Below are 72,089 nucleotides of genomic sequence, written 5' to 3'. Positions count from 1 at the left end.
GGGGCTTAGCTGCGACCCCGTACTCGCCTAAGTTAAAAAACATTCCGAGTGGAGAGCAATCCTCCCACTTAGGGAGCTTAGTTGCGACCCCGTACTCGCCTAAGTTAAAAAACACTCCGAGTGGAGAGCAATCCTCCCACTTGGGGGCTTAGCCGCGACCCCGTACTCGCCTAAGTTAAAATAACATTCCGAGTGGAGAGCAATCATCCCACTCGGGGGCTTAGCCGCGGCCCCCAACTCGCCTAAGTCACAAAGATCTTCTAAGCTGCATCACAAGTACCACGTACGCTCCATCCCGATCCGCAAGGACGACGAGGTATCGACTGAACACATCATCAAAGATGCGTCACAAGTACAACGACGCTCCATCCCGAGCCGCAAGGACGACGAGGTGTCAACTAAACACATCGTCAGAGATGCGGCACATGTACAATGTACGCTCCATCCTGATCCGCAAGGACGACGAGGTGTCGATCGATCACGATGTCTGAACCACTCGACGAAGAGTAGAAGGGTCAAATAGCACTCGGAATCGAAAGGCATCCAAAAGCGATAAAGACAAAGACATCATATTCAAACAAAAATCAAGTTCAGATAAATCCCGCAAAAGTCCAGAACCACAGCGGGCAGAAGTACTCAGGCATCAGGCCTGAAAGAGTTTAACGGTTACAATATCACTCGGCATTCCGAGGCAAATAAAGGTGGTGCGTAATGTTTGTTCACTCAGCGGGAGGAGGACTTTCTGGCTTGACAAAGCTGTCAAGATCAATGTTGTCTGCGATACGAGTGGCGGCGTCGATGAAGGTGTCCATGAAGGAGTGGAAGCTGGGCTTGTTAGTGTTGGCAACCTTGAGAGCCGCCAGCTTGTCTTCTCTGACATCCTAGCAGTGGACTCGGACCAACGACAGAGTAACATCAGCACCGCAACGAGCAGACGACTTCTTCCATTCTTGCACTCGGCCAGGGATTTCGTTCAGTCGAGTCATGAGAGACTCAAGATCGTTCTGGAGTTCCGCTTGACGCCAGAGTTCAGTGCCAATCCACGACATCTCCACCTTTAGACGAGCAAGATAATCCATAGCACTGTCCAGGTGAGACTCCAACTGCAGCACATTCATCGCGACATCATCTTTGATAGGGGAGTTTGTGGGGTCGAGACCTGTCTCGATCCGCCCAGTCTCTACTTCAAAGTCCTGACAAAGTTCTGCACAGTCAGAAAAGGGGTGAATCAACAGTTAAATAAGATGTGTCAGTCGACATCGGCAAATCAGTTGGATAAGAGGAAATACCTTCAAGCTTCAAGACCAATTTCTCGGCAAGCCGTCCCAGATAAGCCTCCAGTTCGCCCTTCTTTGTCGTGAGATTTCCAACCTTGTTAGTCAAGGTATCCTTGTACTTCTTCAGTCTCGCAACCTCTTGGTTGACTTCAGCAACGGCAGTCTTCAGCTTGGAGTTCTCCTCTTCCAAATTTTTGATTGAGGCCAGCTTCTTATCGGCAAGTGTCGTTTTCTCTCGCGCCTCCCTTTTTGCTGCAGCAAGGTCTTGATCCTTCTTCTCCAGAGCCTGCTTCATTTTCTTTAAAGAAATAACATTCTTCAGATGAACTTGGAGTTGACGGTTTTCACTATGCACATCTCTTCGAGTGGAGTCACTCGGTTCAAGAGACTAAAAGAAAAAAGTCATAAGGTGGACAGTCGACGAATTATTACCTCCCATGGTAGCTGCTTCTTCCTGGGCCTTTTGGAGATTTTTCTTGGCCAGCTCCAGGTCAAAGTTGAGGCTGATCTGCTTCTTCTCCAGTTCAGCAAATTGGGCCCCAAGATCACAAGATTTCTGCGGTCAACAAATAAGATATGTCAGTCGATAGAAACAAAGGTCAATCACGGCGAAAATTTCTCTAAGACTATTGCCGAATCAAACATTCAATAGTAGTCTCGGGGACTACACCCAGTGGGTGCACTTGGCATGCCCCCACTGGTCCGGTTTTTCACTCTGCATAGTCTGCCCAGCATGAATATGCAAAAAAAAGAGTGAAAGATTCTCAGACCCCAGCCGACTACCAGAAGTCGACCGCGGTCTTGGGGACTACACCTAGTGAGTGCACTCAGCGTGCCCCCACTGGTCTGGATTCCACTCGGATTGAGCTATTCGACCAAGTGAAAGACCAATGAAGTAACATTCAACAAAGACCCCCGCTGCATCAAACACCCAACGGCGGTCTCGGGGACTACACCCAGTGGGCGCACTCTGCGTGGCCCCACTGGTTCAGAAAACCACTCGACTCAACCTGGTCGACTCAAGTAGAAGAACTAATCAACGCTAAGTGAAAACACCTAGTGGGTGATTGGATGCGAAATGCAGACCCATGATAGATACACATAAAGGTTCCAAAACGCTCATCCAGGGTCACCTTACAAACAATGAAGCAGAAGTTGCAACTACCACTAATCGAGAGACCAGTCGGAAACCAACTGACCTTGACATTGACATGCAGAGCAGAGCTAGCATTGTAGGCAACCTGACTGGCCTCATACACCACCTTCATCTGCTCCATCATAAGGTTTTCTTGGAGAAGGACTTCCCTGGCGGCACTCGACGGGTCATCTGTAGTGTGATACACAGCAAAGAGCGATGATGGCAATACAGTCGAGCGACCACAGGATCTGAAGCATGGAGCTGTAGAGGTGAAGCGGAGACTTGAGCAGTCGACACCGAGGGACGTTCAGTCGACAATGGATTGGCAAAAGAAACATTGGCCCAGGCGGAATCTCTGGATCACGAGACCACTGCCTCCGGCACTGATGTCGAGTGAAGCTCCTGACTTACGGTCGTCCTCCTGCTCGAAGCCTTGTCCCTCCTTCCCCGTAGTCTTCAGAGGCACTTATTCCTCGTCGTCTGGAAGCTCAATGACGTCCCGCGAAGATGCAACAAAATGCAACCATAGGAGTTCAATTGACCGACAACCCAGTCGACAGAACAAGTTCAGGATTGCAAAGTCGTACCAGCTTTGGAAGTTGTCGCATCCTCAGTCTCTTCCTCACCTTGGGCCCTGTCAATATCCATGGAGGTCCCAGAAGTTGTGGCAATGAAAATTTTATAATCTATTCGGTCAGAGCAGAAGTATGAGTCGGTAGGGAAGCACAGAAAGATAGAACACTCACGCAGAAGCAACAGGAACATCCATCTTGATCTTGGGCAAGGTCTTCCGAGGCTTTGAAGGGGCAACATTGGGCTACTTGGCGACCTTCTCTGACGGCTCCGGAATCGAAGTCCGAGTGCGCTTATGCGGTGTTACTCGGAGCCACAGCCTTGCCACACTCGCCCGCTGGATCATGGAACTGCTTGGATTGACGCTCTATGCGAGGTGGTGAGTCGACCTCCTCTTCTTTGTCATCCGACTCATCATCCTCTTCATCGTCAGGATATTACCAGTCAGCGCTCTCTTATGCGATGTCCGCTCCCTCCTGGGATTGTTCCTCGTTCGGCATCGAATACTTCTGAGTGTAAACCTGCAAGGCAAGAAGTTAATCAAACATCAGTCGGGTTCAGAAACAGTTGCAAGAAAGATTGAAGTACACTCAGTAGCAAGGATCAGACCTTATCCGGCTGGTTATCAGCGTCGAATGGATCGACTCTCCTGGCCCCCTGGGTTATCTTTGTTCCCGATAATGCTCTTCAGCCACAGGGCCACCATCTCATCCGAAACCTCCTCTGGGTGGACCCGAGCGGTATCATTGGACCCCGAGTACATCCAGGCAGGAGTTGGTCTACTTGTCATGGACGTGATGCCTATATACATGATCATGCCTAGATAATCTCATAATTATTCGCTTTTCTATCAATTGCTCGACAGTAATTTGTTCACCCACCGTAATAATTATGCTATCTTGAGAGAAGCCACTAGTGAAACCTATGGCCCCCGGGTCTATCTCTTAGCATATAAGCTTTCAATCTACTTTTATTTGCATCTTTAATTTTCCAATCTATATTATAAAATACCAAAAATATATTTATCTTATCATATTATCTCTATCAGATCTCACTTTCGCAAGTGGCCGTGAAGGGATTGACAACCCCTTTATTCCGTTGGTTGCGAGTTCTTGTTTGTTTGTGTAGGTGCGTGGGACTTTTGAGGAGCCTCCTACTGGATTGATACCTTGGTTCTCAAAAACTGTGGGAAATACTTACGCTACTTTGCTGCATCACCCTTTCCTCTTCAAGGAAAACCAACACAAGCTCAAGATGTAGAAAGAAGGATTTCTGGCGCCGTTGCCGGGGAGGTCTTCGCTGAAGTCAAGACATACCAAGTACCCATCACAAACTCATCTCCCTCGCACTTACATTATTTTCCATTTGCCTCTCGTTTTCCTCTCCCCCACCACACCTTTGTCGTTTTATTCGCCCTCTCTTTCCCAATCTCCTCTCTCTTTCACTTGCCTTTTGTGTGCTCATGTGTTAGATCGTTTATCTTGCCGTTATGGCTAGTCCCCCTATTATCGTTAATACTCCCAATCATGAAGTTCTCACTTTTAAACAAAGGGAGGGAGAAAATTTAAAAGATGATTGGCATAGAATTTGAAGTGCTCAAAACAAATCTACTAGGAAGCAATCTACTCACGTTCTTCTTTGCAATTTTTATGTAGGCATTACTCCCTGGAATAGATATATTATTGATACCATTACCGGAGGGAATTTCTTGGGTAGCCATACTTTTGATGCTTATAATGCTATGATAGATTTGTTTGGTCCACCACCTCTCTTGGTTAATGGAACTATCTTAACTTTAGAACATGAGATGCAAAGGCTTGAAATTATTGAAAATAAAGTTGCTATTGTTGAGCTAATTGAAAATTTGGATAAAAAGATCCACAATCAAATCACCCAATTTGGATCTAAGGTTGGAGCTACTCTGAAATTTTTTAAGGATAAAGAACATATAGTTAACGAAAGAATAGAGCAAAATTCTTCAAGAATCGGTAAACTTGAGGATATCATTACCAACTTAGGGGCTGCATTTTCATCCATGAAAAATACTTCCACTCCCCCTACTAAAATTGCCAAATTAATGTATATTCCTAAAATAAGGGTGAATCTTCTAGTAAGGAAAATGCAGATCTCAAATCAATAAGTGTTCACCCCAATTGTCTCTCTATCATAAAGGAACCTTTTGCTTCAAATGAATTTCTTGATTTCTTGCGTAGGATCTTAATCATTGCTAAAAAGAAAGAAACTCCTGAAAATTATAAGTGCTTTATTGAAGAATTGAGTGCCAAAGATGGCACTACTTAGATCTATCCTCGCTTTTATGCCTAGCTAGGGGCGTTAAACGATAGTGCTAGTTGGGAGGCAACCCAATTTAACTTTTGCTTTTTTTTGTTTTTGCTTCTCTTTAGTAATAAATTTTGCATCTACCTTCTGTTTAGATGTGTTTTCATGTTTCAGTTAGTGTTTGTGCCAAGTAGAACCTATAGGATAACCTATGGTAATAGTTAATTTGATTCTGCTGAAAAACAGAAACTTTGTGCTCACGAGAAAAAAATTCAATAAATCAAAGAAATGTGCTTTTGCGTTGATTCCTTTTGCTGTAGATCAATAAACAAATTGCCTAGGTCGTCCTATTTTTGTAGGAATTTTAGAGTTCTATAAGTATTCGAAAGTTACAGATTGCTACAGACTGTTCTGTTTTTGACAGATTCTGTATTTCGTGTGTTGTTTGCTTATTTTGATGCATCTATGGCTAGAATGTAAGGGTATGAACCATAGAGAAGTTGGAATACAGTAGGTTTAACACCAATATAAATAAAGAATGAGTTCATTACAGTACCTTATGTGGTGGTTTTTCTTTCTTGCACTAACGGAGCTTATGAGATTTCCTCTTGAGTTTTGTGTTGTGAAGTTTTCAAGTTTTGGGTAAAGATTTGATGGACTATGGAATAAGGAGTGGCAAGAGCCTAAGCTTGGGGATTCCCATGGCACCCCAAGATATTCAATGATAACCAAAAGCCTAATCTTGGGGATGCCCCGGAAGGCATCCCCTTTTTCATCTTCGTCTATCGGTAACTTTACTTGGAGCTATATTTTTATTCGCCACATGATATGTGTTTTGATTGGAGCGTCTTGTATGATATTAGTCTTTGTTTTTTAGTTTACCACAGCCATCCTTTCTGTACACACCTTTTGGGAGAAACCCACTTGGTTGGAATTTATTAGAATACTCTATGTGCTTCACTTATATCTTTTGAGCTAGATAGTTTTTGCTCTATGTGCTTCACTTATATCTTTCAGAGCACGGCGGTGGCTTAATTTTGTAGAAATTGTTAATATCTCATGCTTCACTTACATTATTTTGAGAGTCTCTTAGAACAGCATGGTATTTGCTATGGTTATAAAATTGGTCCTAGAATGATGGGCATCCAAGTTGGGTCTAATAAAAACTATCATAGGAAGTGAATTGGATGCTATGATCAATTTGATATTTGATAATTGTTTTGAGATATGGAGGTAGTGATATTAGACTCATGCTAGTTGGGTGATTATGAATTTAAAGAATTCTTGTGTTGAAGTTGGCAAGTCCGTAGCATGCACGTATGGTAAAAGTTGTGTAACAAATTTGAAACATGAGGTGTTCTTAGATTGTACATCCTTATGAGTGGCGGTCGGGGACGAGCGATTGTCTTTTCCTAACAATCTATCCCCCTAGGAGCATGCGTGTAGTGCTTGGTTTTTGATGACTTGTAAATTTTTGCAATAAGTATATGAGTTCTTTTTTACTAATCTTGAGTCCATGGGTTATACGCACTCTCACCCTTCCATCATAGCTATCCTCTTCGGTGCCGTGCATTGCCCTTTCTCACCTTGAGAGTTGGTGCAAACTTCGCCGGTGCATCCAAACCCCGTGATACGATACGCTCTATCACACATAAACCTCCTTATATCTTCCTCAAAACGGCCACCATACCTACCTATTATGGCATTTCCCTAGCCATTCCGAGATATATTGCCATCCAACTTTCCACCGTTCCGTTCATCATCATGACACGCATCATTATTGTCATATTACCTTGCATGATCATGTAGTTGACATCGTATTTGTGGCAAAGCCACCATGCATAAGTTTTCATACATGTCACTCTTGATTCATTGCCCATCCTGGTACACCACCAGAGGCATTCATATAGAGTCATATCTTGTTCTAGTATTGAGTTGTAATTCATGAGTTGTAAATAAATAGAAGTGTGATGATCATCATTATTGGAGCATTGTCCCCAAATAAAAAAAGAAAGGCCAAATAAAAAAAGACCAATTTAAAAAAAGGCCAAATAAAAAAAGAAAGGCCCAAAAAAAGAAAATAAAAAAGGGGCAATGTTACTATCCTTTTCCACACTTGTGCTCCAAAGTACCACCATGTTCCGCATATAGAGAGTCTCATATGTTGTCACTTTTATATACTAGTGGGAATTTTTCATTACATAACTTGGCTTGTATATTACTACGATGGGCTTCCTCAAAATGCCCTAGGTCTTCGTGAGCAACCAAGTTGGATGCACACCCACTAGTTTCTTTTGTTGAGCTTTCATACATTTATAGCTCTAGTGCATCCGTTGCATGGCAATCCCTACTCCTCATGTTGACATCAATTGATGGGCATCTCCAGAGCCCGTAGATTATCCTCGTCAATGTGAGACTTTCTCCTTTTTTGTCTTCTCCACACAATCTCCATCATCATATTTCTATTCCACCCATAGTGCTATATCCATGGCTCACACTGATGCATTGCGTGAAAGTTGAAAAGGTTTGAGATAATTTAAGTACGAAACAATTGCTTGGCTTGTCATCGGGGATTTGCAAGATGGGAGCATTTTTGTGTGATGAAAATGAAGCATGACCTAACTATATGATTTTGTAGGGATGAACTTTCTTTAGCCATGTTATTTTGAGAAGACATTATTTCTTTGATTAGTATGCTTGAAGTATTAGTATTTCTTATGTCAATATGAACTCTTATTTTGAATCATTAGGATCTGAACATTCATGCCACAATAAAGAAAGTTACATTGAGAATTATGCTAGGTAGCACTCCACATCAGAAATTCTGTTTTCATCATTTACCTACTCGAGGACGAGTAGGAATTAAGCTTCGGATGCTTGATACGTCTCCCACGTATCTATAATTTTTGATTGTTCCATGCTATTATATTATCCGTTTTGGATTTTTATGGGCTTTACTTTACACTTTTATATCATTTTTGGGACTAACCTACTAACCGGAGGCCCGGCCCAAATTGCTGTTTTTTGCCTATTTCAGTGTTTCGAAGAAAAGGAATATCAAACAGAGTCCAAACGGAATAAAACCTTCGGGAGCGATCTTTTTGGAACAAACGTGATCCAGAAGAGTTGGAGTGGAAGTCAAGAAACAAGCGAGGCGGCCACGAGAGTGCCCGGCGCACCCCCTACAATTGGGCGCCCCCCCCACCCTCGTGGGCCCCTCGAGCATCCACCGACCTACTTCTTCCTCCTACATATACACATGTACCCCGAAAACATCAGAAGCGACCACGAAAAACTATTTCCACCACCATAACCTTCTATATCCGCAAGATCCCATCTTGGAGCCTTCGTCGGTGCTCCGCCGGAGGGGGAATCGACCATCGAGGGCCTCTACATCATCTCCAAGGCCTCTCCGATGAGTTGTGAGTAGTTTACCATAGAACTTCGGTCCATTGTTATTAGCTAGATGGCTTCTTCTCTATCTTTGAATCTCAATACAAAGTTCTCCTTGATCTTCTTGGATATCTATTCTATGTAACTCTTTTTGCGATGTGTTTGTCGAGATCCGATGAATTGTGGGTTTATGATCAAGTTTATCTATGAGAAATATTTGAATCTCCTCTGAATTTTTTTATGTGTGATTAAGTTATCTTTGCAAGTCTCTTCGAATTATAAGTTTGGTTTGGCCTACTAGATTGATCTTTCTTGCAATGGGAGAAGTGCTTAGCTTTGGGTTCAATCTTGCGATGTCCGTTCCCAGTGACAGCAGGGGCAGCAAGGCACGTATTGTATTGTTGCCATCGAGGATAAAAAGATGGGGCTTATATCATATTGCATGATTTAATCCCTCTACATCATGTCATCTTTCTTAATGCATTACTTTGTTCTTCATGAACTTAATACTCTAGATGCATGCTGGATAGCGGTCGATGTGTGGATTAATAGTGGTAGATGCAGGCAGGAGTCGGTCTACTTATCACAGACGTGATGCCTATAGACAGGATCATGCCTAGATAATCTCATAATTATTCGCTTTTCTATCAATTGCTCGACAGTAATTTGTTCACCCACCGTAATAATTATGCTATCTTGAGAGAAGCCACTAGTGAAACCTATGGTCGTCGGGTCTATCTCTTATCATATAAGCTTTCAATCTACTTGTATTTGCATCTTGACTTTTCCTATATATATTACAAAATACCAAAAATATATTTATCTTACCATATTATCTCTATCAGATCTCACTTTCGCAAGTGGCCGTGAAGGAATTGATAACCCCTTTATTGTGTTGGTTGCGAGTTCTTGTTTGTTTTGTGTAGGTGTGTGGGACTTTTGAGGAGCCTCCTACTGGATTGATACCTTGGTTCTCAAAATCTGAGGGAAATACTTACGCTATTTTGCTGCATCACCCTTTCCTCTTCAAGGAAAACCAATGCAAGCTCAAGACGTAGCACGGTCCGCCGCGGAGAAGAGAAAGGCAATTGGCGAGGAGGTGGCTCGGCTCCTGGCTGCCGAGTTCATCTGTGAGATATACCACTCCGAGTGGCTCGCCAATGTCGTTATGGTCACCAAGAAAGACAAATCACTTCGAATGTGTATTGATTTCAAGCACATCAATCGGTCCAGCCCAAAGGATCATTTTCCTCTGCCCTGCATCGACCAGATAGTCGACTCAATTGTGGGATGTGAGCGATTGTACTTTTTGGACGCTTATTCCGGGTACCAACAGACCCGACTGTATGGACCCGACGAGATAAAGACAACTTTCATCACCCCGTTCGGGTGTTTTTGCTATGTTACTATGCCATTTGTCCTCAAGAATGCTGGTGCCACATTCATGCACATGATTCAGAAGTGCTTTCTCACACAAATTAGTTGGAATGTGGAAGCATACATGGATGACATAGTGGTTAAGTCACGCAAAGGTTCTGACATGTTGACTAACCTTGCTGAAACCTTTGCCAGCTTAAAAAGATATGATATCAAGCTCAATCCATCAAAGTGCACTTTTAGAGTCCCAGGCCGAAAGCTACTGGGTTTTCTCGTTTCAGAACGGGGAATCGACGCAAATCCAGAGAAGATTGGCACAATCCTACAAATGAAGTGTCATGTGTGTGTGCACGATGTTCAGAAGCTTACTGGTTGTTTGGCTGCATTGGGTCAATTCATCTCACGCCTCGGTGAAAAGACACTGCCTCTTTACCGACTGATGAAGAAGTCTGACAAGTTCGAGTGGAATGACAAAGATGAAGCCGCATTTGAAGAGCTCAAAGCCCTGCTTTCCACCCAGCCAGTTCTTGCTGCTCCAGTCAGCAAGGAGCCTTTACTGCTTTACATCGCAGCCACTAGACAAGTTGTCAACACAGTGCTCCTGGTCGAGCAGGAAGAAGAAGGCAAGGCCTTCAAACTTCAGTGCCCTGTGTATTACATTTCGGAGGTCTTGACCCCGTCCAAGCAGAGATATCCTCATTATCACAAGCTTGTTTATGGGATTTACCTGACCATGAAGAAAGTTGCACACTACTTTTCAGACCACTCAGTTTCAGTCGTCAGCGATGCCTCGTTGTCAGAAATTCTGAATAACAGAGATACAACTGGTCGAGTGGAAAAAATGGGCGATTGAACTCCTTCCTTTAGATATCAAGTTTGAGACAAAGAAAGCCATCAAGTCCCAAGTTATAGCAGACTTCCTCGTAGAAGGATTGAACAACAGCAACCGACTCAGATTCAGTCGAAGCATTCTACTATGTTCTTCGATGGGTCCAAGATGTTGAAAGGCTCTGGCGCAGGGGTGGTTTTGGTGTCCCCAAGACGAGACAAGCTCATTTATGTCCTCCAGATCCACTTTGATTCTTCAAATAATGAAGCTGAGTATGAGGCACTATTTTATGGGTTGCGTATGGCCATTTCACTCGGCGTCCGATGCTTGATGGTCTATGGCGACTCAGACTTAGTGGTTAATCAAGTAATGAAGGAATGGGACGTCAGGAGTCTAGCAATGACCGGCTATTGCAATGTAGTGAGAAAGCTAGAGAAGAAGTTTGAGGGGTTAGAGCTCCACCACATTCCCAGAATCAAGAATCAAGTTGCTGACGACCGGGCGAAGATAGGTTCCACTCGGAAGCCTATTCCCGGCAACATGTTCTTGGAGCATCTCAACACCCCGTCAGTACAAGAAGACCCCTTCAAGGAAGAGCCCCCGCAACCGATAAGTTCAACCAATCCGACTGAGATCGAAGTCCCAGCTGTGGTCGACCTAATCATGGAAGTTCTAGTGATCATGCCTGATTGAACGGTGTCGTACATCGCGTACCTGCTCAGGCCCAGAGGATGAGGATGAGGCTCGCCAGATAGTCCATCGATCGAAAGCTTTTACCATGATAAAAGGACAGCTTTACAGAGAAAGTGTCACAGGAGTGGCTCAATGCTGCATCACCCCAGAAGAACGTCGAATGATCCTAAATGATATCCACTCGGGGACCTGTGGTCACCATGCGTCCTCTCGAACCATCGTGTCCAAAGCATACCGAGCGGGATTTTATTGGCCTCGTGCGAATGAGATGGCAAAGGATATAGTCGACAATGCGCAGGTTGCCAGTTCTACTCCAACATGTCTCACAAGCCTGCGTGTGCCTTGAAGACTATTCCACTCGTGTGGCTGTTTGTAGTCTGGGGATTGGATATGGTTGGACCCTTGAAGACCGGCAGAAGTGGTTTCACTCATTTGCTCGTAGCAGTCGACAAGTTCACTAAGTGGATCGAAGCCAAGCCCATCAAAAACCTTGACTCAAGCACTGCAGTCAGTTTCATCAAGGAGTTGATATTCAGATATGGAGTTCCTCACGGCATTATCACAGATAACAGATCCAATTTTGATTTTGATGAGTTTAAAGCGTTATGTGCTTCCCAAGGCACTCGGGTCGACTACGCGTCTGTTGCACACTCGCAGTCGAATGGGCAAGCAGAAAGGGAGAATGGTTTTATCCTTCAAGGGTTAAAACCCCGACTGATGCGCGACCTCAAGCGCGTTGCCGGGGCTTGGGTGACTGAGTTACCATCCGTCCTATGGGGGCTAAGAACGATGCCCAACCGGTCTACTGACCGAACCCCTTTCTTCTTGGTGTACGGCACCGAGGCTATGCTTCTGAGTGACTTCCTGCACAATGCTCCCCGGGTGGAACTCTTCTCAGAAGCTGAAGCAGAACAGGCACGCCAAGATGTAGTTGATCTCCTGGAAGAGGAACGTGAGATGGCTCTGATCCGTTCGACCATCTATCAGCAAGATCTGCGTCGACTCCATGCCTATAATGTCAGGGGTCGAACCTTCCAGGAAGGAGACCTTGTACTCCGAGTGGATCAGAAACGACCTCACAAGCTTGCTCCGGCTTGGGACGTCCCTTCATCATCACCAAGGTGCTTCACAATGGAGCATACCACGTCTACAACATAGCCAGGAATATGGATGAGCCACACGCGTGGAACGCAGAGCTGCTTCGCCCTTTCTATACCTAAAATCACTCGGATCGACGAGTTGTAATAAGAGTCCTTCAGTTTGCTTACCAAAGACAAGATTTTGCAGTATCTTAATGATTGATTTCCCGTAATCATTTGTGTCCGAATCCCCCAGTGGTTGGCTTAGCCACGAACCTGATTCGCCTAAGTTAAAAACATTTCGAGAGGAGAGCAATCCTCCCACTCGGGGGCTTAGCTGTGACCGAGTACTCGCCTAAGTTAAAAAACACTCCGAGCGGAGAGCAATCCTCCAACTCAGGGGCTTAGCCGTGACCCCGTACTCGCCTAAGTTAAAAAACACTTCGAGTGGAGAGCAATCATCCTACTCAGGGGCTTAGCTATGACACCATACTCGCCTAAGTTAAAAAACACTCTGAGGGGAGAGCAATCCTCCCACTCGGGGGCTTAGCCGCGACCCCGTACTCGCCTAAGTTAAGAAACACTCCGAGTGGAGAGCAATCCTCCCACTCGGGGGCTTAGCTGCGACCCCGTACTCGCCAAAGTTAAAAAACATTCCAAGTGGAGAGCAATCCTCCCACTCGGGGGCTTAGCTGCGACCCTGTACTCGCCTAAGTTAAAAAACATTCTGAGTGGAGAGTAATCCTCCCACTCGGGGGCTTAGCTGCGACCCCGTACTCGCCTAAGTTAAAAAACATTCCGAGTGGAGAGCAATCCTCCCACTCAGGGGGCTTAGTTGCGACCCCGTACTCGCCCAAGTTAAAAAACACTCCGAGTGGAGAGCAATCCTCCCACTCGGGGGCTTAGCCGCGACCCCGTACTGGCCTAAGTTAAAATAACATTCCGAGTGGAGAGCAATCATCCCACTCGGGGGCTTAGCCGCGACCCCCAACTCGCCTAAGTCACAAAGATCTTCTGAGCTGCATCACAAGTAAAACGTACGCTCCATCCCGATCCGCAAGGATGACGAGGTGTCGACTGAACACATCATCAGAGATGCGTCACAAGTACAACGACGCTCCATCCCGAGCCGCAAGGACGACGAGGTGTCAACTAAACACATCATCAGAGATGCGGCACATGTACAATGTACGCTCCATCCTGATCCGCAAGGACGACGAGGTGTCGATCGATCACGACGTCCGAGCCACTCGACGAAGAGTAGAAGGGTCAAATAGCACTCGGAATCGAAAGGCATCCAAAAGCGATAAAGACAAAGCCATCATATTCAAACAAAAACCAAGTTCAGATAAATCCCGCAAAAGTCCAGAACCACAGCGGGCAGAAGTACTCAGGCATCAGGCCTGAAAGAGTTTAACGGTTACAATATCACTCGGCATTCCGAGGCAAATAAAGGTGGTGCGTAATGTTTGTTCACTCAGCGGGAGGAGGACTTGCTGGCTCGACAAAGCTGTCAAGATCAATATTGTCTGCGATACGAGTGGCGGCGTCGATGAAGGTGTCCATGAAGGAGTGGAAGCTGCGCTTCTTAGTGTTGGCAACCTTGAGAGCCGCCAGCTTGTCTTCTCTGACATCCTTGAAGTGGACTCGGACCAACGACAGAGTAACATCACCGCTGCAACGAGCAGACGACTTCTTCCATTCTTGCACTCGGCCAGGGATTTCGTTCAGTCGAGTCATGAGAGACTCGAGATCGTTCTGGAGTTCCGCTTGACGCCAGAGTTCAGTGTCAATCCACGACATCGCCACCTTTAGACGAGCAAGATAATCCATAGCACTGTCCAGGTGAGACTCCAACTGCAGCACATTCATCGCGACGTCATCTTTGATAGGGGAGTTTGTGGGGTCGAGACCTGTCTCGATCCGCCCAGTCTCTACTTCAAAGTCCTGACAAAGTTCTGCACAGTCAGAAAAGGGGTGAATCAACAGTTAAATAAGATGTGTCAGTCGACATCGTCAAATCAGTTGGATAAGAGGAAATACCTTCAAGCTTCAAGACCAATTTCTCGGAAAGCCGTCCCAGATAAGCCTCCAGTTCGCCCTTCTTTGTCGTGAGATTTCCAACCTTGTTAGTCAAGGTATCCTTGTCCTTCTTCAGTCTCGCAACCTCTTGGTTGACTTCAGCAATGGCAGTCTTCAGCTTGGAGTTCTCCTCTTCCAACTTGTTGATTGCGGCCAGCTTCTTATCGACAAGTGTCGTTTTCTCTCGCGCCTCCTTTTTTGCTGCAGCAAGGTCTTGATCCTTCTTCTCCAGAGCCTGCTTCATTTTCTTTAAAGAAATAACATTCTTCAGATGAACTTGGAGTTGACGGTTTTCACTATGCACATCTGTTCGAGTGGAGTCACTCGATTCAAGAGACTAAAAGAAAAAAGTCATAAGGTGGACAGTCGACGAATTATTACCTCCCATGGTAGTTGCTTCTTCCTGGGCCTTTTGGAGATTTTTCTTGGCCAGCACCAGGTCAAAGTTGAGGTTGATCTGCTTCTTCTCCAGTTCAGCAAATTGGGCCCCAAGATCACAAGATTTCTGCGGTCAGCAAATAAGATATGTTAGTCGATAGAAACAAAGGTCAATCACAGCGAAAATTGCTCTAAGACTACCGCCGAATCATACATTCAATAGTAGTCTCAGGGACTACACCCAGTGGGTGCAATTGGCATGCCCCCACTGGTCCGGTTTTTCACTCTGCATAGTCTGCCCAGCATGAATATGCAAAAAAAAGAGTGAAAGATTCTCAGACCCCAGCCGACTACCAGAAGTCGACCGCGGTCTCGGGGACTGCACCTAGTGAGTGCACTCAGCGTGCCCCCACTAGTCTGGATTCCACTCGGATTGAGCTATTCGACCAAGTGAAAGACCAATGAAGTAACATTCGACAAAGACCCCCGCTGCATCAAACACCCAACGGCGGTCTCGGGGACTACACCCAGTGGGTGCACTCTGCGTGTCCCCACTGGTTCAGAAAACCACTCGACTCAAGTAGAAGAACTAATCAACGCTAAGTGAAAACACCCAGTGGGTGATTGGATGCGAAATGCAGACCCATGATAGATACACATAAAGGTTCCAAAACGCTCATCCAGGGTCACCTTACAAACAATGAAGCAGCAGTTGCAACTACCACTAATTGAGAGACCAGTCGGAAACCAACTGACCTTGACATTGACATGCAGAGCAGAGCTAGCATTGTAGGCAACCTGATTGGCCTCGTGCACCACCTTCATCTGCTCCATCATAAGGTTTTCTTGGAGAAGGACTTCCCTGGCGGCACTCGACGGGTCATCTGTAGTGTGATACACAGCAAAGAGCGATGATGCCAATACAGTCAAGCGACCACAGGATCTGAAGCATGGAGCTATAGAGGTGAAGCGGAGACTTGAGCAGTCGACACCGAGGGACGTTCAGTCGATAGTGGATTAGCAAAAGAAACATTGTCCCAAGCCGAATCTCCGGATCACGGGACCACTGCCTCCAGCGCTGATGTCGAGTGAAGCTCCTGGCTTACGGTCGTCCTCCTGCTCGAAGCCTTGTCCCTCCTTCCCCATAGTTTTCAGAGGCACTTATTCCTCGTCATCTGGAATCTCAATGACGTCCCGTGGAGCTGCAACAAAATGCAACCATAGGAGTTCAATTGACCGACAACCCAGTCGACAGAACAAGTTCAAGATTGCAAGGTCGTACCAGCTTTGGAAGTTGCCGCATCCTCAGTCTCTTCGTCACCTTGGGCCCTGTCAATATCCATGGAGGTCCCAGAAGTTGTGGCAATGAAAAGTTCATAATCCATTCGGTCAGAGCAGAAGTATGAGTCGGTAGGGAAGCACAGAAAGATAGAACACTCACGCAGAAGCAACAGGAATGTCCATCTTGATCTTGGGCAAGGTCTTCCGAGGCTTTGAAGGGGCAACATTGGGCTACTTGGCGACCTTCTCTGACGGCTCCGGAATCGAAGTCCGAGTGTGCTTATGCGGTGCATACTCGGAGCCACAGCCTTGCCACACTCGCCCGCTGGATCATGGAACTGCTTGGATTGACGCTCTATGCGAGGTGGTGAGTCGACCTCCTCTTATTTGTCATCCGACTCATCATCCTCTTCATCGTCAGGATATTGCCAGTCAGCGCTCTCTTATGCGATGTCCGCTCCCCCCTGGGCTTGTTCCCCGTTCGGCATCGAATACTTCTGAGTGTAAACCTGCAAGGCAAGAAGTTAATCAAACATCAGTCGGGTTCAGAAACAGTTGCAAGACAGATTGAAGTACACTCGATAGTAAGGATCAGACCTTGTCCGGCTGGTTATCAGCGTCGAATGGATCGACTCTCCTGGCCCCCCTGGGTTATCTTTGTTCCCGATAATGCTCTTCAGCCACAGGGCCACCATCTCATCCGGAACCTCCTCTGGGTGGACCCGAGTGGTGTCATTGGAGCCCGAGTACATCCACGTCGAGTGGTCACGGGCTTGGAGTAGCTGGATGCATCGATTGAGAAACACCTCCAGTAAATCCATGTCAGTTACACCCTGACGGACCAGCTAGACTACCCTCTCGACCAACATGTCCATCTCTAATTTCTCTGCCGCGGTCACGGTCAGTGAAGAAGGTTGCTAGGCTCGATCTAGGGGAAAAGGAGGAAGACCGGTCGACTGACCGTGGGTCGAAATATCCTGGCAGTAGAACCAGGTCGACTGCCAGCCCCTGACCGACTCGGGAAGTGTCATGGTAGGAAAAGTGCTCCTCTTCCTCATATGGATCCCTAAACCCCCGCACATATGGATCACGTGCGTCCTATCGTCACTCGGATTTGCCTTCTTCACGGTCTGGGAGCGGGTTGTGAAAATATGTTTGAAGATACCCAAGTGCGGTCGACAACCCAAGAAGTTTTCACACATAGACACGAACACACCGAGATACGTGATGGTATTGGGAGAGAAGTAGTGAAGCTGAGCACCTAACAAGTTCGGAAAATCCCGGAAGAAAGGATGCGGAGGAAGGGAGAAGCCAGGGTCGACATGTGTAGCAAGAAGGACACACTCACCCGACCATGGCTGAGGTTCTATCTCACCCTCCGGCAGCCTCGCACCCCCGACGACGATCAAACCAGTGGCGGCCAGATCTTCTAGATCCTCTGGCCGGAGTGTAGATCGTATCCAGTCTCCCTGAATCCAACCCGACGGCAGCCTGGACCTCGACGACGACCCCCGATTTGTCTTCTTGACCTTCGCCATCACCGTCGCCTTTTTGCACGCTCCAGCGCTGCCGTCTTGTATTTCACCATGGTGGTAGGCTATGCACTTGCGGAGCGGCGGCGTCGAGGGCGAAAGAGGATGCGGTGGAGAGGCAGAGGAGGAAGAAGGTGAATGGGAGCGCACAGTGCAGACGCCTCGGCCTCGACGCCTTTTAAGGGCCTACTTCCGAGTGGCTGACGTGTGGGCCCGAGCGATCCTGTCAAATCCCGCAACAGTCGCGCACCGGATACGTGGTGAAAAAGGTGGCGTGGAAATCAAGGCGCCCCTGTCTATCCGTCCCGTTTACCACGGTGCGCTCCGCCTCACGCGCTTCCCCAAATTTTTTAATTCCGTGAGATCCAGGATCCGCAGTAACCAATCGCGCCAAAGATTTGGCGTCATAACAACACTCAAAGAGTGCCAGCGTAAGTTCACTCGACAACCTCTGACTCGATCAAGGCGACTGAAATGAAGCCAAAGTTTCAGCATGGACCTCAAATCCAGGATGAATACTTGTGAAGCACAGTCAAGGCAGGACCAACTTCAACCTTCTTTTCACTTGGACCTCAATCCATTCGGGGGCTTATGACGATGCCATAGACCTAGGGTAGGGTCATATGCCTAACCTATACTCCCCACCCAAGGTCACTACCCTAGAAGCAAATACATTCAAAGCACAGCAAGAAGTATCAATTGAAGCCATCAAGTGCAATCCACTCGACCAGTCACCTCACTCGGATACCCCCAATTTCACTCGACCAAGATGAAGTCATTCGACCATACAGGAAACCACTTGGAGTACAGGAAACCTAGAGTCACTCAGGATGGAAACGGGTAGGCGTTCACTCCGTAGTCTTAAAGATCATTAATAACATTTTATAGCTGGCGTTACCAGTAACGCCCTATCTTAATGTACATTGAACCCCTGTAACGGAGGATGGCTGGGGTCCTGACGCACTCTATATAATCCACCCACTCCTCTGGGACAAGGGTTCGCACCCCTTGTAACACACACTCGTATTCTAGTCGACCGCCTTAGGGCACCGAGATGTAGGGCTCTTACCTCCTCCGAGAGGGGCCTGAACTCGTAAACTCGTGTGTACAACCTCGTCGTAGCTAGGGCCTCGCCTCCTCATCCGTACCCCCTAGTCTTACTGTCAGACTTAGTACCACGACAGGCATGGCATGTATGAGGGAGGGGCTCGGTGTTTACCAGGGCATGCACGACGCACAGGCCGGCATGTTCCATGGCGTGTGGCAGCACCCAATGGCGTCACGCGGTCTCTGCCTCAAGCTGGAGTCGTCCTCGTCGCTGGCGTAGGTGGCCTCTACATCCTGAAGCGGATCCGGAGTGTGGTGGTGCGTCGGCAAAGCAGCAGCTGGACCATCCACCCCTGCTGGTGCATTACAAGGTGGAGGCGGACCCCGACGACCCGGGCCTCCTCCACATGCTCAGAGAATCGGCGGCGGCCCTTCCACACACGAGTTGGGGATCAATGCCTCCATTCTTGCATCGGCTCACGACATCGCCATCGACCTAGACGATGACTCATTGCTCTTTGGCAGTGAAGTGGGCAATGAGGACAAGATTTAATAAAATGTTCATGAATTTAATAAAATTCCACAAAGTTGAGACTACTTCATGATTTAAAAAATTGTTTAGGGAGCGAGAATTGAAATTGTTCGCAGAATTGAAAAAATGTTCATAATTTGAAAACATTCTATATCAATATGAAAATATTCATGTATTTGAAAAATATTCATGAACTTAAAAAGTGTTTACGAATTTGGGAAATGTTCGCATATTTGAAACTAGGAAAAGCTTGAGAACAGTCGGCTGATCTGGCGCGGCGTCCGCCACCTCCAGCACGTGACGCGTGTACCATGTGTGCCTCACGCAACACACTATTCTAACTACTTTGTTCCATTTTTTCTGCAACATCACATGTGTTGCAAAAGTTTAAAAAGGAAGACGCAAAAAAATCTGCAACAAGACTTCTATTGCAAAAAAAAATCTATAACAAGACATATGTTGCAAAAAAATATCTGCAGCACAACCTTTGTTGCAAATATTTTTGCAACAAGACTTGTGTTGGAAAAGAGAACTTGCAACACGATCGCTGTTGAAAAAATGAGGACAACGCTTAGCCAAAAAGTTACTCCAATCTGACGGCACACAACCCGACGGATCTTTAGAAAAGATCTGTTGGCCGATGCGTAGCACATTCCTTTGAAAGTCTTAAAAAACAGAAGAAAAAAACAGAAGAAAAAACGTTGTAAAAAATCCCATCAAGAACCTCCCCCAAACCGGGCAGAAGGTTCCTAAAACCACCAGTCTGGTTGACGTCTCGTATGTATATGTTTTTAGGGGTAACGCAAATTTTTATTGATCAAAAGCCACAATTTGTGGGATACAAACTTGATCATGAGTTTGGCCAAGCCAAGCATAGCACCCATGATCTAAAGAGTGAGCAAACTTTGCTAGACTATGGGCATTGGCATTAGCTGCCCGGCCTTCAAACAAGAAATTATTGTTAAAGCCGCATGATACGTCTCCAACATATCTATAATTTTTGGTTGTTCCATGCTATTATATTACCCGTTTTGGATGTTTATGGGCTTTACTTTACACTTTTATATCATTTTCCGGACTAACCTACTAACCGGAGGCCCAGCTCGAATTGCTATTTTTTTGCCTATTTCAATGTTTCGAAGAAAAGGAATATCAAACGGAGTCCAAACGGAATTAAACCTTTGGGAGCAATCTTTTTGGAACAAACATGATCCAGAGGACTTGGAGTGGAAGTCAAGAAACAAGCGAGGCGGCCACGAGGGTGCCCGGCACGCCCCTATAGGTGGGCGCGCCCCCCACCCTCGTGGGCTCCTCGAGCATCCACCGACCTACTTCTTCCTCCTACATATACCCACGTACCCCGAAAACATCAGAAGCGACCACGAAAAACTATTTCCACCGCCGTAACCTTCTGTATCCGCAAGATCCCATCTTGGAGCCTTCGCCGGCGCTCCGTCGTAGGGGGAATCAACCACGGAGGGCCTCTACATCATCTCCAAGGCCTCTCCAATGAGTTGTGAGTAGTTTACCACAGACCTTCGGGTCCATAGTTATTAGCTAGATAGCTTCTTCTCTCTCTTTGAATCTCAATACAAAGTTCTCCTCGATCTTCTTGGAGATCTATTTGATGTAACTCTTTGAATCTCAATACCACAGACCTGCGGTGTGTTTGTTGAGATCCGATGAATTGTGGGTTTATGATCAGGTTTATCTATGAGAAATATTTGAATCTCCTCTGAATTCTTTTATGTATGATTCAGTTATCTTTGCAAGTCTCTTCGAATTATCAGTTTGGTTTGGCCTACAAGATTGGTCTTTCTTGCAATGGGAGAACTGCTTAGGTTTGGGTTCAATCTTGCGGCGTCCTTTCCCAGTGACAGCAGGGGCAGCAAGGCACGTATTGTATTGTTTCCATCGAGGATAAAAAGATGGAGTTTATATCATATTGCATGAGTTTATCCCTCTATATCATGTCATCTTTCTTAATGTGTTACTCTGTTCTTCATGAACTTAATACTCTAGATGCATGCTGGATAGCGGTCGACGTGTAGAGTAATAGTAGTAGATGCAGGTAGGAGTCGGTCTACTTTTCATGGACGTGATGCATATATACATGATCATGCCTAGATAATCTCATAATTATTCGCTTTTCTATCAATTGCTCAACAGTAATTTGTTCACCCACCGTAATAATTATGCTATCTTGAGAGAAGCCACTAGTGAAACCTATGGCCCCCGAGTCTATCTCTTATCATATAAGCTTTCAATCTACTTTTATTTGCATCTTACTTTTCCAATCTATATTATAAAATACCAAAAACATATTTATCTTATCATATTATCTCTATCAGATCTCACTTTCTCAAGTGGTCGTGAAGGGATTGACAACCCCTTTATTGCGTTGGTTGCGAGTTCTTGTTTATTTGTATAGGTGCATGGGACTTTTGAGGAGCCTCCTACTGGATTGATACCTTGGTTCTCAAAAACTGAGGGAAATACTTACGCTACTTTCCTGCATCACCCTTTCCTCTTCAAGGAAAACCAACGCAAGCTCAAGACGTAGCAAGAAGGGTTTTTGGCGCCGTTGCCGGGGAGGTCTTCGCTCAAGTCAAGACATACCAAGTACCCTTCACAAACTCATGTGCCTTGCACTTACATTATTTTCCATTTGCCTCTCGTTTTCCTCTCCCCCCACCTCACCTTTGCCATTTTATTCGCCCTCTCTTTCCCAATCTCCTCTTTCTTTTGCTTGTCATTTGTGTGCCCGTGTGTTAGATCGTTTATCTCGCCATTATGGCTAGTCCCCCTATTATCGTTAATACTCCCAATCATGAAGTTCTCACTTTTAAACAAAGGGAGGGAGAAAATTTAAAAGATGCTTGGCATGGAATTTACAATGATCAAAACAGATCTACTAGGAAGCATCTACTTCCGTTCTTCTTCGCAATTTTTATGTAGGCATTACTCCTTGGAATAGATATATTCTTGATACCATTACCGGAGGGAATTTCTTGGGTAGCCATACTTTTGATGGTTATAATGCTATGATAGATTTGTTTGGTCCACCACCTCTCTTGGTTAATGAAACTATCTTAACTTTAGAACATGTGATACAAAGGCTTGAAATTATTGGAAAAAAAATTAAGGATAAAGAACCTATAGTTAACGAAAGAATAGATCAAAATTCTTCAAGAATCGGTAAACTTGAGGATATAATTACCAACTTAGGGGCTGCCTTTTCATCCGTGAAAAATACTTCCACTCCGCCTACTAAAATTGCCAAATTGATGTATGTTCCTAAAAATAAGGGTGAATCTTCTAGTAAGGAAAATGCAGATCTCAAATCAATAAGTGTTCACCCAATTGTCTCTCTATCATAAAGGAACCTTTTGCTTCAAATGAATTTCTTGATTTCTTGCCTAGGAGATTAATTATTGCTAAAAAGAAAGAAACTCCTAAAATTTATAAGTTCTTTATTGAAGAATTGAGTGCCAAAGATGGCACTACTTAGATCTATCCTTGTTTTTATGCCTAGCTAGGGGCGTTAAACGATAGCGCTAGTTGGGAGGCAACCCAATTTTACCTTTGTTTTTTTTGTTTTTGCTTCTGTTTAGTAATAAATTTTGCATCTACCTTCTGTTTAGATGTGTTTTCATGTTTTAATTAGTGTTTGTGCCAAGTAGAACCTATAGATAGCCTATGGTAATAGTTAATTTGATTCTGCTGAAAAACAGAAACTTTGCGCTCACGAGAAAAAATTCAATAAATCACAGAAACGTGATTGTGCGTTGATTCTTTTTGCTGTAGATCAATAGACAAATTTCCAAGGACTTCCTCTTTTGGTAAGATTTTTAGAGTTCCAGAAGTATTCGAAAGTTACAGATTGCTACAGACTGTTCTGTTTTTGACAGATTCTGTCTTTCTTGTGTCGTTTGCTTATTTTGATGCATCTATGGCTAGTATGTAAGGGTATTAACCATAGAGAAGTTGGAATATAGTAGGTTTAACACCAATATAAATAAAGAATGAGTTCATTACAGTACCTTATGTGGTGGTTTTTCTTTCTTTCACTAACGGAGCTTATGAGATTTCCTGTTGAGTTTTGTGTTGTGAAGTTTTCAAGTTTTGGGTAAAGATTTGATGGACTATATAGTAAGGAGTGGCAAGAGCCTAAGCTTGGGTATGCCCATGTCACCCCAATATATTCAAGGATAACCAAAAGCCTAAGCTTGGGGATGCCCCGGAAGGCATCCTCTCTTTCGTCTTCGTCTATCGGTAACTTTACTTGGAGCTATATTTTTATTCGCCACATGATATGTGTTTTGCTTGGAGCGTCTTGTATGATATTAGTCTTTGGTTTTTAGTTTACCACAATCATCCTTGCTGCACACACCTTTTGGGAGAAACCCACTTGATTGGAATTTATTAGAATACTCTATGAGCTTCACTTATATCTTTTGAGCTAGATGGTTTTTGCTCTAGTGCTTCACTTATATCTTTTAGAGCACGGCGGTGGCTTAATTTTGTAGAAATTGTTAATATCTCATGCTTCACTTATATTATTTTGAGAGTCTCTTAGAACAGCATGGTATTTGCTATGGTTATAAAATTTGTCCTAGAATAATGGGCATCAAAGTTGGGTATAATAAAAACTATCATAGGAAGTGAATTGGATGCTATGATCAATTTGATACTTGATAATTGTTTTGAGATATGAAGGTAGTGATATTAGAGTCATGCTAGTTGGGTGATTATGAATTTAAAGAATGCTTGTGTTGAAGTTGGCAAGTCTCGTAACATGCACGTATGGTAAAAGTTGTGTAACAAATTTGAAACATGAGGTGTTCTTAGATTGTACATCCTTATGAGTCGCAGTCGGGGATGAGCGATGGTCTTTTCCTACCAATCTATCCCCCTAAGAGCATGCGTGTAGTGCTTGTTTGTTGATGACTTGTAGATTTTTGCAATAAGTATATGAGTTATTTTTGAATAATGCTGAGTCCATGGATTATACGCACTCTCACCCTTCCATCATTGCTAGCCTCTTCGGTACCGTGCATTGCTCTTTCTCACCTTGAGAGTTGGTGCAAACTTCACCGGTGCATCCAAACCCCGTGATACGATACACTCTATCACACATAAACCTCCTTATATCTTCCTCAAAAAAGCCACCATACCTAACTATTATGGCATTTTCATAGCCATTCCGAGATATATTGCCATGCAACTTTCCACCGTTCCGTTCATCATCATGACACGCATCATTATTGTCATATTACCTTGCATGATCATGTAGTTGACACCGTATTTGTGGCAAAGCCACCATGCATAATTTTTCATACATGTCACTCTTGATTCATTGCCCATCCCGGTACAACGCCGGAGGCATTCATATAGAGTCATATCTTGTTCTAGTATTGAGTTGTAATTCATGAGTTGTAAATAAATAGAAGTGTGATGATCATCATTATTAGAGCATTGTCCCCAAATAAAAAAAAGAAAGGCCAAATAAAAAAAAGTCCAAATAAAAAAAAGGAAAGGCCAAATAAAAAAATGAAGGCCCGAAAAAAAAGGGGGCAATGTTACTATCCTTTTCCACACGTGTGCTTCATAGTAGCACCATGTTCTGCATATACAGAGTCTCATATGTTGTCACTTTTATATACTAGTGGGAATTTTTCATTATAGAACTTGGCTTGTATATTCCTATGATGGGCTTCCTGAAAATGCCCTAGGTCTTCGTGAGCAAGAAAGTTGGATTCACACCCACTAGTTTCTTTTGTTGAGCTTTCATACATGTATAGCTCTAGTGCATCCGTTGCATGGCAATCCCTACTCCTCATGTTGACATCAATTGATGGGCATCTCCAGAGCCCGTTGATTATCCTCGTTAATGTGAGACTTTCTCCTTTTTTGTCTTCTCCACACAATCTCCATCATCATATTTATATTCCACCCATGGTGCTATATCCATGGCTCATACTCATGCATTGCGTGAAAGTTGAAAAGGTTTGAGATAATTTAAGTACGAAACAATTGCTTGGCTTGTCATCGGGGATGTGCAAGATGGGAGCATTTTTGTGTGATGAAAATGAAGCATGACCTAACTATATGATTTTGTAGGGATGAACTTTCTTTAGCCATGTTATTTTGAGAAGACATTATTTCTTTGATTAGTATGCTTGAAGTATTACTATTTCTTATGTCAATATGAACTTTTATTTTGAATCATTAGGATCTGAACATTCATGCCACAATAAAGAAAGTTACATTGAGAATTATGCTAGGTAGCATTCCACATCAGAAATTCTGTTTTTATCATTTACCTACTCGAGGACGAGTAGGAATTAAGCTTGGGATGCTTGATACGTCTCCCACGTATCTATAATTTTTGATTGTTCCATGCTATTATATTATCCGTTTTGGATTTTTATGGGCTTTACTTTACACTTTTATATCATTTTTGGGACTAACCTACTAACCGGAGGCCCAGCCCGAATTGTTGTTTTTTGCCTATTTCAGTGTTTCGAAGAAAAGGAATATCAAACAGAGTCCAAACAGAATGAAACCTTCGGGAGCGATCTTTTTGGAACAAACGTGATCCAGAAGACTTGGAGTGGAAGTCAAGAAGTAGATCGGTGGAGGGGGAAAACATGATCCACCGCCGTAACCTTCTGTATCTGCAAGATCCCATCTTGGAGCCTTCACCGGCGCTCCGCTGGAGGGGGAATCAACCACGGAGGGCCTCTACATCATTTTCAAGGCCTCTCCAATGAGTTGTGAGTAGTTTACCACAGACTTTCGGGTCCATAGTTATTACCTAGATGGATTCTTCTCTCTCTTTGAATGTCAATACAAAGTTCTCCTCGATCTTCTTGGAGATCTATTTCATGTAACTCTTTTTGTGGTGTGTTTGTCGAGATCCGATGAATTGTGGGTTTATGATCAAGTTTATCTATGAGAAATATTTGAATCTCCTCTGAATTCTTTTATGTATGATTAAGTTATCTTTGCAAGTCTCTCCAAATTATCAGTTTGTTTTGGCCTACTAGATTGATCTTTCTTGCAATGGGAGAAGTGCTTAGCTTTGGGTTCAACCTTGCGGTGTCCTTTCCCAGTGACAGCAGGGGCAGCAAGGCACGTATTGTATTGTTGCCATCGACGATAAAAGGATGGGGTTTATATCATATTGCATGAGTTTATCCCTCTACATCATGTCATCTTTCTTAATGTGTTACTCTGTTCTTCATGAACTTAATACTCTAGATGCATGCTGGATAGCGGTCGATGTGTGGAGTAATAGTAGTAGATGCAGGCAAGAGTCGGTCTACTTTTCACGGACGTGATGCCTATATACATGATCAGGCCTAGCTAATCTCATAATTATTCTCTTTTCTATCAATTGCTCGACAGTAATTTGTTCACCCACCGTAATAATTATGCTATCTTGAGAGAAGCCACTAGTGAAACCTATGGCCCCCGGGTCTATCTCTTATCATATAAGCTTCCAATCTACTTTTATTTGCATCTTTACTTTTCCAATCTATATTATGAAATAGCAAAAATATATTTATCTTATCATATTATCTCTATCAGATCTCACTTTGGCAAGTGGCCGTGAAGGGATTGACAACCCCTTTATTGCGTTGGTTGCGAGTTCTTGTTTGTTTGTGTAGGTGCGTGGGACTTTTGAGGAGCCTCCTACTGGATTGATACCTTGGTTCTCAAAAACTGACGGAAATACTTACGCTACTTTGCTGCATCACCCTTTCCTCTTCAAGAAAAACCAACGCAAGCTCAAAACGTAGCACCGCATTCTAATCTCATCAATGACAGCTCCATATCTACCTTGGGTTTCTTCTTTGATGTCTTAAACAACCTATTTTGAGTCAGAAGTAACAACAAAATTTTATAACAGAAGGTCTTCATCCAACGAGATAGCTTCACGGCTACCATGGCTAAATGGGCATGTCCAATAGTAGCGTCATGGTACCGATGGCTATCCTACCGAGATCAACACGTAGAGTCCAAATTTAGATTTTTGGCGTTTGACTGCTGCCATTGGCCAGTGTTTAGATTGAAGCCCAAGTTCTGGAGCCACGCCCTGCCAATTCCTTTGGGCTAATGTACCCAAGCGCTGGGGAAACTTGGGCGGGCAAATCCTTCGCCAAAATTTTGGCGAGCCCCTGATTTGGCGGGGCTGACTTGGACGTAAACCAAACAGCCCCATAGTATTTACACACCTATAAGGAGACAACTCCCGCGGGCAGATCAATAGATTTGCTTCATTGCCGGTGTATGGGCTTTACTGAAAGAGCCAAGATATTGGGTGTTTGGTGGGCTACTACTTTACTAGACGATGGGCCGCATCACAGATATAGGGGCAAGAAATTTTTCCCAGGCCCCGGGCCGTGGCCCTGGTTGCCTAGGGCCCAGCTCCGCCCTATTTTCAAGGGATGCACCATATCATTACAATTTTACTATTGAAATAGAACATCATTACAATTTACGAAACTAATATGGAAGGACTACGGGTCCAAAAGAGGAAGAATGTAGACTTAAAGTATGAGAATATCATTTGGGGATAGAATCCTGTAGGTGTGTATGATAAGTTGCCCAAAATTTCATGGGAATCCATGAAGGCATGCACTTTCGGTCCGTAGGTTTTAACTAAGACTTGTAGCATGTTAATGCATCACTTTGACTGCTAGTATCCCTCACCTGTCACTGTTGTAGAACTGAACCTTAAGGGCAAGGTAGGCTATGCATTTATACTTCAACACCTCCCCTGATGTGTGGCTCTCTCAGACCTAAACATGGGCTGAGTGGGCTGCAATTTTTATGATGGCATGTAAAAACTGCATGCACCAGTCAGTTCACTCAAAAGCTCAAGCTGATAGGAAAAGGTATGCTATGCATTTATACTTCAACAACTCCAAACATGTTTTGCACTGAAATCTTGTAGCTTGAAATTTGTGTCGACCTGTGACTTGCGGCTGGGAAGATTTCCGACTGATATTTACACATTCTTCTATAGTTAATGGGAAAGACACTTTTAAAATGATTAATCATGCTACATTGTGAGATACCCCATCTATTCTAATCATGCCAAAACAGTATTAACATTATTGAAGCTGTTCTTATCAGTTCAAACTCCATTCCCAAAATTGTTCTCCTTGCTATGACGATCTCCTTTTCTTCACTCATCCGGCCATGTAAAAGCTTAGAAATTAACATCTAAACTCTTTGTACTACAAAGAACTTAGTGTGTCCTGATTGCGCGAAACGATGGCCTGTCGCAGTGAACCGGTGGCGCACTGATGCTTGGACCCTAGCGCGCCATATGGTTCCCAGCAGAAGTAGCAGCAGCCCTGGATTTTGTTATTTTAGAGCAATGAGCTTAATATCATCGAATCAATGTGGTCACAGTCATGTTAGATAAAAGGAGCCAGTCTTTTCGGGATCAGTTTGGGAAGCAATGTTTGCAGTAATAAGAGCTGCCAAATTTGCACCTCTATTTACATGAATAGAAAGGAACCCGGAAATGGGACGCCCCTAGCTAATACTCCTCATCCATTTGCTGGAGAATATTCATAATACTTGATCTATCCTTTGGTGTCGAGTTCCAGGATGACATGACTCATATTCAGAATGTTTTGAATAGCGGGCTATGGAAAATAGCGACGGGCCTTCAAATCAACTATAGCGGACTATTTGTGAAGGCGATGATTTAGCGGCGCCCTGCTGAAAAGGCTATAGCGAGCTATAGAGAAGCTATAGCCGGCTATTTAAAACTATTCAGACACACGGGAAGGTCCAAGGCACCATGGCGAGCCAAAGCTTCAGGGGTCAAAGTAACGAGGATCAGGAGGCTTCCAGCGGGAGGAGGAACTGTAATGCAGGTTTCAGTTTTATTGTTGTGAACCTTTGGTGATTTGGGAGGCAATCAAGGTATCTGTCACTGCCACTACACGATCTTTGTTCACCTGATTCTTTTTTCCGAGTGATTCAAAATACAACTGAAACAGAAAACAAAAGTAGAACATAATAGTAAAAGTAGGAAAGCCTGAATTTACACGTCTTAAATCCTCCAGTTCCTCTCTCGATGCTGTCTCCAAGAATGATATCAACAACAGAACCTCGACCCCGTTAGTTAGAAGATCATGTTCAGATGCAGTGTCTAGTACATTACCACACCCCTCCGAGAGAGAGATAATATAGTCTGTGCCATGTTCTGCCTCAAGATCCAAAATCTACAGAAGCCAAGCCATGTAAGTTGTCCAAGTAGTGACTCTTACAATTCTGCGGGCTTAACGGATCAGTACGGTCCAAGAACTGGAAATGATCTTTTCTTCGTTTCAGCTTAGGAAACTTGGTATGAAAAATGAAACATTCTACCTAGAAAAGGAATAGAGAGGACTATCTATGAATTTTTATTTAGTTCTTCTGCATTCCCGTATGAACAGTGTCGTTCTATTTGTGTACATGTGCCAGTCACTCCTCCAGTCCTCTCCTGTGCAATATGTACAGTATCTACTATATCAAAATATTTTACTAGAGGAAAGATGCACTAAAAAATAGAAAACTAAATGTCCGGTTTGTCTACGGGTTGACTGCAGAGAAAGATAAGATGTTGTAGTATATAGGCTTCCATGCATAATCAAGCATCGTCCTTTACCCTTACTAGTAAACATGCCCGTGCGTTGCAACGGGGTAACCAAATTACTTAGATTGTCTCTTCCTCGACTTCAACGACCGTCCAACCAGAACCCAATGTGGCATGACAACATTTGGATGGTACCGGAAGTCGGCAAGGATATCTTTCTCAACTCCAACCGCATAATCAAGCATCGTCCTTTACCCTTATTGTGTTCGCTAATTTCATAGCCTGAAAAGTGCTTGATATACAGTGTTGTAACTGGTAAGTGCAGGGGCAAAGGAAATTATATGAAGAAGCTAAACAAAAGAAGTCTCTTCGTCTACACAAACCACCAAATTCTGGTCTTGAAAACAACATCAAATCAATGTTCATACACTGATAAGTTGCGGTTCCTAGATATAATTATTTAAGGACAAAATAGGTGCTACAATAATTAGGCTAGATCCTCGCCATAGCTGACTTGACCGCGTTCAAGATTCTGAAGTAGTGGTAGAACAAAGCAGATTGCTCGCCCTCCAAGCCATCACGGTTGTATCTGTTGCACCCAGCAAGATTGTTACATGGGCTGCCCCCAATCACCAAGTCGAAGCCGCCAAACCTACTAACAAATGATACAATTGTATCATCAGTAAGAGATTTCACATCATCAATCTCAATGAGTGTGCCTGTCTGAGTCTGATCCCACCAACCCCTAAAAATCCTCTTATTAGCTTTTCCTATCTCTACAGAAACCACTGCCTTCATGTGGATGCCCAGCCTGTGCAAAGCTACCTCTCCTCCTCCAATACCGGTGAATAAGGACAACACATTAACACCATTGGGAAACATGACCTTCAAAACTGACAAGTGGTAAGCAACTGTATCAACTTGAAATGTGTTGCCGAGAGACTTGTATCTCTCCGTGATGCCGAGTCCCCTTGTGTGATCCTTTGGGAAACCGAGTAGATATTCCATCTCTTCAGGCTCCAATGGAGCAACCTTGTTCTTTCCAATCCAGACAAGATTTCCTTTTCTACACTCATTCATGACATATTTTTGAACACTTCGAGCCGGTGGACTGTCAGAGCTTGCAAGAGCACGGCCGATCCGTTCTGTCAGCTTCGCACTTGCAATATTTGTCCGCAAGCAATTGAGCTGTGTTCTCAGGTCCCATGAAGGCCACCACTTCTTGTAATGAGGGAATGCCTCAAATATGGTCTTTGGAGGCATAGGAAGAAGAGGTGATCTATTCTCAATTGGCAAATTATGGATGTAGCCTCTTTTCCTTGCGGTTGCACACAAATGCTTAGAATCCACAAACTCAGGTTGAATGTCATAAAGAAATCTTGAAATGGTTGCCCATACGCCTTTAGGAGCTTGGGCCACATTTTCATAGTAGAAAAAGGGTGGTCCAGTATCTTGTTTAGGAAGTATTCGGGTAACTGATGGTTGCAAATAACCTGGCAAATTAAAACCAATCATTGGATTTGGGAGAGGCATTGGTTCATCATGGCTACCATCCAAGGAGGGTTGATTTCCCTGTGCTCTACCTCCATATCGGTTCCTCTTTTTCTTGCTCTCTTCCATCAATCTTGCTTTCTTTCCCCCTCCAAATGAATCAAAGCACTGATCTGTGACCTGCCAAATTTACAAATATTACAGTGTCGTTACATCAAATTAGAAGAGCGTGCAAATGACAACAAATCAATAGGTACCTGATGGTCAGATATGTTTCTGGAATGACTATCTTCTGTCATTTGTGGTGCACTTATCGAATCAACTAATTCCCATAAATCAACATCCACACCTAGGAAATTTAAACAGAAAAATATAGCATAAGATACCTTTCTTGGAAAAATGACAGTCAAGGCAACAGTTTCAAAAAGAGACATACCACATCTTGTAATAGCCATATTTGCTCCATCTTCAGAAAAGCCCATGTCTACTAATGATTTGATCTTCTCGTCCTTCTCTGACATCTCCCGTAGAAACTACACAAAAGTACAACAAAAACTAAGATTAGAAAACACATGTTATATTTTACCGACTTCTTAATGCCAAATAAGTGACTGCTAATAGGGAAATATGATTACAAAGTGACACATATAGGGACGGAGAAAATAAGGGGGGCTGCAACTAATGAGTGATCAAGGAATGAATAGCCAAGACTACCTAAGAAACAAGAAATAGAAAACTAACCGAGAACTAAATCAGTGAAATAATTTAGGACTCAACTTTTTATTCTCTGGTACTAATTGAGAATGACTTCATTACGAGAGTTACTATATGCATTAACAAATGCTTCCCAATTTATGCTTGAAACAACTACTTACAGTACTAGTTGTGTAGGACTGGAATAAAGTGAAGGTACATGTCTAACTTTGTTGTTTCATATAATAGCACTCTATGCAGGATGCATAATAGTGGTGAAACACATTCATTTGGTCTCTTCATGTTGCTTTCGCGATAGAAAGATAAAAACGGATGGATGATGAGGCAAATGCATGTGTATGTCTTCAAGAGGACATTGCCATATTACCATCCACCCTATTTCAGGTTCATCGCCTGCTAGCAATAAAGAAATATCTTTTTGTTGAGCAGGTGTAAATGTGTAAAACACAATAAACACTCTCTACCATTTTTTAGGCATTACATATATCTACCCATGAAGTGAGCAATAGGATATTATCTTTGCAAAGTTTATTTGCATAACTAATAGGAAATTTAGCTATCACATCATAAATTAGTAACATCGTATATGCATTTCCCGCTCTTCCTGAGGCTATTTATGGAGGGAAGTTTGATGCTACTAATGCGATATGTAATAAACATTTCTAGTATTATGTTCATTTTGTGTAACTGAAAGTCAAAACAAGAATCTTGAACAATGTGGTTTAGTTCTTTAAGACCTTATTCTTACTAACCTACATGCTAGTTTCCAAGCCTCCTTAGATTCTATAGAAATGTGATGAGCTGGGTTGCAGCACAAACTTTACTCGAGCGCATGATAGAATTATTTAGGTCCAACTATATTCTTCCTTTTTTTTCTTTAGAACTCGGTCTTTAAGCTTAGCTTCTATTTCTCCTGAACTCTTTTTAGCTAAGTCCTATTGTATCTATATCATGGACTAGAAAATAAATCAAAGAGAATATGATGCATAATTTTGGATTTCTGCAGGTTAAAGTTCTTGAAGTATGTGTATATCATCTCTTGGTTACAAGTTACAACACATGTAATAGTATTTGTTTGTAGCATCATAACTCCACAAATCATATGTCTTGTAAATATATTCAAATGTATAGGAACTAATGAGAAAAGGAGTGGTGTCTAACAGAAATAAATGTTCTAATTCATCAAAATGACAAACAAGCAACCCAATAATACATTTAGTTTCTACTCCCTTTAGGTTCGTTCGATTAGTTTGAGGGAGACATTGTCCTAATGGTATTCAAACTTACTTCCTATGATCACTCTTACATGATAATAGTTATATGTAAAAAATGGGTGCTCAAACTTCACAATGCAATTATACACAATGAAATGCTAAGCAAAACAAACAATGCTAAAACAGTATGTATAGGGGGTGCTCAAAGAATGCATGTCAAAGATTTCACATTTATCAGCATACATATGGTTAAAGAATTCTCAATTGCTAAAATAGAGAAAAGGAATTATCGACCTCATCACTAGAACCATTAGAGTCGGTCTCTGTATCACCAGCATCGTCATCGCCATCCGGATTCTCAAAATCAAGATCATCATCATCTTCAAGTGCCTACATTTGACATCACCGATCCTAACATTTGAACCTTGCTACCATGAACCAAGAGCATCATGTGATAAAGTCGATAATAACGCACAAAGGCAAATACCTTATATGTGAGAAGTAGCTCGAGCAATGCATTTCCATCACTATGCCCTGGAAGCAAAAGCAAAAGCCTTGGTTAGACACAAGGTGCAAACATAACAAGACAAATGAAATGAATCGGTGGTTTTTAGTATTACCAATCTCCTTGATGCCCTTCACAACCATCTTTTTTGGAAAACCCATTCCAACATATGCCTTGACTAAATAAATAGATGAAGTTTCCTCGTTGGCCCACCGATTAGAACCCTTTAGATAGTTGCATAACAAATATCACACTAATAAAAACAAGTCATGGCTAATTCATGTAATTGAGTACACAATTACTTACTACCTCACACACAAGTGTGGACGGGCCTGGAGCATCTTTATTCCTCAAGGCTGGAGCCCATGAGGGTTCAGCCTCACCATAAATTTTCCACTCAAACTTATCACTATCATTGCTATCGCTTGTCCATCCCTGTGAGATGAGTTAAGCACACCTCAATGAATAATTAAAGCAAACCAAGAAAAAAACAATTGAGGAGAAGAAAAATAATTTTATCCTGCACTGTCACAACAACAAGATATCACAATTGACATCTCTAGCATGAAATTAGTATAATAATTCAATTTTGGTGTCTAGAACACTTAAAAAGCTAGAAGGAAAGACCACCTTTTTTAGTGAACAAACTCCCATCGTTACTGTCACAACACGGTCATAAGATAATGCCCAAAAATATACATGAGTACAATTATAAGTTGTTTAATTTCAAGTAACGGGGATTCCTATTTAACTGAAGTATGCTAGCTTTCAGATTATAATAGTTCACTAGACAGTAGAATGAGTTATACGTAATGGGGCTATTTTATGGAAAGAGAGTGATCAGGTTGGTAAATCTAAAAAGTTGATCGGATTGACCAAGTTTGTCCATTATCGACTTGATGATGCTTGTATCAAATGGATTAAAAATGGTAGTCTGAAGTCCAAATCAATAGCTCAAATGCATGAGGTGGAGTGCGAGAGAAGTAAGAGTTTTGGACCATATAGGTGGATCACTGTAACATAAAACTAACAACATAGACTTATTGAAGAGTATCAACATGCTAATTGAATTGTTTGGTCACAAGAGTGCCAATGTTTCATCGGGAACAACATAAAAAAATTGTAATCCATTATTTGTTAAATGTACACGTCAAGTTAACAAGAGAAAACAAAGCCATTCCCAAAGAAACCAAAACATCTGGCCGTTAATCTAGTGGATCATCTTTCAATCAACAAAGCATAACTGTAAGATCATTGTAATTGAACCTAAGTTGATTATGGGCCATATTATTTGACTCACTTACATAATTTGGACATGACAATCGCAAACTTGTTCTCTTTCCTTTTTATATTTTCCCATGTAGAGCACTTACATATCACGTGGACATTTTTTTCTCCTTTGTACTTCCACACTTTAGCAACTCAAACATTAGCATAGGACATCCTACTACACATGCATGCTTGGCCCTCCATTGTATTTGCTATTGTGTGTGAGCAAAAATGCGGTGCTACCTAAAAAGAACTATTACACACTTTCTCGATATGTTACCGTCCACACATGGAAACGTGATAAGAAAGTCACGTGACTTATTCATGTACACATGATGCAATCTCCACTGAAGTAGAGCATGAAGTAGAAGAAAACATCGTACCCAAGGTTCATATACAGGTGTAGGATCAACAAGCTTCAGTATCCACAAGATGCAACATGCGCAGGCGCCATTATAGCCGGCGGCATTGGTAAGATGTGTTTAAGACGATGAACATGCATGTCAACTAATTATGTGAGGTCTTGCTTTCTGGCCAATTCCACGAGCCATATGGAGGAAAGAATACAAACAATTAATGTCAGCAAGAGAGAAAAAAGTATACTATTTGGTGTTTTATTTGTCCTGAGTATGTTCATGTCACTTGCTACATCGGTGCATTACCCTCGGTTGTGATGTAACTCATGCCATGTAGCCATGTGTGGTACATGAGGATGCTATGGAACTCGGTTGTTCAGAGTGAGTGGAGTTGAAAAGTCCTATCCTACCCGCACAACAATAGCCGAATGTTCTCTTGGCTCGACAAACATGTTTGTTTGGTCTTGAGACATTATAGCTAGCAACTTTTCCTGCATTTTATGTTTCTCTTGGTAGCAACATAACTAATGATGCATAGCTATTGGTGGTACATGAGTGTGCTATGGAAACTAGCTAGATGTCAAGAGCACGTACAAATGAAAAGCCCCCTCTTGTCCAGCGTGCGGATTCTCGAGTGGTCTCTTGACTAGGGTATTGGGAAAAATAGGCATTTAGAATAGGATGATGTGATGTTTAGTGTTGAAAGCGACCTATTTCCCCCAACAATTCTAAGAGGGTATCTCGAAGATGGTCGACCCTCGAGCAAGAAAGTTGAACCATTAGAAAGCTACAAATTTGATGTCGATCACACAATTTACGTCAAATTTGAGAAGGTAAGAGGGAAACATAATATGTGGCATTCCACATGTCAAATCAAGCAAGTAAAAGTGGAAACAACAATAGTGCCATGCCAGCTCCATCGAAGAATATGTTAAGAAGAGGACGTCACAAGCGCAAGTCAATCCTACCAACTCAACATGCATTCCAGGAACAATTGGTGAATGCGAAGAGGCTATTATTCGGCATTTTCAATGTCAACGGAGGAAAATTAAAAAACATTACATCATGTTAGTTTGATTTTTGCTCAGTTCATCGGTATGTATTACTTTTGTATGTGCTAAAAAGAGAGATTAATTCTTAGAAATATTATAAATCATCCATAGAATAAGCAATTTACATGAAATCGAGTGAGTGAGAGGGAAACAAAAAAAGGCATTCTCGTAATTCCAAGTCCAGTACATGAGAGCCGAGGTGACTAGCAACATTGTCATGCTTCCTCTAATTAAGCACATTTGACCAGGAAAGATGACAATGACTCCGCAAGACCATGACCCAAATCGGCATGCACCCACCATGAATGTTGATTCCAAAAAAATGCAAATCCAACCTACATGAGACGACCATTCTTATAACTCTGCCACATGCCATCGACACGTTAGTTGGTTGTACCTGAAAATGGCGGTGTTTACACGACATTCCCTTCTTCAAGGCATTGCTTGCAGTTTGCTCGGACTTGATCTTTGGGGTGAAAACCCTAGATCCGGCCTTCGGTTGTTGGATCTAACAATGTCGACATGAGGCGTAGTTCCCTTTCGAGAGGCACCACCGTTGAAGAACCTCTCTTCAGTTCCTATGGTGCCAGAGGTGACAGTTGGTGTTGTTACATGTTGATGCTTGCTACCGTCACTTTGGCATGACTTTTTTGAGTCATGCTTTTCTTTCCTCTTTTTATATTTTAATCAATTTATGTCTGTAGATCATCAATCTCTTGACTAGGTGTGTCTTTATATCATATTTTTTACCTTACTAGGTTAACAGGACATGCTGACTGGATGGTCAACACGGTCAACCCCATCCTACTCATTGGAAACTAGCGTCGGGCCGAGGGCAGGGTTGAATCCTTAACGGTTTTGGAAGTTGGAGGTTGAATCTTAGTCAGATATACGGATGGAGGTTTAATCATAGACAAACCAAAGAGTTTAGAGATGAAAGTGGACTTCGCACTTTTTGGCAAAGCGACTGATCTTATTTGGTGTGATCCTGATCCATGCTCGACGCGAGAAAATGCGAACAAGGGCAAGTAATCTCTTTGGCAATCCCACGGTATGGCATGCAGATTAAAGAATCTCTTTTCTTAGAGAAACATATTGAAGAGTTAACCAGGACAAACCAACGCAACATCAAGTCCTGTGGAAACCCCAATGCTCAACGCCCCCAAACTCCATGCCGCCAAGAAATGACCCCTCAAGAACGCAGAATTCTTGAGGAGATCACAAGCGCCGGTTGATGTCGGACGAAGACTGCCCGCCGGAGTAGTGGCCGACGATGACGTGGATCCGGCTGGGGTTCATAGCGATATAATTGAAGAACTATGAGGGCAGTACCAGGGACATGCTGAGGCGGCAGAGGGTTCTTGGCCCGCAATCTTGACAACGGATAAGAAGGTGTTGACACGGCGGAGGATGATGACTGGCAGATTCAAGTACACACTGGAGGAGCTGCTCGACGACGACGAAGAAACGGACGCTTCATGCATTGCACGCCGGCGCTGATCGCCTGAGGGCCCATTCTTTTTTCGAGAATTGTGAGGGCCTATTCTATACGTGTGTGACGAAGAAGGGCAAGGTTTGCATCCAGAAGATGACGCAGGATCTAATTCTAGTGTCTGGGACAACGGCACAATGCAATGACGAAGGGGTCTCTGTTGAAGATACCACCAAAAACCCATATGAAAAACTGAATCGATCACACATAGACTTACAAGCTAACAATATAAACAATGATGAGAGGCTCCTCCGCATCTGAATGGAGGTTGTACGAGAGCTTCTTAGTAATACTTCAATGCCATAATAATTTCTATAGGAAAATCACTGGACAAGAGGAGGTAGAGAGGAGCATACGCCATTCTTGGCGCAGAGGCCCCTCGGCTCGATCTCCCCGACGTACTGAAAGGAAGGCGCAATCTTATGTGTCCTTGCGCGGTTTGAAGTGAAGACAAGACGGGGGTACATAACCTCTCAATGGGCAAGTGGGGGTTTAAGGTCCAAGCGGTAGGGAAGTATATATTTCCAGTGTCAATAATTGTGCTAGCCTACGCATAGTTGTCGACCTCGACAAGTATGACAAGTCTTTAGTTATTACCTAGATGGATTCTTCTCTCTCTTTGAATGTCAATACAAAGTTCTCCTCGATCTTCTTGGAGATCTATTTGATGTAACTCTTTTGTGGTGTGTTTGTCGAGATCCGATGAATTGTGGGTTTATGATCAAGTTTATCTTATGAGAAATATTTGAATCTCCTCTGAATTCTTTTATGTATGATTAAGTTATCTTTGCAAGTCTCTCCAAATTATCAGTTTGTTTTGGCCTACTAGATTGATCTTTCTTGCAATGGGAGAAGTGCTTAGCTTTGGGTTCAACCTTGCGATGTCCTTTCCCAGTGACAGCAGGGGCAGCAAGGCACGTATTGTATTGTTGCCATTGAGGATAAAAGGATGGGGTTTATATCATATTGCATGAGTTTATCCCTCTACATCATGTCATCTTTCTTAATGTGTTACTCTGTTCTTCATGAACTTAATACTCTAGATGCATGCTGGATAGCGGTCGATGTGTGGAGTAATAGTAGTAGATGCAGGCAAGAGTCGGTCTACTTTTCACGGACGTGATGCCTATATACATGATCAGGCCTAGCTAATCTCATAATTATTCTCTTTTCTATCAATTGCTCGACAGTAATTTGTTCACCCACCGTAATAATTATGCTATCTTGAGAGAAGCCACTAGTGAAACCTATGGCCCCGGGTCTATCTCTTATCATATAAGTTTCCAATCTACTTTTATTTGCATCTTTACTTTCCAATCTATATTATGAAATAGCAAAAATATATTTATCTTATCATATTATCTCTATCAGATCTCACTTTCGCAAGTGGCCGTGAAGGGATTGACAACCCCTTTATTGCGTTGGTTGCGAGTTCTTGTTTGTTTATGTAGGTGCGTGGGACTTTGAGGAGCCTCCTACTGGATTGATACCTTGGTTCTCAAAAACTGACGGAAATACTTACGCTACTTTGCTGCATCACCCTTTCCTCTTCAAGAAAAACCAACGCAAGCTCAAAATGTAGCACCGCATTCTAATCTCATCAATGACAGCTCCATATCTACCTTGGGTTTCTTCTTTGATGTCTTAAACAACCTATTTGAGTCCAGAAGTAACAACAAAATTTTATAACAGAAGGTCTTCATCCAACGAGATAGCTTCACGGCTACCATGGCTAAATGGGCAATGTCCAATAGTAGCGTCATGGTACCGATGGCTATCCTACCGAGATCAACCACGTAGAGTCCAAATTTAGATTTTGGCGTTTGACTGCTGCCATTGGCCAGTGTTTAGATTGAAGCCCAAGTTCTGGAGCCACGCCCTGCCAATTCCTTTGGGCTAATGTACCCAAGCGCTGGGGAAACTTGGGCGGGCAAATCCTTCGCCAAAATTTTGGCGAGCCCCTGATTTGGCGGGCTGACTTGGACGTAAACCAAACAGCCCATAGTATTTACACACCTATAAGGAGACAACTCCCGCGGGCAGATCAATAGATTTGCTTCATTGCCGGTGTATGGGCTTTTACTGAAAGAGCCAAGATATGGGTGTTTGGTGGGCTACTACTTTACTAGACGATGGGCCGCATCACAGATATAGGGCAAGAAAATTTTTCCCAGGCCCCGGGCCGTGGCCCTGGTTGCCTAGGGCCCAGCCTCCGCCCTATTTTCAAGGGATGCACCATATCATTACAATTTTACTATTGAAATAGAACATCATTACAATTTACGAAACTAATATGGAGGACTACGGGTCCAAAAGAGAAGAATGTAGACTTAAAGTATGAGAATATCATTGGGGATAGAATCCTGTAGGTGTGTATGATAAGTTTGCCCAAAATTTCATGGGAATCCATGAAAGGCATGCACTTTCGGGTCCGTAGGTTTTAACTAAAGACTTGTAGCATGTTAATGCATCACTTTGACTGCTAGTATCCCTCACCTGTCACCGTTGTAGAACTGAACCTTAGGGCAAGGGTAGCTATGCATTTATACTTCAACACCTCCCCTGACGTGTGGCTCTCTCAGACCTAAACATGGGCTGAGTGGCTGCAATTTTTTATGATGCCATGTAAAACTGCATGCACCAGTCAGTTCACTCAAAAGCTCAAGCTGATAGGAAAAGGTATGCTATGCATTTATACTTCAACAACTCCAAACATGTTTTGCACTGAAATCTTGTAGCTGAAATTTGTGTCGACCTGTTGACTTGCGGCTTGGGAAGATTCCGACTGAATTTACACATTCTTTATAGTTAATGGGAAAGACACTTTTAAAATGAATTAATCATGCTACATTGTGAGATACCCCATCTATTCTAATCATGCAAAACAGTATTAACATTATTGAAGCTGTTCTTATCAGTTCAAACTCCATTCCCAAAATTGTTCTCCTTGCTATGACGATCTCCTTTTCTTCACTCATCCGGCCATGTAAAAGCTTAGAAATTAACATCTAAACTCTTTGTACTACAAAGAACTTAGTGTGTCCTGATTGCGCGAAACGATGGCCTGTCGCAGTGAACGGTGGCGCACTGATGCTGGACCCTAGCGCGCCATATGGTTCCCAGCAGAAGTAGCAGCAGCCCTGGATTTTGTTATTTTAGAGCAATGAGCTTAATATCATCGAATCAATGTGGTCACAGTCAATGTTAGATAAAAGGAGCCAGTCTTTTCGGGATCAGTTTGGGAAAGCAATGTTTGCAGTAATAAGAGCTGCCAAATTTGCACCTCTATTTACATGAATAGAAAGGAACCCGGAAATGGACGCCCCTAGCTAATACTCCTCATCCATTTGCTGGAGAATATTCATAATACTTGATCTATCCTTTGGTGTCGAGTTCCAGGATGACATGACTCATATTCAGAATGTTTGAATAGCGGGCTATGGAAAATAGCGACGGGCCTTCAAATCAACTATAGCGGACTATTTGTGAAGGCGATGATTTAGCGGCGCCCTGCTGAAAAGGCTATAGCGAGCTATAGAGAAGCTATAGCCGGCTATTTAAAACTATTCAGACACACGGGAAGGTCCAAGGCACCATGGCGAGCCAAAGCTTCAGGGGTCAAAGTAACGAGGATCAGGAGGCTTCCAGCGGGAGGAGGAACTGTAATGCAGGTTTCAGTTTTATTGTTGTGAACCTTTGGTGATTTGGGAGGCAATCAAGGTATCTGTCACTGCCACTACACGATCTTTGTTCACCTGATTCTTTTTTCCGAGTGATTCAAAATACAACTGAAACAGAAAACAAAAGTAGAACATAATAGTAAAAGTAGGAAAGCCTGAATTTACACGTCTTAAATCCTCCAGTTCCTCTCTCGATGCTGTCTCCAAGAATGATATCAACAACAGAACCTCGACCCCGTTAGTTAGAAGATCATGTTCAGATGCAGTGTCTAGTACATTACCACACCCCTCCGAGAGAGAGATAATATAGTCTGTGCCATGTTCTGCCTCAAGATCCAAAATCTACAGAAGCCAAGCCATGTAAGTTGTCCAAGTAGTGACTCTTACAATTCTGCGGGCTTAACGGATCAGTACGGTCCAAGAACTGGAAATGATCTTTTCTTCGTTTCAGCTTAGGAAACTTGGTATGAAAAATGAAACATTCTACCTAGAAAAGGAATAGAGAGGACTATCTATGAATTTTTATTTAGTTCTTCTGCATTCCCGTATGAACAGTGTCGTTCTATTTGTGTACATGTGCCAGTCACTCCTCCAGTCCTCTCCTGTGCAATATGTACAGTATCTACTATATCAAAATATTTTACTAGAGGAAAGATGCACTAAAAAATAGAAAACTAAATGTCCGGTTTGTCTACGGGTTGACTGCAGAGAAAGATAAGATGTTGTAGTATATAGGCTTCCATGCATAATCAAGCATCGTCCTTTACCCTTACTAGTAAACATGCCCGTGCGTTGCAACGGGGTAACCAAATTACTTAGATTGTCTCTTCCTCGACTTCAACGACCGTCCAACCAGAACCCAATGTGGCATGACAACATTTGGATGGTACCGGAAGTCGGCAAGGATATCTTTCTCAACTCCAACCGCATAATCAAGCATCGTCCTTTACCCTTATTGTGTTCGCTAATTTCATAGCCTGAAAAGTGCTTGATATACAGTGTTGTAACTGGTAAGTGCAGGGGCAAAGGAAATTATATGAAGAAGCTAAACAAAAGAAGTCTCTTCGTCTACACAAACCACCAAATTCTGGTCTTGAAAACAACATCAAATCAATGTTCATACACTGATAAGTTGCGGTTCCTAGATATAATTATTTAAGGACAAAATAGGTGCTACAATAATTAGGCTAGATCCTCGCCATAGCTGACTTGACCGCGTTCAAGATTCTGAAGTAGTGGTAGAACAAAGCAGATTGCTCGCCCTCCAAGCCATCACGGTTGTATCTGTTGCACCCAGCAAGATTGTTACATGGGCTGCCCCCAATCACCAAGTCGAAGCCGCCAAACCTACTAACAAATGATACAATTGTATCATCAGTAAGAGATTTCACATCATCAATCTCAATGAGTGTGCCTGTCTGAGTCTGATCCCACCAACCCCTAAAAATCCTCTTATTAGCTTTTCCTATCTCTACAGAAACCACTGCCTTCATGTGGATGCCCAGCCTGTGCAAAGCTACCTCTCCTCCTCCAATACCGGTGAATAAGGACAACACATTAACACCATTGGGAAACATGACCTTCAAAACTGACAAGTGGTAAGCAACTGTATCAACTTGAAATGTGTTGCCGAGAGACTTGTATCTCTCCGTGATGCCGAGTCCCCTTGTGTGATCCTTTGGGAAACCGAGTAGATATTCCATCTCTTCAGGCTCCAATGGAGCAACCTTGTTCTTTCCAATCCAGACAAGATTTCCTTTTCTACACTCATTCATGACATATTTTTGAACACTTCGAGCCGGTGGACTGTCAGAGCTTGCAAGAGCACGGCCGATCCGTTCTGTCAGCTTCGCACTTGCAATATTTGTCCGCAAGCAATTGAGCTGTGTTCTCAGGTCCCATGAAGGCCACCACTTCTTGTAATGAGGGAATGCCTCAAATATGGTCTTTGGAGGCATAGGAAGAAGAGGTGATCTATTCTCAATTGGCAAATTATGGATGTAGCCTCTTTTCCTTGCGGTTGCACACAAATGCTTAGAATCCACAAACTCAGGTTGAATGTCATAAAGAAATCTTGAAATGGTTGCCCATACGCCTTTAGGAGCTTGGGCCACATTTTCATAGTAGAAAAAGGGTGGTCCAGTATCTTGTTTAGGAAGTATTCGGGTAACTGATGGTTGCAAATAACCTGGCAAATTAAAACCAATCATTGGATTTGGGAGAGGCATTGGTTCATCATGGCTACCATCCAAGGAGGGTTGATTTCCCTGTGCTCTACCTCCATATCGGTTCCTCTTTTTCTTGCTCTCTTCCATCAATCTTGCTTTCTTTCCCCCTCCAAATGAATCAAAGCACTGATCTGTGACCTGCCAAATTTACAAATATTACAGTGTCGTTACATCAAATTAGAAGAGCGTACAAATGACAACAAATCAATAGGTACCTGATGGTCAGATATGTTTCTGGAATGACTATCTTCTGTCATTTGTGGTGCACTTATCGAATCAACTAATTCCCATAAATCAACATCCACACCTAGGAAATTTAAACAGAAAAATATAGCATAAGATACCTTTCTTGGAAAAATGACAGTCAAGGCAACAGTTTCAAAAAGAGACATACCACATCTTGTAATAGCCATATTTGCTCCATCTTCAGAAAAGCCCATGTCTACTAATGATTTGATCTTCTCGTCCTTCTCTGACATCTCCCGTAGAAACTACACAAAAGTACAACAAAAACTAAGATTAGAAAACACATGTTATATTTTACCGACTTCTTAATGCCAAATAAGTGACTGCTAATAGGGAAATATGATTACAAAGTGACACATATAGGGACGGAGAAAATAAGGGGGGCTGCAACTAATGAGTGATCAAGGAATGAATAGCCAAGACTACCTAAGAAACAAGAAATAGAAAACTAACCGAGAACTAAATCAGTGAAATAATTTAGGACTCAACTTTTTATTCTCTGATACTAATTGAGAATGACTTCATTACGAGAGTTACTATATGCATTAACAAATGCTTCCCAATTTATGCTTGAAACAACTACTTACAGTACTAGTTGTGTAGGACTGGAATAAAGTGAAGGTACATGTCTAACTTTGTTGTTTCATATAATAGCACTCTATGCAGGATGCATAATAGTGGTGAAACACATTCATTTGGTCTCTTCATGTTGCTTTCGCGATAGAAAGATAAAAACGGATGGATGATGAGGCAAATGCATGTGTATGTCTTCAAGAGGACATTGCCATATTACCATCCACCCTATTTCAGGTTCATCGCCTGCTAGCAATAAAGAAATATCTTTTTGTTGAGCAGGTGTAAATGTGTAAAACACAATAAACACTCTCTACCATTTTTTAGGCATTACATATATCTACCCATGAAGTGAGCAATAGGATATTATCTTTGCAAAGTTTATTTGCATAACTAATAGGAAATTTAGCTATCACATCATAAATTAGTAACATCGTATATGCATTTCCCGCTCTTCCTGAGGCTATTTATGGAGGGAAGTTTGATGCTACTAATGCGATATGTAATAAACATTTCTAGTATTATGTTCATTTTGTGTAACTGAAAGTCAAAACAAGAATCTTGAACAATGTGGTTTAGTTCTTTAAGACCTTATTCTTACTAACCTACATGCTAGTTTCCAAGCCTCCTTAGATTCTATAGAAATGTGATGAGCTGGGTTGCAGCACAAACTTTACTCGAGCGCATGATAGAATTATTTAGGTCCAACTATATTCTTCCTTTTTTTTCTTTAGAACTCGGTCTTTAAGCTTAGCTTCTATTTCTCCTGAACTCTTTTTAGCTAAGTCCTATTGTATCTATATCATGGACTAGAAAATAAATCAAAGAGAATGTGATGCATAATTTTGGATTTCTGCAGGTTAAAGTTCTTGAAGTATGTGTATATCATCTCTTGGTTACAAGTTACAACACATGTAATAGTATTTGTTTGTAGCATCATAACTCCACAAATCATATGTCTTGTAAATATATTCAAATGTATAGGAACTAATGAGAAAAGGAGTGGTGTCTAACAGAAATAAATGTTCTAATTCATCAAAATGACAAACAAGCAACCCAATAATACATTTAGTTTCTACTCCCTTTAGGTTCGTTCGATTAGTTTGAGGGAGACATTGTCCTAATGGTATTCAAACTTACTTCCTATGATCACTCTTACATGATAATAGTTATATGTAAAAAATGGGTGCTCAAACTTCACAATGCAATTATACACAATGAAATGCTAAGCAAAACAAACAATGCTAAAACAGTATGTATAGGGGGTGCTCAAAGAATGCATGTCAAAGATTTCACATTTATCAGCATACATATGGTTAAAGAATTCTCAATTGCTAAAATAGAGAAAAGGAATTATCGACCTCATCACTAGAACCATTAGAGTCGGTCTCTGTATCACCAGCATCGTCATCGCCATCCGGATTCTCAAAATCAAGATCATCATCATCTTCAAGTGCCTACATTTGACATCACCGATCCTAACATTTGAACCTTGCTACCATGAACCAAGAGCATCATGTGATAAAGTCAATAATAACGCACAAAGGCAAATACCTTATATGTGAGAAGTAGCTCGAGCAATGCATTTCCATCACTATGCCCTGGAAGCAAAAGCAAAAGCCTTGGTTAGACACAAGGTGCAAACATAACAAGACAAATGAAATGAATCGGTGGTTTTTAGTATTACCAATCTCCTTGATGCCCTTCACAACCATCTTTTTTGGAAAACCCATTCCAACATATGCCTTGACTAAATAAATAGATGAAGTTTCCTCGTTGGCCCACCGATTAGAACCCTTTAGATAGTTGCATAACAAATATCACACTAATAAAAACAAGTCATGGCTAATTCATGTAATTGAGTACACAATTATTTACTACCTCACACACAAGTGTGGACGGGCCTGGAGCATCTTTATTCCTCAAGGCTGGAGCCCATGAGGGTTCAGCCTCACCATAAATTTTCCACTCAAACTTATCACTATCATTGCTATCGCTTGTCCATCCCTGTGAGATGAGTTAAGCACACCTCAATGAATAATTAAAGCAAACCAAGAAAAAAGCAATTGAGGAGAAGAAAAATAATTTTATCCTGCACTGTCACAACAACAAGATATCACAATTGACATCTCTAGCATGAAATTAGTATAATAATTCAATTTTGGTGTCTAGAACACTTAAAAAGCTAGAAGGAAAGACCACCTTTTTTAGTGAACAAACTCCCATCGTTACTGTCACAACACGGTCATAAGATAATGCCCAAAAATATACATGAGTACAATTATAAGTTGTTTAATTTCAAGTAACGGGGATTCCTATTTAACTGAAGTATGCTAGCTTTCAGATTATAATAGTTCACTAGACAGTAGAATGAGTTATACGTAATGGGGCTATTTTATGGAAAGAGAGTGATCAGGTTGGTAAATCTAAAAAGTTGATCGGATTGACCAAGTTTGTCCATTATCGACTTGATGATGCTTGTATCAAATGGATTAAAAATGGTAGTCTGAAGTCCAAATCAATAGCTCAAATGCATGAGGTGGAGTGCGAGAGAAGTAAGAGTTTTGGACCATATAGGTGGATCACTGTAACATAAAACTAACAACATAGACTTATTGAAGAGTATCAACATGCTAATTGAATTGTTTGGTCACAAGAGTGCCAATGTTTCATCGGGAACAACATAAAAAAATTGTAATCCATTATTTGTTAAATGTACACGTCAAGTTAACAAGAGAAAACAAAGCCATTCCCAAAGAAACCAAAACATCTGGCCGTTAATCTAGTGGATCATCTTTCAATCAACAAAGCATAACTGTAAGATCATTGTAATTGAACCTAAGTTGATTATGGGCCATATTATTTGACTCACTTACATAATTTGGACATGACAATCGCAAACTTGTTCTCTTTCCTTTTTATATTTTCCCATGCAGAGCACTTACATATCACGTGGACATGTTTTTCTCCTTTGTACTTCCACACTTTAGCAACTCAAACATTAGCATAGGACATCCTACTACACATGCATGCTTGGCCCTCCATTGTATTTGCTATTGTGTGTGAGCAAAAATGCGGTGCTACCTAAAAAGAACTATTACACACTTTCTCGATATGTTACCGTCCACACATGGAAACGTGATAAGAAAGTCACGTGACTTATTCATGTACACATGATGCAATCTCCACTGAAGTAGAGCATGAAGTAGAAGAAAACATCGTACCCAAGGTTCATATACAGGTGTAGGATCAACAAGCTTCAGTATCCACAAGATGCAACATGCGCAGGCGCCATTATAGCCGGCGGCATTGGTAAGATGTGTTTAAGACGATGAACATGCATGTCAACTAATTATGTGAGGTCTTGCTTTCTGGCCAATTCCACGAGCCATATGGAGGAAAGAATACAAACAATTAATGTCAGCAAGAGAGAAAAAAGTATACTATTTGGTGTTTTATTTGTCCTGAGTATGTTCATGTCACTTGCTACATCGGTGCGTTACCCTCGGTTGTGATGTAACTCATGCCATGTAGCCATGTGTGGTACATGAGGATGCTATGGAACTCGGTTGTTCAGAGTGAGTGGAGTTGAAAAGTCCTATCCTACCCGCACAACAATAGCCGAATGTTCTCTTGGCTCGACAAACATGTTTGTTTGGTCTTGAGACATTATAGCTAGCAACTTTTCCTGCATTTTTATGTTTCTCTTGGTAGCAACATAACTAATGATGCATAGCTATTGGTGGTACATGAGTGTGCTATGGAAACTAGCTAGATGTCAAGAGCACGTACAAATGAAAAGCCCCCTCTTGTCCAGCGTGCGGATTCTCGAGTGGTCTCTTGACTAGGGTATTGGGAAAAATAGGCATTTAGAATAGGATGATGTGATGTTTAGTGTTGAAAGCGACCTATTTCCCCCAACAATTCTAAGAGGGTATCTCGAAGATGGTCGACCCTCGAGCAAGAAAGTTGAACCATTAGAAAGCTACAAATTTGATGTCGATCACACAATTTACGTCAAATTGAGAAGGTAAGAGGGAAACATAATATGTGGCATTCCACATGTCAAATCAAGCAAGTAAAAGTGGAAACAACAATAGTGCCATGCCAGCTCCATCGAAGAATATGTTAAGAAGAGGACGTCACAAGCGCAAGTCAATCCTACCAACTCAACATGCATTCCAGGAACAATTGGTGAATGCGAAGAGGCTATTATTCGGCATTTTCAATGTCAACGGAGGAAAATTAAAAAACATTACATCATGTTAGTTTGATTTTTGCTCAGTTCATCGGTATGTATTACTTTTTGTATGTGCTAAAAAGAGAGATTAATTCTTAGAAATATTATAAATCATCCATAGAATAAGCAATTTACATGAAATCGAGTGAGTGAGAGGGAAACAAAAAAGGCATTCTCGTAATTCCAAGTCCAGTACATGAGAGCCGAGGTGACTAGCAACATTGTCATGCTTCCTCTAATTAAGCACATTTGACCAGGAAAGATGACAATGACTCCGCAAGACCATGACCCAAATCGGCATGCACCCACCATGAATGTTGATTCCAAAAAAAATGCAAATCCAACCTACATGAGACGACCATTCTTATAACTCTGCCACATGCCATCGACACGTTAGTTGGTTGTACCTGAAAATGGCGGTGTTTACACGACATTCCCTTCTTCAAGGCATTGCTTGCAGTTTGCTCGGACTTGATCTTTGGGGTGAAAACCCTAGATCTGGCCTTCGGTTGTTGGATCTAACAATGTCGACATGAGGCGTAGTTCCCTTTCGAGAGGCACCACCGTTGAAGAACCTCTCTTCAGTTCCTATGGTGCCAGAGGTGACAGTTGGTGTTGTTACATGTTGATGCTTGCTACCGTCACTTTGGCATGACTTTTTGGAGTCATGCTTTTCTTTCCTCTTTTTATATTTTAATCAATTTATGTCTGTAGATCATCAATCTCTTGACTAGGTGTGTCTTTATATCATATTTTTTACCTTACTAGGTTAACAGGACATGCTGACTGGATGGTCAACACGGTCAACCCCATCCTACTCATTGGAAACTAGCGTCGGGCCGAGGGCAGGGTTGAATCCTTAACGGTTTTGGAAGTTGGAGGTTGAATCTTAGTCAGATATACGGCTGGAGGTTTAATCATAGACAAACCAAAGAGTTTAGAGATGAAAGTGGACTTCGCACTTTTTGGCAAAGCGACTGATCTTATTTGGTGTGATCCTGATGCATGCTCGACGCGAGAAAATGCGAACAAGGGCAAGTAATCTCTTTGGCATCCCACGGTATGGCATGCAGATTAAAGAATCTCTTTTCTTAGAGAAACATATTGAAGAGTTAACCAGACAACCAACGCAACGTCAAGTCCTGTGGAAACCCCAATGCTCAACGCCCCCAAACTCCATGCCGCCAAGAAATGACCCTCCAAGAACGCAGAATTCTTGAGGAGATCACAAGCGCCGGTTGATGTCGGACGAAGACTGCCCGCCGGAGTAGTGGCCGACGATGACGTGGATCCGGCTGGGGTTCATAGCCGATATAATTGAAGAACTATGAGGGCAGTACCAGGGACATGCTGAGGCGGCAGAGGGGTTCTTGGCCCGCAATCTTGACAACGGATAAGAAGGTGTTGACACGGCGGAGGATGATGACGGCAGATTCAAGTACACACTGGAGGAGCTGCTCGACGACGAAGAAGAAACGGACGCTTCATGCATTGCACCGCCGGCGCTGATCGCCTGAGGGCCCATTCTTTTTTTCGAGAATTGTGAGGGCCTATTCTATACGTGTGTGACGAAGAAGGGCAAGGTTTGCATCCAGAAGATGACGCAGGATCTAATTCTAGTGTCTGGGACAACGGCACAATGCAATGACGAAGGGGTCTCTGTTGAAGATACCACCAAAAACCCATATGAAAAACTGAATCGATCACACATAGACTTACAAGCTAACAATATAAACAATGATGAGAGGCTCCTCCGCATCTGAATGGAGGTTGTACGAGAGCTTCTTAGTAATACTTCAATGCCATAATAATTTCTATAGGAAAATCACTGGACAAGAGGAGGTAGAGAGGAGCATACCGCCATTCTTGGCGCAGAGGCCCCTCGGCTCGATCTCCCCGACGTACTGAAAGGAAGGCGCAATCTTATGTGTCCTTGCGCGGTTGAAGTGAAGACAAGACGGGGTACATAACCTCTCAATGGGCAAGTGGGGGTTTAAGGTCCAAGCGGTAGGGAAGTATATATTTCCAGTGTCAATAATTGTGCTAGCCTACGCATAGTTGTCGACCTCGACAAGTATGACAAGTCTTTAGTTATTACCTAGATGGATTCTTCTCTCTCTTTGAATGTCAATACAAAGTTCTCCTCGATCTTCTTGGAGATCTATTTGATGTAACTCTTTTTGTGGTGTGTTTGTCGAGATCCGATGAATTGTGGGTTTATGATCAAGTTTATCTATGAGAAATATTTGAATCTCCTCTGAATTCTTTTATGTATGATTAAGTTATCTTTGCAAGTCTCTCCAAATTATCAGTTTGTTTTGGCCTACTAGATTGATCTTTCTTGCAATGGGAGAAGTGCTTAGCTTTGGGTTCAACCTTGCGGTGTCCTTTCCCAGTGACAGCAGGGGCAGCAAGGCACGTATTGTATTGTTGCCATTGAGGATAAAAGGATGGGGTTTATATCATATTGCATGAGTTTATCCCTCTACATCATGTCATCTTTCTTAATGTGTTACTCTGTTCTTCATGAACTTAATACTCTAGATGCATGCTGGATAGCGGTCGATGTGTGGAGTAATAGTAGTAGATGCAGGCAAGAGTCGGTCTACTTTTCACGGACGTGATGCCTATATACATGATCAGGCCTAGCTAATCTCATAATTATTCTCTTTTCTATCAATTGCTCGACAGTAATTTGTTCACCCACCGTAATAATTATGCTATCTTGAGAGAAGCCACTAGTGAAACCTATGGCCCCCGGGTCTATCTCTTATCATATAAGTTCCAATCTACTTTTATTTGCATCTTTACTTTTCCAATCTATATTATGAAATAGCAAAAATATATTTATCTTATCATATTATCTCTATCAGATCTCACTTTCGCAAGTGGCCGTGAAGGGATTGACAACCCCTTTATTGCGTTGGTTGCGAGTTCTTGTTTGTTTATGTAGGTGCGTGGGACTTTTGAGGAGCCTCCTACTGGATTGATACCTTGGTTCTCAAAAACTGACGGAAATACTTACGCTACTTTGCTGCATCACCCTTTCCTCTTCAAGAAAAACCAACGCAAGCTCAAAACGTAGCACCGCATTCTAATCTCATCAATGACAGCTCCATATCTACCTTGGGTTTCTTCTTTGATGTCTTAAACAACCTATTTTGAGTCAGAAGTAACAACAAAATTTTATAACAGAAGGTCTTCATCCAACGAGATAGCTTCACGGCTACCATGGCTAAATGGGCATGTCCAATAGTAGCGTCATGGTACCGATGGCTATCCTACCGAGATCAACACGTAGAGTCCAAATTTAGATTTTTGGCGTTTGACTGCTGCCATTGGCCAGTGTTTAGATTGAAGCCCAAGTTCTGGAGCCACGCCCTGCCAATTCCTTTGGGCTAATGTACCCAAGCGCTGGGGAAACTTGGGCGGGCAAATCCTTCGCCAAAATTTTGGCGAGCCCCTGATTTGGCGGGGCTGACTTGGACGTAAACCAAACAGCCCCATAGTATTTACACACCTATAAGGAGACAACTCCCGCGGGCAGATCAATAGATTTGCTTCATTGCCGGTGTATGGGCTTTACTGAAAGAGCCAAGATATTGGGTGTTTGGTGGGCTACTACTTTACTAGACGATGGGCCGCATCACAGATATAGGGGCAAGAAATTTTTCCCAGGCCCCGGGCCGTGGCCCTGGTTGCCTAGGGCCCAGCTCCGCCCTATTTTCAAGGGATGCACCATATCATTACAATTTTACTATTGAAATAGAACATCATTACAATTTACGAAACTAATATGGAAGGACTACGGGTCCAAAAGAGGAAGAATGTAGACTTAAAGTATGAGAATATCATTTGGGGATAGAATCCTGTAGGTGTGTATGATAAGTTGCCCAAAATTTCATGGGAATCCATGAAGGCATGCACTTTCGGTCCGTAGGTTTTAACTAAGACTTGTAGCATGTTAATGCATCACTTTGACTGCTAGTATCCCTCACCTGTCACTGTTGTAGAACTGAACCTTAAGGGCAAGGTAGGCTATGCATTTATACTTCAACACCTCCCCTGACGTGTGGCTCTCTCAGACCTAAACATGGGCTGAGTGGGCTGCAATTTTTATGATGCCATGTAAAAACTGCATGCACCAGTCAGTTCACTCAAAAGCTCAAGCTGATAGGAAAAGGTATGCTATGCATTTATACTTCAACAACTCCAAACATGTTTTGCACTGAAATCTTGTAGCTTGAAATTTGTGTCGACCTGTGACTTGCGGCTGGGAAGATTTCCGACTGATATTTACACATTCTTCTATAGTTAATGGGAAAGACACTTTTAAAATGATTAATCATGCTACATTGTGAGATACCCCATCTATTCTAATCATGCCAAAACAGTATTAACATTATTGAAGCTGTTCTTATCAGTTCAAACTCCATTCCCAAAATTGTTCTCCTTGCTATGACGATCTCCTTTTCTTCACTCATCCGGCCATGTAAAAGCTTAGAAATTAACATCTAAACTCTTTGTACTACAAAGAACTTAGTGTGTCCTGATTGCGCGAAACGATGGCCTGTCGCAGTGAACCGGTGGCGCACTGATGCTTGGACCCTAGCGCGCCATATGGTTCCCAGCAGAAGTAGCAGCAGCCCTGGATTTTGTTATTTTAGAGCAATGAGCTTAATATCATCGAATCAATGTGGTCACAGTCATGTTAGATAAAAGGAGCCAGTCTTTTCGGGATCAGTTTGGGAAGCAATGTTTGCAGTAATAAGAGCTGCCAAATTTGCACCTCTATTTACATGAATAGAAAGGAACCCGGAAATGGGACGCCCCTAGCTAATACTCCTCATCCATTTGCTGGAGAATATTCATAATACTTGATCTATCCTTTGGTGTCGAGTTCCAGGATGACATGACTCATATTCAGAATGTTTTGAATAGCGGGCTATGGAAAATAGCGACGGGCCTTCAAATCAACTATAGCGGACTATTTGTGAAGGCGATGATTTAGCGGCGCCCTGCTGAAAAGGCTATAGCGAGCTATAGAGAAGCTATAGCCGGCTATTTAAAACTATTCAGACACACGGGAAGGTCCAAGGCACCATGGCGAGCCAAAGCTTCAGGAGTCAAAGTAACGAGGATCAGGAGGCTTCCAGCGGGAGGAGGAACTGTAATGCAGGTTTCAGTTTTATTGTTGTGAACCTTTGGTGATTTGGGAGGCAATCAAGGTATCTGTCACTGCCACTACACGATCTTCGTTCACCTGATTCTTTTTTCCGAGTGATTCAAAATACAACTGAAACAGAAAACAAAAGTAGAACATAATAGTAAAAGTAGGAAAGCCTGAATTTACACGTCTTAAATCCTCCAGTTCCTCTCTCGATGCTGTCTCCAAGAATGATATCAACAACAGAACCTCGACCCCGTTAGTTAGAAGATCATGTTCAGATGCAGCGTCTAGTACATTACCACACCCCTCCGAGAGAGAGATAATATAGTCTGTGCCATGTTCTGCCTCAAGATCCAAAATCTACAGAAGCCAAGCCATGTAAGTTGTCCAAGTAGTGACTCTTACAATTCTGCGGGCTTAACGGATCAGTACGATCCAAGAACTGGAAATGATCTTTTCTTCGTTTCAGCTTAGGAAACTTGGTATGAAAAATGAAACATTCTACCTAGAAAAGGAATAGAGAGGACTATCTATGAATTTTTATTTAGTTCTTCTGCATTCCCGTATGAACAGTGTCGTTCTATTTGTGTACATGTGCCAGTCACTCCTCCAGTCCTCTCCTGTGCAATATGTACAGTATCTACTATATCAAAATATTTTACTAGAGGAAAGATGCACTAAAAAATAGAAAACTAAATGTCTGGTTTGTCTACGGGTTGACTGCAGAGAAAGATAAGATGTTGTAGTATATAGGCTTCCATGCATAATCAAGCATCGTCCTTTACCCTTACTAGTAAACATGCCCGTGTGTTGCAACGGGGTAACCAAATTACTTAGATTGTCTCTTCCTCGACTTCGACGACCGTCCAACCAGAACCCAATGTGGCATGACAACATTTGGATGGTACCGGAAGTCGGCAAGGATATCTTTCTCAACTCCAACCGCATAATCAAGCATCGTCCTTTACCCTTATTGTGTTCGCTAATTTCATAGCCTGAAAAGTGCTTGATATACAGTGTTGTAACTGGTAAGTGCAGGGGCAAAGGAAATTATATGAAGAAGCTAAACAAAAGAAGTCTCTTCGTCTACACAAACCACCAAATTCTGGTCTTGAAAACAACATCAAATCAATGTTCATACACTGATAAGTTGCGGCTCCTAGATATAATTATTTAAGGACAAAATAGGTGCTACAATAATTAGGCTAGATCCTCGCCATAGCTGACTTGACCGCGTTCAAGATTCTGAAGTAGTGGTAGAACAAAGCAGATTGCTCGCCCTCCAAGCCATCACGGTTGTATCTGTTGCACCCAGCAAGATTGTTACATGGGCTGCCCCCAATCACCAAGTCGAAGCCGCCAAACCTACTAACAAATGATACAATTGTATCATCAGTAAGAGATTTCACATCATCAATCTCAATGAGTGTGCCTGTCTGAGTCTGATCCCACCAACCCCTAAAAATCCTCTTATTAGCTTTTCCTATCTCTACAGAAACCACTGCCTTCATGTGGATGCCCAGCCTGTGCAAAGCTACCTCTCCTCCTCCAATACCGGTGAATAAGGACAACACATTAACACCATTGGGAAACATGACCTTCAAAACTGACAAGTGGTAAGCAACTGTATCAACTTGAAATGTGTTGCCGAGAGACTTGTATCTCTCCGTGATGCCGAGTCCCCTTGTGTGATCCTTTGGGAAACCGAGTAGATATTCCATCTCTTCAGGCTCCAATGGAGCAACCTTGTTCTTTCCAATCCAGACAAGATTTCCTTTTCTACACTCATTCATGACATATTTTTGAACACTTCGAGCCGGTGGACTGTCAGAGCTTGCAAGAGCACGGCCGATCCGTTCTGTCAGCTTCGCACTTGCAATATTTGTCCGCAAGCAATTGAGCTGTGTTCTCAGGTCCCATGAAGGCCACCACTTCTTGTAATGAGGGAATGCCTCAAATATGGTCTTTGGAGGCATAGGAAGAAGAGGTGATCTATTCTCAATTGGCAAATTATGGATGTAGCCTCTTTTCCTTGCGGTTGCACACAAATGCTTAGAATCCACAAACTCAGGTTGAATGTCATAAAGAAATCTTGAAATGGTTGCCCATACGCCTTTAGGAGCTTGGGCCACATTTTCATAGTAGAAAAAGGGTGGTCCAGTATCTTGTTTAGGAAGTATTCGGGTAACTGATGGTTGCAAATAACCTGGCAAATTAAAACCAATCATTGGATTTGGGAGAGGCATTGGTTCATCATGGCTACCATCCAAGGAGGGTTGATTTCCCTGTGCTCTACCTCCATATCGGTTCCTCTTTTTCTTGCTCTCTTCCATCAATCTTGCTTTCTTTCCCCCTCCAAATGAATCAAAGCACTGATCTGTGACCTGCCAAATTTACAAATATTACAGTGTCGTTACATCAAATTAGAAGAGCGTACAAATGACAACAAATCAATAGGTACCTGATGGTCAGATATGTTTCTGGAATGACTATCTTCTGTCATTTGTGGTGCACTTATCGAATCAACTAATTCCCATAAATCAACATCCACACCTAGGAAATTTAAACAGAAAAATATAGCATAAGATACCTTTCTTGGAAAAATGACAGTCAAGGCAACAGTTTCAAAAAGAGACATACCACATCTTGTAATAGCCATATTTGCTCCATCTTCAGAAAAGCCCATGTCTACTAATGATTTGATCTTCTCGTCCTTCTCTGACATCTCCCGTAGAAACTACACAAAAGTACAACAAAAACTAAGATTAGAAAACACATGTTATATTTTACCGACTTCTTAATGCCAAATAAGTGACTGCTAATAGGGAAATATGATTACAAAGTGACACATATAGGGACGGAGAAAATAAGGGGGGCTGCAACTAATGAGTGATCAAGGAATGAATAGCCAAGACTACCTAAGAAACAAGAAATAGAAAACTAACCGAGAACTAAATCAGTGAAATAATTTAGGACTCAACTTTTTATTCTCTGATACTAATTGAGAATGACTTCATTACGAGAGTTACTATATGCATTAACAAATGCTTCCCAATTTATGCTTGAAACAACTACTTACAGTACTAGTTGTGTAGGACTGGAATAAAGTGAAGGTACATGTCTAACTTTGTTGTTTCATATAATAGCACTCTATGCAGGATGCATAATAGTGGTGAAACACATTCATTTGGTCTCTTCATGTTGCTTTCGCGATAGAAAGATAAAAACGGATGGATGATGAGGCAAATGCATGTGTATGTCTTCAAGAGGACATTGACCATATTACCATCCACCCTATTTCAGGTTCATCGCCTGCTAGCAATAAAGAAATATCTTTTTGTTGAGCAGGTGTAAATGTGTAAAACACAATAAACACTCTCTACCATTTTTTAGGCATTACATATATCTACCCATGAAGTGAGCAATAGGATATTATCTTTGCAAAGTTTATTTGCATAACTAATAGGAAATTTAGCTATCACATCATAAATTAGTAACATCGTATATGCATTTCCCGCTCTTCCTGAGGCTATTTATGGAGGGAAGTTTGATGCTACTAATGCGATATGTAATAAACATTTCTAGTATTATGTTCATTTTGTGTAACTGAAAGTCAAAACAAGAATCTTGAACAATGTGGTTTAGTTCTTTAAGACCTTATTCTTACTAACCTACATGCTAGTTTCCAAGCCTCCTTAGATTCTATAGAAATGTGATGAGCTGGGTTGCAGCACAAACTTTACTCGAGCGCATGATAGAATTATTTAGGTCCAACTATATTCTTCCTTTTTTTTCTTTAGAACTCGGTCTTTAAGCTTAGCTTCTATTTCTCCTGAACTCTTTTTAGCTAAGTCCTATTGTATCTATATCATGGACTAGAAAATAAATCAAAGAGAATGTGATGCATAATTTTGGATTTCTGCAGGTTAAAGTTCTTGAAGTATGTGTATATCATCTCTTGGTTACAAGTTACAACACATGTAATAGTATTTGTTTGTAGCATCATAACTCCACAAATCATATGTCTTGTAAATATATTCAAATGTATAGGAACTAATGAGAAAAGGAGTGGTGTCTAACAGAAATAAATGTTCTAATTCATCAAAATGACAAACAAGCAACCCAATAATACATTTAGTTTCTACTCCCTTTAGGTTCGTTTGATTACTTTGAGGGAGACATTGTCCTAATGGTATTCAAACTTACTTCCTATGATCACTCTTACATGATAATAGTTATATGTAAAAAATGGGTGCTCAAACTTCACAATGCAATTATACACAATGAAATGCTAAGCAAAACAAACAATGCTAAAACAGTATGTATAGGGGGTGCTCAAAGAATGCATGTCAAAGATTTCACATTTATCAGCATACATATGGTTAAAGAATTCTCAATTGCTAAAATAGAGAAAAGGAATTATCGACCTCATCACTAGAACCATTAGAGTCGGTCTCTGTATCACCAGCATCGTCATCGCCATCCGGATTCTCAAAATCAAGATCATCATCATCTTCAAGTGCCTACATTTGACATCACCGATCCTAACATTTGAACCTTGCTACCATGAACCAAGAGCATCATGTGATAAAGTCAATAATAACGCACAAAGGCAAATACCTTATATGTGAGAAGTAGCTCGAGCAATGCATTTCCATCACTATGCCCTGGAAGCAAAAGCAAAAGCCTTGGTTAGACACAAGGTGCAAACATAACAAGACAAATGAAATGAATCGGTGGTTTTTAGTATTACCAATCTCCTTGATGCCCTTCACAACCATCTTTTTTGGAAAACCCATTCCAACATATGCCTTGACTAAATAAATAGATGAAGTTTCCTCGTTGGCCCACCGATTAGAACCCTTTAGATAGTTGCATAACAAATATCACACTAATAAAAACAAGTCATGGCTAATTCATGTAATTGAGTACACAATTATTTACTACCTCACACACAAGTGTGGACGGGCCTGGAGCATCTTTATTCCTCAAGGCTGGAGCCCATGAGGGTTCAGCCTCACCATAAATTTTCCACTCAAACTTATCACTATCATTGCTATCGCTTGTCCATCCCTGTGAGATGAGTTAAGCACACCTCAATGAATAATTAAAGCAAACCAAGAAAAAAGCAATTGAGGAGAAGAAAAATAATTTTATCCTGCACTGTCACAACAACAAGATATCACAATTGACATCTCTAGCATGAAATTAGTATAATAATTCAATTTTGGTGTCTAGAACACTTAAAAAGCTAGAAGGAAAGACCACCTTTTTTAGTGAACAAACTCCCATCGTTACTGTCACAACACGGTCATAAGATAATGCCCAAAAATATACATGAGTACAATTATAAGTTGTTTAATTTCAAGTAACGGGGATTCCTATTTAACTGAAGTATGCTAGCTTTCAGATTATAATAGTTCACTAGACAGTAGAATGAGTTATACGTAATGGGGCTATTTTATGGAAAGAGAGTGATCAGGTTGGTAAATCTAAAAAGCTGATCGGATTGACCAAGTTTGTCCATTATCGACTTGATGATGCTTGTATCAAATGGATTAAAAATGGTAGTCTGAAGTCCAAATCAATAGCTCAAATGCATGAGGTGGAGTGCGAGAGAAGTAAGAGTTTTGGACCATATAGGTGGATCACTGTAACATAAAACTAACAACATAGACTTATTGAAGAGTATCAACATGCTAATTGAATTGTTTGGTCACAAGAGTGCCAATGTTTCATCGGGAACAACATAAAAAAAATTGTAATCCATTATTTGTTAAATGTACACGTCAAGTTAACAAGAGAAAACAAAGCCATTCCCAAAGAAACCAAAACATCTGGCCGTTAATCTAGTGGATCATCTTTCAATCAACAAAGCATAACTGTAAGATCATTGTAATTGAACCTAAGTTGATTATGGGCCATATTATTTGACTCACTTACATAATTTGGACATGACAATCGCAAACTTGTTCTCTTTCCTTTTTATATTTTCCCATGCAGAGCACTTACATATCACGTGGACATGTTTTTCTCCTTTGTACTTCCACACTTTAGCAACTCAAACATTAGCATAGGACATCCTACTACACATGCATGCTTGGCCCTCCATTGTATTTGCTATTGTGTGTGAGCAAAAATGCGGTGCTACCTAAAAAGAACTATTACACACTTTCTCGATATGTTACCGTCCACACATGGAAACGTGATAAGAAAGTCACGTGACTTATTCATGTACACATGATGCAATCTCCACTGAAGTAGAGCATGAAGTAGAAGAAAACATCGTACCCAAGGTTCATATACAGGTGTAGGATCAACAAGCTTCAGTATCCACAAGATGCAACATGCGCAGGCGCCATTATAGCCGGCGGCATTGGTAAGATGTGTTTAAGACGATGAACATGCATGTCAACTAATTATGTGAGGTCTTGCTTTCTGGCCAATTCCACGAGCCATATGGAGGAAAGAATACAAACAATTAATGTCAGCAAGAGAGAAAAAAGTATACTATTTGGTGTTTTATTTGTCCTGAGTATGTTCATGTCACTTGCTACATCGGTGCGTTACCCTCGGTTGTGATGTAACTCATGCCATGTAGCCATGTGTGGTACATGAGGATGCTATGGAACTCGGTTGTTCAGAGTGAGTGGAGTTGAAAAGTCCTATCCTACCCGCACAACAATAGCCGAATGTTCTCTTGGCTCGACAAACATGTTTGTTTGGTCTTGAGACATTATAGCTAGCAACTTTTCCTGCATTTTTATGTTTCTCTTGGTAGCAACATAACTAATGATGCATAGCTATTGGTGGTACATGAGTGTGCTATGGAAACTAGCTAGATGTCAAGAGCACGTACAAATGAAAAGCCCCCTCTTGTCCAGCGTGCGGATTCTCGAGTGGTCTCTTGACTAGGGTATTGGGAAAAATAGGCATTTAGAATAGGATGATGTGATGTTTAGTGTTGAAAGCGACCTATTTCCCCCAACAATTCTAAGAGGGTATCTCGAAGATGGTCGACCCTCGAGCAAGAAAGTTGAACCATTAGAAAGCTACAAATTTGATGTCGATCACACAATTTACGTCAAATTGAGAAGGTAAGAGGGAAACATAATATGTGGCATTCCACATGTCAAATCAAGCAAGTAAAAGTGGAAACAACAATAGTGCCATGCCAGCTCCATCGAAGAATATGTTAAGAAGAGGACGTCACAAGCGCAAGTCAATCCTACCAACTCAACATGCATTCCAGGAACAATTGGTGAATGCGAAGAGGCTATTATTCGGCATTTTCAATGTCAACGGAGGAAAATTAAAAAACATTACATCATGTTAGTTTGATTTTTGCTCAGTTCATCGGTATGTATTACTTTTTGTATGTGCTAAAAAGAGAGATTAATTCTTAGAAATATTATAAATCATCCATAGAATAAGCAATTTACATGAAATCGAGTGAGTGAGAGGGAAACAAAAAAGGCATTCTCGTAATTCCAAGTCCAGTACATGAGAGCCGAGGTGACTAGCAACATTGTCATGCTTCCTCTAATTAAGCACATTTGACCAGGAAAGATGACAATGACTCCGCAAGACCATGACCCAAATCGGCATGCACCCACCATGAATGTTGATTCCAAAAAAAATGCAAATCCAACCTACATGAGACGACCATTCTTATAACTCTGCCACATGCCATCGACACGTTAGTTGGTTGTACCTGAAAATGGCGGTGTTTACACGACATTCCCTTCTTCAAGGCATTGCTTGCAGTTTGCTCGGACTTGATCTTTGGGGTGAAAACCCTAGATCTGGCCTTCGGTTGTTGGATCTAACAATGTCGACATGAGGCGTAGTTCCCTTTCGAGAGGCACCACCGTTGAAGAACCTCTCTTCAGTTCCTATGGTGCCAGAGGTGACAGTTGGTGTTGTTACATGTTGATGCTTGCTACCGTCACTTTGGCATGACTTTTTGGAGTCATGCTTTTCTTTCCTCTTTTTATATTTTAATCAATTTATGTCTGTAGATCATCAATCTCTTGACTAGGTGTGTCTTTATATCATATTTTTTACCTTACTAGGTTAACAGGACATGCTGACTGGATGGTCAACACGGTCAACCCCATCCTACTCATTGGAAACTAGCGTCGGGCCGAGGGCAGGGTTGAATCCTTAACGGTTTTGGAAGTTGGAGGTTGAATCTTAGTCAGATATACGGCTGGAGGTTTAATCATAGACAAACCAAAGAGTTTAGAGATGAAAGTGGACTTCGCACTTTTTGGCAAAGCGACTGATCTTATTTGGTGTGATCCTGATGCATGCTCGACGCGAGAAAATGCGAACAAGGGCAAGTAATCTCTTTGGCATCCCACGGTATGGCATGCAGATTAAAGAATCTCTTTTCTTAGAGAAACATATTGAAGAGTTAACCAGACAACCAACGCAACGTCAAGTCCTGTGGAAACCCCAATGCTCAACGCCCCCAAACTCCATGCCGCCAAGAAATGACCCTCCAAGAACGCAGAATTCTTGAGGAGATCACAAGCGCCGGTTGATGTCGGACGAAGACTGCCCGCCGGAGTAGTGGCCGACGATGACGTGGATCCGGCTGGGGTTCATAGCCGATATAATTGAAGAACTATGAGGGCAGTACCAGGGACATGCTGAGGCGGCAGAGGGGTTCTTGGCCCGCAATCTTGACAACGGATAAGAAGGTGTTGACACGGCGGAGGATGATGACGGCAGATTCAAGTACACACTGGAGGAGCTGCTCGACGACGACGAAGAAACGGACGCTTCATGCATTGCACCGCCGGCGCTAATCGCCTGAGGGCCCATTCTTTTTTTCGAGAATTGTGAGGGCCTATTCTATACGTGTGTGACGAAGAAGGGCAAGGTTTGCATCCAGAAGATGACGCAGGATCTAATTCTAGTGTCTGGGACAACGGCACAATGCAATGACGAAGGGGTCTCTGTTGAAGATACCACCAAAAACCCATATGAAAAACTGAATCGATCACACATAGACTTACAAGCTAACAATATAAACAATGATGAGAGGCTCCTCCGCATCTGAATGGAGGTTGTACGAGAGCTTCTTAGTAATACTTCAATGCCATAATAATTTCTATAGGAAAATCACTGGACAAGAGGAGGTAGAGAGGAGCATACCGCCATTCTTGGCGCAGAGGCCCCTCGGCTCGATCTCCCCGACGTACTGAAAGGAAGGCGCAATCTTATGTGTCCTTGCGCGGTTGAAGTGAAGACAAGACGGGGTACATAACCTCTCAATGGGCAAGTGGGGTTTAAGGTCCAAGCGGTAGGGAAGTATATATTTCCAGTGTCAATAATTGTGCTAGCCTACGCATAGTTGTCGACCTCGACAAGTATGACAAGTCTTTAGTTATTACCTAGATGGATTCTTCTCTCTCTTTGAATGTCAATACAAAGTTCTCCTCGATCTTCTTGGAGATCTATTTGATGTAACTCTTTTTGTGGTGTGTTTGTCGAGATCCGATGAATTGTGGGTTTATGATCAAGTTTATCTATGAGAAATATTTGAATCTCCTCTGAATTCTTTTATGTATGATTAAGTTATCTTTGCAAGTCTCTCCAAATTATCAGTTTGTTTTGGCCTACTAGATTGATCTTTCTTGCAATGGGAGAAGTGCTTAGCTTTGGGTTCAACCTTGCGGTGTCCTTTCCCAGTGACAGCAGGGGCAGCAAGGCACGTATTGTATTGTTGCCATTGAGGATAAAAGGATGGGGTTTATATCATATTGCATGAGTTTATCCCTCTACATCATGTCATCTTTCTTAATGTGTTACTCTGTTCTTCATGAACTTAATACTCTAGATGCATGCTGGATAGCGGTCGATGTGTGGAGTAATAGTAGTAGATGCAGGCAAGAGTCGGTCTACTTTTCACGGACGTGATGCCTATATACATGATCAGGCCTAGCTAATCTCATAATTATTCTCTTTTCTATCAATTGCTCGACAGTAATTTGTTCACCCACCGTAATAATTATGCTATCTTGAGAGAAGCCACTAGTGAAACCTATGGCCCCCGGGTCTATCTCTTATCATATAAGCTTCCAATCTACTTTTATTTGCATCTTTACTTTTCCAATCTATATTATGAAATAGCAAAAATATATTTATCTTATCATATTATCTCTATCAGATCTCACTTTCGCAAGTGGCCGTGAAGGGATTGACAACCCCTTTATTGCGTTGGTTGCGAGTTCTTGTTTGTTTATGTAGGTGCGTGGGACTTTTGAGGAGCCTCCTACTGGATTGATACCTTGGTTCTCAAAAACTGACGGAAATACTTACGCTACTTTGCTGCATCACCCTTTCCTCTTCAAGAAAAACCAACGCAAGCTCAAAACGTAGCACCGCATTCTAATCTCATCAATGACAGCTCCATATCTACCTTGGGTTTCTTCTTTGATGTCTTAAACAACCTATTTTGAGTCAGAAGTAACAACAAAATTTTATAACAGAAGGTCTTCATCCAACGAGATAGCTTCACGGCTACCATGGCTAAATGGGCATGTCCAATAGTAGCGTCATGGTACCGATGGCTATCCTACCGAGATCAACACGTAGAGTCCAAATTTAGATTTTTGGCGTTTGACTGCTGCCATTGGCCAGTGTTTAGATTGAAGCCCAAGTTCTGGAGCCACGCCCTGCCAATTCCTTTGGGCTAATGTACCCAAGCGCTGGGGAAACTTGGGCGGGCAAATCCTTCGCCAAAATTTTGGCGAGCCCCTGATTTGGCGGGGCTGACTTGGACGTAAACCAAACAGCCCCATAGTATTTACACACCTATAAGGAGACAACTCCCGCGGGCAGATCAATAGATTTGCTTCATTGCCGGTGTATGGGCTTTACTGAAAGAGCCAAGATATTGGGTGTTTGGTGGGCTACTACTTTACTAGACGATGGGCCGCATCACAGATATAGGGGCAAGAAATTTTTCCCAGGCCCCGGGCCGTGGCCCTGGTTGCCTAGGGCCCAGCTCCGCCCTATTTTCAAGGGATGCACCATATCATTACAATTTTACTATTGAAATAGAACATCATTACAATTTACGAAACTAATATGGAAGGACTACGGGTCCAAAAGAGGAAGAATGTAGACTTAAAGTATGAGAATATCATTTGGGGATAGAATCCTGTAGGTGTGTATGATAAGTTGCCCAAAATTTCATGGGAATCCATGAAGGCATGCACTTTCGGTCCGTAGGTTTTAACTAAGACTTGTAGCATGTTAATGCATCACTTTGACTGCTAGTATCCCTCACCTGTCACTGTTGTAGAACTGAACCTTAAGGGCAAGGTAGGCTATGCATTTATACTTCAACACCTCCCCTGACGTGTGGCTCTCTCAGACCTAAACATGGGCTGAGTGGGCTGCAATTTTTATGATGCCATGTAAAAACTGCATGCACCAGTCAGTTCACTCAAAAGCTCAAGCTGATAGGAAAAGGTATGCTATGCATTTATACTTCAACAACTCCAAACATGTTTTGCACTGAAATCTTGTAGCTTGAAATTTGTGTCGACCTGTGACTTGCGGCTGGGAAGATTTCCGACTGATATTTACACATTCTTCTATAGTTAATGGGAAAGACACTTTTAAAATGATTAATCATGCTACATTGTGAGATACCCCATCTATTCTAATCATGCCAAAACAGTATTAACATTATTGAAGCTGTTCTTATCAGTTCAAACTCCATTCCCAAAATTGTTCTCCTTGCTATGACGATCTCCTTTTCTTCACTCATCCGGCCATGTAAAAGCTTAGAAATTAACATCTAAACTCTTTGTACTACAAAGAACTTAGTGTGTCCTGATTGCGCGAAACGATGGCCTGTCGCAGTGAACCGGTGGCGCACTGATGCTTGGACCCTAGCGCGCCATATGGTTCCCAGCAGAAGTAGCAGCAGCCCTGGATTTTGTTATTTTAGAGCAATGAGCTTAATATCATCGAATCAATGTGGTCACAGTCATGTTAGATAAAAGGAGCCAGTCTTTTCGGGATCAGTTTGGGAAGCAATGTTTGCAGTAATAAGAGCTGCCAAATTTGCACCTCTATTTACATGAATAGAAAGGAACCCGGAAATGGGACGCCCCTAGCTAATACTCCTCATCCATTTGCTGGAGAATATTCATAATACTTGATCTATCCTTTGGTGTCGAGTTCCAGGATGACATGACTCATATTCAGAATGTTTTGAATAGCGGGCTATGGAAAATAGCGACGGGCCTTCAAATCAACTATAGCGGACTATTTGTGAAGGCGATGATTTAGCGGCGCCCTGCTGAAAAGGCTATAGCGAGCTATAGAGAAGCTATAGCCGGCTATTTAAAACTATTCAGACACACGGGAAGGTCCAAGGCACCATGGCGAGCCAAAGCTTCAGGAGTCAAAGTAACGAGGATCAGGAGGCTTCCAGCGGGAGGAGGAACTGTAATGCAGGTTTCAGTTTTATTGTTGTGAACCTTTGGTGATTTGGGAGGCAATCAAGGTATCTGTCACTGCCACTACACGATCTTCGTTCACCTGATTCTTTTTTCCGAGTGATTCAAAATACAACTGAAACAGAAAACAAAAGTAGAACATAATAGTAAAAGTAGGAAAGCCTGAATTTACACGTCTTAAATCCTCCAGTTCCTCTCTCGATGCTGTCTCCAAGAATGATATCAACAACAGAACCTCGACCCCGTTAGTTAGAAGATCATGTTCAGATGCAGCGTCTAGTACATTACCACACCCCTCCGAGAGAGAGATAATATAGTCTGTGCCATGTTCTGCCTCAAGATCCAAAATCTACAGAAGCCAAGCCATGTAAGTTGTCCAAGTAGTGACTCTTACAATTCTGCGGGCTTAACGGATCAGTACGATCCAAGAACTGGAAATGATCTTTTCTTCGTTTCAGCTTAGGAAACTTGGTATGAAAAATGAAACATTCTACCTAGAAAAGGAATAGAGAGGACTATCTATGAATTTTTATTTAGTTCTTCTGCATTCCCGTATGAACAGTGTCGTTCTATTTGTGTACATGTGCCAGTCACTCCTCCAGTCCTCTCCTGTGCAATATGTATAGTATCTACTATATCAAAATATTTTACTAGAGGAAAGATGCACTAAAAAATAGAAAACTAAATGTCCGGTTTGTCTACGGGTTGACTACAGAGAAAGATAAGATGTTGTAGTATATAGGCTTCCATGCATAATCAAGCATCGTCCTTTACCCTTACTAGTAAACATGCCCGTGCGTTGCAACGGGGTAACCAAATTACTTAGATTGTCTCTTCCTCGACTTCGACGACCGTCCAACCAGAACCCAATGTGGCATGACAACATTTGGATGGTACCGGAAGTCGGCAAGGATATCTTTCTCAACTCCAACCGCATAATCAAGCATCGTCCTTTACCCTTATTGTGTTCGCTAATTTCATAGCATGAAAAGTGCTTGATATACAGTGTTGTAACTGGTAAGTGCAGGGGCAAAGGAAATTATATGAAGAAGCTAAACAAAAGAAGTCTCTTCGTCTACACAAACCACCAAATTCTGGTCTTGAAAACAACATCAAATCAATGTTCATACACTGATAAGTTGCGGTTCCTAGATATAATTATTTAAGGACAAAATAGGTGCTACAATAATTAGGCTAGATCCTCGCCATAGCTGACTTGACCGCATTCAAGATTCTGAAGTAGTGGTAGAACAAAGCAGATTGCTCGCCCTCCAAGCCATCACGGTTGTATCTGTTGCACCCAGCAAGATTGTTACATGGGCTGCCCCCAATCACCAAGTCGAAGCCGCCAAACCTACTAACAAATGATACAATTGTATCATCAGTAAGAGATTTCACATCATCAATCTCAATGAGTGTGCCTGTCTGAGTCTGATCCCACCAACCCCTAAAAATCCTCTTATTAGCTTTTCCTATCTCTACAGAAACCACTGCCTTCATGTGGATGCCCAGCCTGTGCAAAGCTACCTCTCCTCCTCCAATACCGGTGAATAAGGACAACACATTAACACCATTGGGAAACATGACCTTCAAAACTGACAAGTGGTAAGCAACTGTATCAACTTGAAATGTGTTGCCGAGAGACTTGTATCTCTCCGTGATGCCGAGTCCCCTTGTGTGATCCTTTGGGAAACCGAGTAGATATTCCATCTCTTCAGGCTCCAATGGAGCAACCTTGTTCTTTCCAATCCAGACAAGATTTCCTTTTCTACACTCATTCATGACATATTTTTGAACACTTCGAGCCGGTGGACTGTCAGAGCTTGCAAGAGCACGGCCGATCCGTTCTGTCAGCTTCGCACTTGCAATATTTGTCCGCAAGCAATTGAGCTGTGTTCTCAGGTCCCATGAAGGCCACCACTTCTTGTAATGAGGGAATGCCTCAAATATGGTCTTTGGAGGCATAGGAAGAAGAGGTGATCTATTCTCAATTGGCAAATTATGGATGTAGCCTCTTTTCCTTGCGGTTGCACACAAATGCTTAGAATCCACAAACTCAGGTTGAATGTCATAAAGAAATCTTGAAATGGTTGCCCATACGCCTTTAGGAGCTTGGGCCACATTTTCATAGTAGAAAAAGGGTGGTCCAGTATCTTGTTTAGGAAGTATTCGGGTAACTGATGGTTGCAAATAACCTGGCAAATTAAAACCAATCATTGGATTTGGGAGAGGCATTGGTTCATCATGGCTACCATCCAAGGAGGGTTGATTTCCCTGTGCTCTACCTCCATATCGGTTCCTCTTTTTCTTGCTCTCTTCCATCAATCTTGCTTTCTTTCCCCCTCCAAATGAATCAAAGCACTGATCTGTGACCTGCCAAATTTACAAATATTACAGTGTCGTTACATCAAATTAGAAGAGCGTACAAATGACAACAAATCAATAGGTACCTGATGGTCAGATATGTTTCTGGAATGACTATCTTCTGTCATTTGTGGTGCACTTATCGAATCAACTAATTCCCATAAATCAACATCCACACCTAGGAAATTTAAACAGAAAAATATAGCATAAGATACCTTTCTTGGAAAAATGACAGTCAAGGCAACAGTTTCAAAAAGAGACATACCACATCTTGTAATAGCCATATTTGCTCCATCTTCAGAAAAGCCCATGTCTACTAATGATTTGATCTTCTCGTCCTTCTCTGACATCTCCCGTAGAAACTACACAAAAGTACAACAAAAACTAAGATTAGAAAACACATGTTATATTTTACCGACTTCTTAATGCCAAATAAGTGACTGCTAATAGGGAAATATGATTACAAAGTGACACATATAGGGACGGAGAAAATAAGGGGGGCTGCAACTAATGAGTGATCAAGGAATGAATAGCCAAGACTACCTAAGAAACAAGAAATAGAAAACTAACGAGAACTAAATCAGTGAAATAATTTAGGACTCAACTTTTTATTCTCTGATACTAATTGAGAATGACTTCATTACGAGAGTTACTATATGCATTAACAAATGCTTCCCAATTTATGCTTGAAACAACTACTTACAGTACTAGTTGTGTAGGACTGGAATAAAGTGAAGGTACATGTCTAACTTTGTTGTTTCATATAATAGCACTCTATGCAGGATGCATAATAGTGGTGAAACACATTCATTTGGTCTCTTCATGTTGCTTTCGCGATAGAAAGATAAAAACGGATGGATGATGAGGCAAATGCATGTGTATGTCTTCAAGAGGACATTGCCATATTACCATCCACCCTATTTCAGGTTCATCGCCTGCTAGCAATAAAGAAATATCTTTTTGTTGAGCAGGTGTAAATGTGTAAAACACAATAAACACTCTCTACCATTTTTAGGCATTACATATATCTACCCATGAAGTGAGCAATAGGATATTATCTTTGCAAAGTTTATTTGCATAACTAATAGGAAATTTAGCTATCACATCATAAATTAGTAACATCGTATATGCATTTCCCGCTCTTCCTGAGGCTATTTATGGAGGGAAGTTTGATGCTACTAATGCGATATGTAATAAACATTTCTAGTATTATGTTCATTTTGTGTAACTGAAAGTCAAAACAAGAATCTTGAACAATGTGGTTTAGTTCTTTAAGACCTTATTCTTACTAACCTACATGCTAGTTTCCAAGCCTCCTTAGATTCTATAGAAATGTGATGAGCTGGGTTGCAGCACAAACTTTACTCGAGCGCATGATAGAATTATTTAGGTCCAACTATATTCTTCCTTTTTTTTTCTTTAGAACTCGGTCTTTAAGCTTAGCTTCTATTTCTCCTGAACTCTTTTTAGCTAAGTCATATTGTATCTATATCATGGACTAGAAAATAAATCAAAGAGAATGTGATGCATAATTTTGGATTTCTGCAGGTTAAAGTTCTTGAAGTATGTGTATATCATCTCTTGGTTACAAGTTACAACACATGTAATAGTATTTGTTTGTAGCATCATAACTCCACAAATCATATGTCTTGTAAATATATTCAAATGTATAGGAACTAATGAGAAAAGGAGTGGTGTCTAACAGAAATAAATGTTCTAATTCATCAAAATGACAAACAAGCAACCCAATAATACATTTAGTTTCTACTCCCTTTAGGTTCGTTTGATTACTTTGAGGGAGACATTGTCCTAATGGTATTCAAACTTACTTCCTATGATCACTCTTACATGATAATAGTTATATGTAAAAAATGGGTGCTCAAACTTCACAATGCAATTATACACAATGAAATGCTAAGCAAAACAAACAATGCTAAAACAGTATGTATAGGGGGTGCTCAAAGAATGCATGTCAAAGATTTCACATTTATCAGCATACATATGGTTAAAGAATTCTCAATTGCTAAAATAGAGAAAAGGAATTATCGACCTCATCACTAGAACCATTAGAGTCGGTCTCTGTATCACCAGCATCGTCATCGCCATCCGGATTCTCAAAATCAAGATCATCATCATCTTCAAGTGCCTACATTTGACATCACCGATCCTAACATTTGAACCTTGCTACCATGAACCAAGAGCATCATGTGATAAAGTCAATAATAACGCACAAAGGCAAATACCTTATATGTGAGAAGTAGCTCGAGCAATGCATTTCCATCACTATGCCCTGGAAGCAAAAGCAAAAGCCTTGGTTAGACACAAGGTGCAAACATAACAAGACAAATGAAATGAATCGGTGGTTTTTAGTATTACCAATCTCCTTGATGCCCTTCACAACCATCTTTTTTGGAAAACCCATTCCAACATATGCCTTGACTAAATAAATAGATGAAGTTTCCTCGTTGGCCCACCGATTAGAACCCTTTAGATAGTTGCATAACAAATATCACACTAATAAAAACAAGTCATGGCTAATTCATGTAATTGAGTACACAATTATTTACTACCTCACACACAAGTGTGGACGGGCCTGGAGCATCTTTATTCCTCAAGGCTGGAGCCCATGAGGGTTCAGCCTCACCATAAATTTTCCACTCAAACTTATCACTATCATTGCTATCGCTTGTCCATCCCTGTGAGATGAGTTAAGCACACCTCAATGAATAATTAAAGCAAACCAAGAAAAAAGCAATTGAGGAGAAGAAAAATAATTTTATCCTGCACTGTCACAACAACAAGATATCACAATTGACATCTCTAGCATGAAATTAGTATAATAATTCAATTTTGGTGTCTAGAACACTTAAAAAGCTAGAAGGAAAGGCCACCTTTTTTAGTGAACAAACT

The 72,089-nt window shown here is 41.9% G+C and overlaps 4 protein-coding genes across 4 annotated transcripts in view; all 4 read right to left on the bottom strand.

Moving 5' to 3' along the window:
- Positions 1-30,589: 30,589 nt before the first annotated feature.
- LOC123067846 (DNA (cytosine-5)-methyltransferase DRM2-like) lies at positions 30,590-34,675 on the bottom strand. The gene is made up of 8 exons (XM_044490461.1): positions 34,670-34,675; positions 34,340-34,456; positions 34,137-34,245; positions 34,004-34,050; positions 33,811-33,906; positions 32,025-32,121; positions 31,846-31,937; positions 30,590-31,768 (listed from the first exon to the last, which is right to left on the bottom strand). Exons 1-8 carry the CDS (start codon positions 34,673-34,675, stop codon positions 30,590-30,592), a joined length of 1,743 nt encoding a protein of 580 aa, XP_044346396.1.
- An 8,382-nt stretch (positions 34,676-43,057) lies between these two features.
- LOC123067845 (DNA (cytosine-5)-methyltransferase DRM2-like) lies at positions 43,058-47,143 on the bottom strand. Its single transcript, XM_044490460.1, has 8 exons — positions 47,138-47,143; positions 46,808-46,924; positions 46,605-46,713; positions 46,472-46,518; positions 46,279-46,374; positions 44,493-44,589; positions 44,314-44,405; positions 43,058-44,236 (listed from the first exon to the last, which is right to left on the bottom strand). Exons 1-8 carry the CDS (start codon positions 47,141-47,143, stop codon positions 43,058-43,060), a joined length of 1,743 nt encoding a protein of 580 aa, XP_044346395.1.
- Positions 47,144-55,532: 8,389 nt separating this feature from the next.
- Positions 55,533-59,619, bottom strand: LOC123067844 (DNA (cytosine-5)-methyltransferase DRM2-like). Its single transcript, XM_044490459.1, has 8 exons — positions 59,614-59,619; positions 59,284-59,400; positions 59,081-59,189; positions 58,948-58,994; positions 58,755-58,850; positions 56,968-57,064; positions 56,789-56,880; positions 55,533-56,711 (listed from the first exon to the last, which is right to left on the bottom strand). Exons 1-8 carry the CDS (start codon positions 59,617-59,619, stop codon positions 55,533-55,535), a joined length of 1,743 nt encoding a protein of 580 aa, XP_044346394.1.
- An 8,390-nt stretch (positions 59,620-68,009) lies between these two features.
- LOC123067843 (DNA (cytosine-5)-methyltransferase DRM2-like) overlaps positions 68,010-72,089 on the bottom strand; it is a 4,085-nt gene continuing 5 nt past the window's right edge. Inside the window, exons 1-8 of the mRNA XM_044490458.1 lie at position 72,089; positions 71,759-71,875; positions 71,556-71,664; positions 71,423-71,469; positions 71,230-71,325; positions 69,445-69,541; positions 69,266-69,357; positions 68,010-69,188 (exon numbers count right to left, since the gene is read on the bottom strand). The exon at position 72,089 is cut by the window's right edge and continues 5 nt beyond it. Coding sequence (XP_044346393.1) covers positions 68,010-69,188; positions 69,266-69,357; positions 69,445-69,541; positions 71,230-71,325; positions 71,423-71,469; positions 71,556-71,664; positions 71,759-71,875; position 72,089 — 1,738 coding nt within the window. The remainder of the gene's footprint in view (positions 69,189-69,265; positions 69,358-69,444; positions 69,542-71,229; positions 71,326-71,422; positions 71,470-71,555; positions 71,665-71,758; positions 71,876-72,088) is intronic.

The sequence above is a fragment of the Triticum aestivum genome, chromosome 3B, assembly GCF_018294505.1.
Source record: "Triticum aestivum cultivar Chinese Spring chromosome 3B, IWGSC CS RefSeq v2.1, whole genome shotgun sequence".
NCBI classification, from domain to species: domain Eukaryota; kingdom Viridiplantae; phylum Streptophyta; class Magnoliopsida; order Poales; family Poaceae; genus Triticum; species Triticum aestivum.
The sequence above is the reverse complement of the archived record's forward strand: the minus strand, read 5'-3'. Positions and strand labels throughout refer to the sequence as shown.

Bases quoted from the DNA above. Each gene is read 5' to 3' on its own strand.
- LOC123067846 (XM_044490461.1), bottom strand. The intron at 32,122-33,810 runs GTCGATAATTCC...ACTTTTGTGTAG, and splicing joins CTAATGGTTCTAGTGATGAG to TTTCTACGGGAGATGTCAGA. The intron at 31,769-31,845 runs GTACCTATTGAT...TAAATTTGGCAG, and splicing joins GAAACATATCTGACCATCAG to GTCACAGATCAGTGCTTTGA.
- LOC123067845 (XM_044490460.1), bottom strand. The intron at 46,375-46,471 runs GTATTTGCCTTT...TGTCAAATGTAG, and splicing joins AGCTACTTCTCACATATAAG to GCACTTGAAGATGATGATGA. The intron at 44,406-44,492 runs GTATGTCTCTTT...TAAATTTCCTAG, and splicing joins TATGGCTATTACAAGATGTG to GTGTGGATGTTGATTTATGG.
- LOC123067844 (XM_044490459.1), bottom strand. The intron at 57,065-58,754 runs GTCGATAATTCC...ACTTTTGTGTAG, and splicing joins CTAATGGTTCTAGTGATGAG to TTTCTACGGGAGATGTCAGA. The intron at 56,712-56,788 runs GTACCTATTGAT...TAAATTTGGCAG, and splicing joins GAAACATATCTGACCATCAG to GTCACAGATCAGTGCTTTGA.